Source organism: Zingiber officinale, chromosome 1B (genome assembly GCF_018446385.1).
Source record: "Zingiber officinale cultivar Zhangliang chromosome 1B, Zo_v1.1, whole genome shotgun sequence".
In the NCBI taxonomy this organism is placed as follows: Eukaryota; Viridiplantae; Streptophyta; class Magnoliopsida; order Zingiberales; family Zingiberaceae; genus Zingiber; species Zingiber officinale.
In genome coordinates, this window is record NC_055986.1 from 15,219,084 (window position 1) to 15,291,172 (window position 72,089).

The 72,089-nt window shown below is 39.3% G+C and overlaps 1 long non-coding RNA gene across 1 annotated transcript; it reads left to right on the plus strand.

Annotated features, from left to right (window-relative positions):
* Positions 1-40,503: 40,503 nt before the first annotated feature.
* LOC122042850 lies at positions 40,504-41,369 on the plus strand. Its single transcript, XR_006129376.1, has 3 exons — positions 40,504-40,557; positions 40,610-40,732; positions 41,346-41,369. It is a non-coding gene; the product is annotated as an uncharacterized LOC122042850 (long non-coding RNA).
* The last annotated feature ends 30,720 nt before the right edge of the window (positions 41,370-72,089 follow it).

Sequence of the window (72,089 nt, forward strand, 5' to 3'; positions counted from 1 at the left end):
CAATCCCTGTGGATACGATAATCTTTTATATTACTTGCGATATTTCCGTACACTTGTAGAGGTCAACAGTAATCTTTATCTTTTCGGATTTCTTTCCTCGTTCTGTAGATTAGATCTCTTGTTCTAGGATCGAGGGAGTATTTGTAATGAAGATTTGATGTAAAACTCTTGTGGATTTGCCAATTTCCTATTTCAATGATCTTGTCCTGTTTTGCATCTATTCGATCTTGTATGGATTCTTTTGATTGGGCTTACTTTCCATATTTGATTGAATGTTTGAATATCTTGTGGATCTTATAGAGATTGTGTCTCATTCGATTTTTCGACGGGCATTCGTGACAGGAACATGCCCGTGTAAGGATGTTTGAGGGATGATCTTGAGGGTGAAATAGGGTTATTCAAGGGGGTAAGATAGATTGTATGTGTTCATATATTATATCTTGATGCGGTTGAGGAGTGATGAATTCTATGTTGATTATCCGAGGGACTCACGTGACAGGCAAGCCCGTGTAAGGACAACATAGATTCATTCCTAATTGATCACATATAGGTATAGATTTTAGTCCGAGGTCGGTTGCCTATTACAAGAGGAAACCGACAACCTTCTACAAAAGATGGGCAATTGAGGAATAAGATTCGGTAGATCATTTACATTGAACAACCTTACAAAGAAACCAAAACTCCTAGAACATCCCTTATCATTACCCTTATTCTTGATTCTTATTCTTTAGTTTCTATGTTTTACTTTGCATAGTTTTACTTTGCTTTTGTCAATACATTGATTAGCTGTTTAGCTAATTCACATTGAGACATCTTTAGTGGTTATTCCAGTCCCTGTGGATACGATATCTTTTATTATTATTTACGACATTTCCGTACACTTACGGGGAGTCAACAAGTTTTTGGCGCCGTTGCCGGGGACTGCGCTATAACATTAGAGATTATCAATTGAGTTAGACTAAACATAACTTTTCTTTTCTTTTCATTTACATAGTTGAATCTAATTTTTAGAATTCTGTTTTCATAACTTTTTCTTGTATTCTTTTCTACTTCTTGCTTGTTACAATTATAATTCTGCACTTTTAATTTTCTAACATTCTAATCTAATTTTTCTCTATTTTTCTTGTCTTTGATTCAGTTATGTTTTTCTTTCTTTTGAAAAACTATCATTTTGCAATCTTGTTCTTGTGTATGCGAAAATCTAACTTTGTAGGAGAACTTCTTCCTCTAGACCCTGAGATAGACAGAACATTTCATAGGAGAAAAATTCTGTAGAGATATTTAGAAGAACAAGAACATTCTATCATGGCTAATAGACCACTAAAGGATTATGCAGCACCTTACGCTAGGGGTTTTTGATCTAGTATTTCAAGACCTTCAGTTGAAGCAAACAATTTTGAGATTAAACCTGCAATTATTTCTATGGTGCAGCAAAATCAGTTTGGTGGAGGACCGCATGAAGACCCGAATCAACACTTGGAGGTCTTCTATGAGATATGCGACACAATGAAGATGAATGGTGCTCCTTCCGAAGTTGTGCGCTTACTATTGTTTGGGTGTTCTTTGAGAGATAGAGCTAAGCAATGGTTAAATTCTTTAGCTCCAAATAGCATCTCCACATGGGAACAATGTGAGCAGCAATTTCTTGATAAATTCTATCCTCTAAGTAAAACGGCTCATATGAGGAATCTTATTGCAAGTTTCAAACAAGTTGACTCATAATCTCTATTTGAAGCTTGGTATAGATATAATAGTATTCTCAGACAATGCCCACACCATGGTTTAAAGAAGTGGTTAGTGTTACATACATTTTATAATGACATCAATTATCATACAAAGGTGTCCCTTGATTCAGCTGCTGGAGGGGCACTTATGAACAAGAGCTTGGATGAAGCCAAAGAAATAATTGAAAGTGTAGCACAAAATCACCATCAATGGGCTAATGAAAGAAGTGGTGGCTATTCTTGTGTGAACCCAACAACAAAAGCATCAGGGAAATTTAATGTTGATGAAGTTGCTTTATTGGCTGCAAAACTGGATGCTCTTACAAAGAGATTTGAAAACATGGGAGCTCCTTCAAGTACGATCAATGCCATGGTTTTGTCTTGTGAAGTATGTGGAAGTTCTGAACATTCGAATGACTCATGTCCTTTGGGAGCTATTTCTGCACAAATCAATCAATTAGAGCAATGTGGCTCCATCATGGGTCTTAATCAAAGGCAGAACAACCCATACTCAAATACATACAACCCTGGGTGGAAAAGTCATCCTAATTTTTCCTATAGAAATAATCAAGATCAAGGACCATCTATGAGAGCAAGACCTAATTTTCAGTCTGGGCAACAGAATTTTCAACAACAATCTTCTCAAGGTTTTCCTATGTCTAAAATCAAAAAGATGTTTGAAGAAATTATCTCTAATCAGAATGAAATGAAGCAGGACATTTTGAAGCTTACTCAGAGAATGGATAATTCTGAAAGACATCAAAAGATTCAGGATAGCCAGATTGCCCAATTAGCTTCCTCATCTTCTAGAGCACCGGGATAATTACCTGGTAAACCTGATGTTAATCCTATGGAGCATTGTAATAGAATTGAACTTAGGAGCGGACGGACCTTGGGAGATCCCCAAGTGACTGCTCCAAAAGGGATGCAAACTGAAGAAGAGCTCTCTCCTCCAAGGCCAAATCAGATTCAAGATGATGAGGAGAGTACCAGTAAGGTTGAAGAGACTTTTCCACTTAACCAACAAAGTAGAGTTGTCCCTTTTCCTCAAAGACTTGTAATGCTCAAGAAGGATGAAGAGTTTGGCAAATTATTGGAGAAGGTTAAAGAGATATGTGTTGAAGTGCCACTTATCGATGCAATTCTACAAATGCCCAAGTTTGCCAAATTCTTGAAGGACATCATGTCGAACAAAAGAAGGAGAGGAGATATAGAGACCATAGCGCTTACAGAGGAATGCAGTGCTCTTTTTGAGAAGAATACTTCCTCAAAGCTGAAGGATCCAGGGAGCTTCTATATTCCTTGCAATATAGGAACTGAATTTATCGAGAAAGCTTGTTGTGATTTGGGGGCAAGTGTTAGCCTCATTCCTTATTCTATTTGTAATAAATTAGGTCTCAAAAACTTTAAACTTACTACTATGTCACTGCAACTTGCTGATCATTCCAGCAGGTACCCTATGGGTATCGTAGAAGATGTGCCAGTAGAAGTAGGTGGGAGTATAATTTATTAGTTAGAGCCCTAGAGCCAATCATATGATGATTGTTGTATAGACTCATTGTATCATATTCCTATGTATATAAAGGTATTTGTTTTGGTCATTATACTTGCTTGTATTGGTGTCAAATAACTAAGTATAATAGCGTCCTTGAGTAGAAGGTTCTTATCTATATCAATCGATTGGTTGAATTGATAGTGAGATGATATAGAGAACACTACACTTAATCATTCTTAGTCAAGTATTAACATTCAGGGACAATGTTAATGCGACAAGACTAGCATGTAGGTCAACTCGATGACTTGATCTCACAAGTCATGGATATAGAGATATCAAGTTGACACATGGGTATGCATTGGAGAATGTATACTGAATGACCCGCCATGAGAAAGTATCATGGATCGTTATATGAGTGTCATATACTTTCTCATGTGGCTATTAGTATGATTATTAGTCCTTGGACCTGAAGTCGCCATGGTTCCCTACATAAGAAGTTGCATACTTTGGCTTCGTCAAACGTCACCCGTAACTGGGTGGACTATAAAGCCGATTACTGGGTATGTAACAAATTATGCGGAGGGATGTGAGTGATGTAGATGGGATCTATCCCTCCTATATAACGGGAGTGACATCGTTATTCTTGATAGAGTGAGACCACTAAGTGCATGGTCATGCCCAAATGAGTCAATATGAGATATTGAGCTCATTTGATTATAGTGAGTCTACTTGGAGTTCAAGATTTAGATTGATAAGAGGATGACACCGTCTATGCTTCAAATTGATCAATCTAGATGTCAAGGATAGAAGGACATTGTCATATATTGTGAAGAGTCACAATTAGTAGTCACAAGGTGATGTTGGATCTCAACATTCTTGTAACTTGGGTAGTAATGATGTGTTGCTAGATACCGCTCATTACTTATATTTCTAAATGGGTTTAGGAGCATTGCCAACGTTACAAGAACCTATAGGGTCACACACAAAGGACAATTAGATGGAGATTAGGTTCATTTGATGAACCAAGAGGATTAGGTTCATGTGATAAACCAAGTTGAATTAAGAGTAATCTAAATTAAACTAATTGAGTTAGACTCAATTTGATTCATGTGTTAAATGAGTCTAATTTAGACTTGGACTGTCACGCCCCAGAGGAGTCCCTGTCCGAAGAAATTTCGACAGCATCTCCCCTGTACGGCGGACAATCTGAAACTTCTACATAACCCATATACCTCAGCCACAGGCGGCTGGAATAATAACAGTAAATAAAATTAATCACCACGCAGTTTATATATGTATTCAGCCTCTGGCTGTCACAACCACGCAGTTAATAAAATAAACAACATAGTAATACTCTGACTCGAAATCAACCCTACTCAACTACACTCGTAAAGCCCAAATCCGATATTTTTCTTACCTCTTCTGCCGTCCAGGCAGGTATGTAGTAGTATAAAATCGAAAACAAATCCATCAACGAGACAAATTATATAATATCTAAGTATTCAACATCCAAATCCAAATATAGTCAAGTGAGAATCAAAAACAATACAAACGATAGCAAATAGCTGGAGGTCTGCAGGGGACTAGCAACTGGAACTCCCTCCTGACAGCATCAACCTGAAAATAACAACAATGGAGGCGGGGTGAGTCCAACACTCAGCAGGTACAATTGATATGCAAAGTAAGGAAATAACACCTAGCACTAATCATGCGTACAGTCTCCTGATGAATAAAGGTAAATACCAAACTGAAGTAAGCAGGAGAGAAACTGTACTAACCAGGACCCGGTAAAAGGACAAACAGTCCGAAAGGTATAGAAGACCTGTATGCATGTCAATCAAGGTATCCAAGAAATGTGCATCATATAAGTGCAACAAACACAAACACAAACAATAAATGCATCATGCATATGATGCCAATGTCATGGTCACCCCTGACGCCAGTCAGCCGACTCACAACAACAGTGGGACCGAGTGGGTAGGGCTGTGACGACCGTGCACTCTGCATCACTACTCCTGATGAGTGACCGAGTGGACGGGATGCTGTCGGAGTACACACATACTCCTACCCCAAATCATAAATGGGGGAGCGCAATGCTCTCATCTCCCGGTACACGATGACGGGGAGGGGCCCCTAACGTGCTACACGCTGCGTCACACTACCCATGAGCGGACCAACGGAGCACCGGAAAGCCAAACTGACGTGCTACCACGCTGTGTCCCGCTACCCATGAGCGTCACAACGGAGCACCGAACAGTGATGAAACTGGCAAAGTGCTCGACAATAAAGGAGCAATCAATCACTCAGCATGCAATCATGCGAATGGTGCATGTCACTAAACATGGTAATATACTAAACCAATCTCTGGACATATCATAATGTGCACCAAAGCGAATGAATCATATCAAGGTATCTGATCATATAAGGTATCAAACCTAGGTCCTGACATGGTAAAATATGGTTATATCACTACCCATGAGCATGTGGAATCAGGTACATATCCATACAAGATGTAAACAAACAATCAATCAACAGGTAGCATGTATTGGGCAGTGATTAACCGAAACAAGTAAGAAACACAATTAATGCATCTTGTTAATTTAATTACTAAGCATATCAAAGACAATAAGTCAAAAGTACCCGCCTCCAATAAGAAATGGTCCAATCCGATAAATCGAGATACTCGTCTCGCGTCAAACTCCTGTGTTAAATCATACAGTTTAGCTAATTTAATTATAAACAAATAGCTAAACTAATTTCTAATCCATCGACCATCTAGTGTTAGTTTCATTAACCCTATTTACACCATCAATCAAAATCAACTAACATATTTGATTTTATTCATTAAGCCTTACCTCTGGATTAAACCAAAGGAAGATCACAACGGTTAGTGCTCTCTCTCCAACAATGTCTGCAAAGGAAATCACCATATAAGGTCTACCCAGGATTTAATATAATTAACCCTATGCTTACATAACAAAAATAATACCAATAGCTCAAACCATCTAAATCATCAAATTCATCTTCCCAAACTCACCTCAACAGATACGTAATTTTCCTCTTTTCAAAGATGGCAGCAGATCCAATCAAATGGTGGGTGGTGACATTAGGTCAAGTTGCTGCCCAACAAATCAACATTTCTAAAATCAGACACCTAACATAGTTAAATGCCTAAATCCACAATAAATTCCTCAACTAAATAAGATTAAATCAATGTTTACCCTAAACTTGTGTCGGTAGCTTTCTTCCTGCCGGCATCTGATGACGAAGAAGGATGACCCGATAGAGAGGTCTCAGACACGGCTTGAAGGGCTTCGACAGAACTAGGGCAGATCAGAAGGGCTCTGCCCCACAGCAAAGAACTAAGCAGTGGTAACTGCGGCGGCGCTGAAATCTCCACAGCAAGGGGTGACGAGCGCCGGTGACTAGCTAGGCACGAGCACAGAGGAAGATGACCGGCGCTGCTCCGTGCGTCGCCGGCGGCAGTGGCGACGGCGGTGCGGCCCGGCGCTAGGGCACAGTAGAAGAAAGTCTCGGCCGAGGAAAAGTAGGCGGACGGCGGCGCTGGCTCCGTGCGTCGCCGGCGGCTAGGGCACCGAGACGGTGTCGCTGTGGTGGCGGCACTAGAAGAGAAGCCTAGGGCACAGCCGCGACTGGTGACGGACCTGGTGGCCGGCGCTCCTTTGCTGAGGACAGGTGGTCGGTGGTGTGCGGTCAGCACTAGGGCTCGGCACCGAGAGGAGGTGACTGTCAGCACTTCTCCGGGCGGCGTCGACTGTGGCAGTGGAGATGGGCGTCGCGAGGAAGGAGACATATTCGGCGAGGATGAAGAAGAAGGGAACCGCTCGGGATCAGGGGGAGGATATTAGGGCTCGCGGGGAAAGAATAAGAGAAAAAGAAAAAAGAAAAGAAAAAGGAAAAGAAATTAAAACTTTTCCTCATTAAAACAGGGTATCCTAAACAGGCTTTTCCGAGCCCCGTTTTTATCCCCGTTAACTCGTCCATACGAGCTCCGAAAAATTCCCGAAAAATTTCTAAAATTTTCAAAAAATTCCCTTATTAATATTCCCTATTTCTCCGGTATTTTACATTCTCCCCCACTAATAAAAATTTGGTCCCCAAATTTCAGTATCTACCATCAGCAAGTACTAATAACAGGTAACAATAATAAATGCTGAACGGTAAATAAAATCACATACCTCATGTGAAAAGATGGGGATATCGAGCTCGGATAGTATCCTCGAGCTCCCAAGTAGCCTCCTCGTCTGAATGATTCTGTCATCCAACTTTAATCAGCCGGATAGTCTTGTTCCGCAACTGACGCTCTTTTCGGTCGAGAATCCGTATCAAAATCTCCTCATAAGTGACGCCAAGCTGTACTGAAACTGAGATATCTGTCAGCACATGTGTCGGTTCGGGTACGTATCTCCTCAGCATAGATACGTGGAATACATCGTGCACTCCTGCCAAGGACGGTGGTAGTGCCAATCGGTAAGCTACCGCTCCAATCCTTTCCGAGATCTAGAAAGGTCCAATGTATCGTGGAGCTAGCTTACCTCTGAAGCCAAATCTCTTCACCCCTTTCGCGGGTGAAACTCGCAGAAATACATGGTCACAAATAGAGAACTCTAAGAGTCTCCGACTCCAGTCAGCATAACTCTTCTGGCGGTCCTGCGCCTCTGACATCCTCCGTCTGATAGTACGGACCAACTCTGCATCCTGCTGAACTCTATGAGGTCCCAACAGCTGGGCCTCTCCAACCTCATCCCAGAGGACGGGTGTCCGACAAGGTCTACCGTACAACGCCTCAAACGGTGCCATCTGAATATCCGAATGAAAGCTATTGTTGTAGGCAAACTCTACCAACGGCAGATGGTCCTCCCAGCTACCTCCGAAATCCATAACACATGATCTCAGCAGGTCCTCTAACGTCTGAATAGTCCGCTCTGACTGTCCATCTGTCTGTGGATGGAAAGCTGTACTGAAACGGAGCTGTGTACCCAAGGCCTGCTGCAGACTCTGCCAGAACCGAGACGTAAACCGTGGATCTCTATCCGAAATGATACTCAACGGAACACCATGTAGTCTGATGATCTCCCGACAATACAGATCTGCCAATCGATCCAGGGGATCAGTCCTCCGAATCGCTAAAAAGTGCGCGGATTTGGTTAATCGATCAACGATTACCCAAATCGCGTCATGGTCTCGTCGTGTCCTCGGCAAACACACCACCAGGTCCAAAGTAATATGTTCCCGTTTCCACTCGGAAATAGGAATCTGCTAAGTAATCCAGCAGGTCTCTGGTGCTCGGCCTTTACTTGCTGACAAACAAGACATCTAGCTACAAAATCCGCGATGTCTTCCTTCATGTCGTCATTCATGTCGTTCCACCAATAGAAACACCTCAAATATTGGCACATACGGGTACCGCCTAGTGGAAAGCAAATCATGAGCGATGAGCCTCCGGAAGTAACTCCTATAAGACCGGATGAGACTGAAGTATGCATAATCTTCCTCGGAAGTGTAACACTCTCCTCGTCTCGTGTGAACTCGGCCTGCTACCCGGAAGCTATCTGGCTGCAAATAAATTATAAATACTGATCAGCAGCCTAGGGCTATCGTATCCTCGTCCTGATCAACGACTGAGCAACCATGATAACCAGAGTACCCTGCTCTGTCTGTCCTTACCCCTCAAGGCCCAATCGGAGGAACCTTAAATCAAGTCTGTGATCACAACTCGGTAGCAAGCTAAAATCTCTCTAGACTTCAAGCTGAATGTGTCGGCAAACATATTAGTTTTTCCCCGGTGATAGTCAATCGTACAGTCATAATCCTTCAGGAACTCCATCCATCTCCTCTGTCGGAGATTAAATTCCTTCTGGGTAAAAATATATATTTGAGACTCTTATGATCAGTGAGAATCTCAAATGTAATACCAAACAGATGCTGCTGCCAAATCTTCAAGGCAAAATAATGGCAGTCAGCCACAAGTCATGTACTGGGGTAGTTCTCCTCATGCTCCTTCACTGCCGAGAAGTAGGAGACTACCCTGCCGTGCTGCATCAAAACAGCGCACAAATCCTGTAGAGATGTGTCGGTATAGAGCACGAATCCGTCCTCTTCATAAAGTAAAACCAAAATCGGAGCCGACACTAGTCTCCGCTTCAGCTCCTAGAAGCTGGTCCTGTCATCCTCAGTCCAAGTGAAGTTCACGCCTTTCCTGGTCAGGCATGTAAGTAGCATAGCAATCCGTGAGAAACCCTCAATGTATCCCCGGAAATATCGGGCCAAACAAAGGAAGTTGCGAGCCTCTTCTATAGACTCCGTCTACTTCCAACGGTAACAACCTCGATCTCCTGTGGAACCACGGTATACTCCTACTGATGACCGTGTGTCTCAAACATCTCACAGAAGACAACCAAAATACGCACTACTGATCTTCACATCTAGACGTTTCAGTCGAAACATCTCTAGAACTATGCAAAGATAGTGTACGTGATACACCTCAGATCAAAAATAAAACACCACATCATCAATAACGATAACGAATTATGATCCAATATCCTAGGGATACCCAAATCATCTAGTCCATGAAAACATCTAAGGCTCCGCAAGCCCTAATAGTAAAACCAATACACATAATGTCCGTATCATAGACATTCTCAATCCATAAGATCCTCGACAATAAATCTGAAATATGATCACCAACGATAAAAATCACCTAAGCATAGATCCTCCAGTGTGAGAGCAACGCTCCATCACAGAAAATACCACATATGGGGGAGCAACGCTCTACCACAAGAAATCCTCAATATGTAGGAGTAACACTCCACTACAAATAATCCATAACATGTATCTGCAATAGATATGGGAGCAATGCTCCGCTATAAGCAATCCGAAATATGTATATGTGGGAGCTCCGCTCCACCACAAACGATCCATAAGTGTCCAAGGCACCTTTCTATCCAACTAGAGGCTGCATGAGACCACTCAACCACATATCACTGTGGGCAGCCAAAGGTATAAATAACCTAGTAAACAAATCAAATCCATAATCAACTCTATCATCATCCTAGTGGGTTGGTCACCCACTAATAGGAGAATTAGTTGACAGGGTTATACAACCAATAACATAATGTAGGCACTCAGCATTCTACATTCAACATAGGTAGAATCATCATGATGCTACCAACAAGACACCTGGCATACGTGCACATACAACATAGGTATGATCGACATAATCATCCAATTAGTACATACCAAACACACTCATAGCACAGGTATAAATCAGTGTGATACCTCCAACAATACCTATCAAACCCGTGTGCATATATCAACATAGGTATAATCAACAATACACCTCAACAACACTCACATGACATATGTACACCTAAGCCAAGAGTATAATCAACGTAATACTTCCAACAAATCATAATCGACACGAGTATACTCTCAAAACAATCATATAATAAACAAGATACCTCAAATTTTACACCCAACACATCCGCACATATCACAACTCAGATTAGATCGATAAGATACATCCAATAAAACACTCAAACATATGTGCACATTCTACAACATAGTTTTTTTTTTTAATTGACAAATACCTCCAATAAACAATCAGACATGTATGTCTAACCACTCGGGTATAATGTACTAGAAACCCACAATAACCATATGTATAAAGGTATACGACCCAAAAGATAAAGTCAGAATTCAATAACATCAAGACACTCTCATTTTTTTTTCCTCAAAAATATCAGCCCACATAATATCAGATGAATAAGTCTCTACTCCCATGAGGGCAAATTAGCATTCAAAACATCGATCATTATTTATCCATATAGTTCAATATCAGATGAAACAAATATCAATTTTTTTATCATCCTGTTAACTAACCACAACTAACTAGATTTATTAAAATCTCATAGGCACTCTAAACCATAAACTCTCTAGCACCCAATTTATAATCTGATCACGAATTATAATCATCAACCTGTGAACATCATACATGACACTCACTATGTCACCATCACCGACAACCCAAATATAGATCATCAAAATAGTTATCCACTAATAGATCATCAAAACAAATATCTAGTAATAGATCATCAGACAACCACATAACATTTACTCTCATAAATCATTTAGAAATCAACATATCACAATATCTGATCTCATAATATCCCTCAACCTCAAACCATTCTCAACAATGATCAAGCATGGTAACTCCCCAATGAACAATTTTCCATCGTATCGAGTACTCTAATATCCAAAAGATATGAGTATAAAAACTCTGTTGGCTAAGTCAACAGGAATAGGTAAATGTCATCCACTACCCAACTAACAATAACAGAGGCTGTATGTGCCTCCATCTCCTACTAGTAGTAACAGAAGCTAAAACTACTGATGGTATGATCTGAAAAATCACCAGAGACTATAATCCTGGATCTCTATTAGGTCAATCATGCTCAATGGCTAACCCATCACATGTAATATGTATTACAACAACCAGACAGGTATTACATAAAGAATGCTAATACATGTCATACACTATATAATTAAACATCATACCTATATGCCGTCTGGAGATGTTCTGTCGTTGTCCTGTCCCCAACTTCTGACCTCAAAATTTTGAACGAGAAAATCGCCGGAAATCCAAATAAATCCGAAACGGAAATCCGAAACATAACCATATCGAAAATCCGAAAATGCCCAGTTTGACTCGCAAACCTGGCTAACCCAAATATCCAGAATACCAACAACAGGTATCCGATAAATCTCCAGAACACCAAAAGCAGGTATCATAACTCGCTCTGATACCAAATAAATTGGTATCAGATAAATCCCGAAAATCCAAAATACAAACATCCAACAAGTATCGCCAAACTTGGCGCTCTGATACCAAGTACATAAATTGGTATCAGGTTATCCCAAACATCCAAAATACGAAAACAAAAGATCGTATAACTTGCCTCTGATACCACTAAATTGTCACGCCCCAGAGGAGTCCCTGTCCGAAGAAATTTCGGCAGCATCTCCCCTGTACGGCGGACAATCTGAAACTTCTACATAACCCATATACCTCAGCCACAGGCGGCTGGAATAATAACAGTAAATAAAATCAATCATCACGCAGTTTATATATGTATTCAGCCTCTGGCTGTCACAACCACGCAGTTAATAAAATAAACAACATAGTAATACTCTGACTCGAAATCTACCCTACTCAACTACACTCGTAAAGCCCAAATCCGATTTTTTTTCTTACCTCTTCTGCCGTCCAGGCAGGTATGTAGTAGTATAAAATCGAAAACAAATCCATCAATGAGACAAATTATATAATATCTAAGTATTCAACATCCAAATCCAAATATAGTCAAGTGAGAATCAAAAACAATACAAACGATAGCAAATAGCTGGAGGTCTGCAGGGGACTAGCAACTGGAACTCCCTCCTGACAGCATCAACCTGAAAATAACAACAATGGAGGCGGGGTGAGTCCAACACTCAGCAGGTACAATTGATATGCAAAGTAAGGAAATAACACCTAGCACTAATCATGCGTACAGTCTCCTGATGAATAAAGGTAAATACCAAACTGAAGTAAGCAGGAGAGAAACTGTACTAACCAGGACCCAGTAAAAGGACAAACAGTCCGAAAGGTATAGAAGACCTATATGCATGTCAATCAAGGTATCCAAGCAATGTGCAGCATATAAGTGCAACAAACACAAACACAAACAATAAATGCATCATGCATATGATGCCAATGTCATGGTCACCCCTGACGCCAGTCAGCCGACTCACAACAACAGTGGGACCGAGTGGGTAGGGCTATGACAATCGTGCACTCTGCAACACTACTCCTGATGAGTGATCGAGTGGACGGGATGCTGTCGGAGTACATACGTACTCCTACCCCAAATCATAAATGGGGGAGCGCAATGCTCTCATCTCCCGGTACACTGTGACGGGGAGGGATCTCTAACGTGCTACACGCTGCGTCACACTACCCATGAGCGGACCAACGGAGCACCGGAAGAGCCAAACTGACGTGCTACCACGCTGTGTCCCGCTATCCATGAGCGTCACAACGGAGCACCGAGCAGTGATGAAACTGGCAAAGTGCTCGACAATAAAGGAGCAATCAATCACTCAGCATGCAATCATGCGAATGGTGCATGTCACTAAACATGGTAATATACTAAACCAATCTCTGGACATATCATAATGTGCACCAAAGCGAATGAATCATATCAAGGTATCTGATCATATAAGGTATCAAACCTAGGTCCTGACATGGTAAAATATGGTTATATCACTACCCATGAGCATGTGGAATCAGGTACATATCCATACAAGATGTAAACAAACAATCAATCAACAGGTAGCATGTATTGGGCAGTGATTAACCGAAACAAGTAAGAAACACAATTAATGCATCTTGTTAATTTAATTACTAAGCATATCAAAGACAATAAGTCAAAAGTACCCGCCTCCAATAAGAAATGGTCCAATCCGATAAATCGAGATACTCGTCTCGCGTCAAACTCCTGTGTTAAATCATACAGTTTAGCTAATTTAATTATAAACAAATAGCTAAACTAATTTCTAATCCATCGACCATCTAGTGTTAGTTTCATTAACCCTATTTACACCATCAATCAAAATCAACTATCATATTTGATTTTATTCATTAAGCCTTACCTCTGGATCAAACAAAAGGAAGATCACAGCGGTTAGTGCTCTCTCTCCAACAATGTCTGCAAAGGAAATCACCATATAAGGTCTACCCAGGATTTAATATAATTAACCCTATGCTTACATAACAAAAATAATACCAATAGCTCAAACCATCTAAATCATCAAATTCATCTTCCCAAACTCACCTCAACAGATACGTAATTTTCCTCTTTTCAACGATGGCAGCAGATCCAATCATATGGTGGGTGGTGACATTAGGTCAAGTTGCTCCCCAACAAATCAACATTTCTAAAATCAGACACCTAACATAGTTAAATGCCTAAATCCACAATAAATTCCTCAACTAAATAAGATTAAATCAATGTTTACCCTAAACTTGTGTCGGTAGCTTTCTTCCTGCCGGCATCTGATGACGAAGAAGGATGACCCGATAGAGAGGTCTCAGACACGGCTTGAAGGGCTTCGACAGAACTAGGGTAGATCAGAAGGGCTCTGCCCCACAGCAAAGAACTAAGCAGTGGTAACTGCGGCGGCGCTGAAATCTCCACAGCAAGGGGTGACCAGCGCCGGTGACTAGCTAGGCATGAGCACAGAGGAAGATGACCGGCGCTGCTCCGTGCGTCGCCGGCGGTAGTGGCGACGGCGGTGCGGCCCGGCGCTAGGGCACAGTAGAAGAAAGTCTCAGCCGAGGAAAAGTAGACGGACGGCGGCGCTGGCTCCGTGCGTCGCCGGCGGCTAGGGCACCGAGACGGTGTCGCTGTGGTGGCGGCACTAGAAGAGAAGCCTAGGGCACAGCCGCGACTGGTGACGGACCTGGTGGCCGGCGCTCCTTTGCTGAGGACAGGTGGTCGGTGGTGTGCGGTCAGCACTAGGGCTCGGCACTGAGAGGAGGTGACCGTCAGCACTTCTCCGGGCGGCGTCGGCTGTGGCAGTGGAGATGGGCGTCGCGAGGAAGGAGACATATTCGGCGAGGATGAAGAAGAAGGGAATCGCTCGGGATCAGGGGGAGGAAATTAGGGCTCGCGGGGAAAGAATAAGAGAAAAAGAAAAAAGAAAAGAAAAAGGAAAAGAAATTAAAACTTTTCCTCATTAAAACAGGGTATCCTAAACAGGCTTTTCCGAGCCCCGTTTTTATCCCCGTTAACTCGTCCATACGAGCTCCGAAAAATTCCCAAAAAATTTCTAAAAATTTCGAAAAATTCCCTTATTAATATTCCCTATTTCTCCGGTATTTTACATGGACTCATTGAGTCAATTTAATTCAATGAATAGAGATTCATTAAATCAAATTGACTTGAACCAATGATTAGATTTGAACAACCATGGGAGATAAGAGGTCAAGTTTGACTTGACTTGAGAGGGAAGATGAAAGGTTAAGTTTGACTTGACCAATGCCACATCATTTGTGTGTTGGCATAAGGTGGGCCAATGATGATGTTCCACATCATCAAGGTTGGCTTATGTGTGTGTCACCTCATGAGGGAGACCAAAAGCCATGACTCTTGGTATCCCATGGAGGTTTAGAACCTCTCTATGAAGTGGTCGACCACTTGATTGCAAGTGAATGCAATTGTGTGCTCATTCACTTCTTCTTCTTCCTCCTCTCATCTTCTTCTCTTCCTCTCCTCCACCTTGTTCGAAACCTTCAAGAGTGCTAGCACACTCTAAGGTTTCTTCTCCATTTTTGCTCGTGTGGATACACATAGAGGGGTGTTCACTTGACACCCTTGAGATCCGACAAATTTTGGACGAGCGGGATAAGCGAAGGGCTTCGCATCAAAGGTATAACTTCTCTACCATATAGATCTAGTGTAGATCTAGGATTAGAAAACATGTACACGAAAATTTTAATCCTCGCACGGATCCGGCGACATGGAACTTCGGGGTTTCCGCAACGCAAAAAATGGTTTTTGCAGCCCGAAAGTCCCAACAGTGGTATCAGAGCCACGTGCGAAGCGTGTACTTATTTTATTTTAATTTTTATGAAAAATTATAGTTCTGTAAGTTTCTGTGATTTTATTAATTTTATGGTTTTTAAGAGTATTTTTCTCGTAGAAGCGAAGCAACAAGTGTTTGAACACTTGTAGGCTTCGACTACCGAGAAACACCTTCCGTAATGGTAAGGTCTCACCCAAAATGTTTTGGGGCAGCGGCTAAAGGCGCTGTAAGATCGTCGTGGGATACTCGTGAGACTCATTTTGCAAGAAGGGATGCTGCCCCTAAACCCGCAAGGGGCATTGTCCTGCGATAGCGCCGAAAATCGCTAAACGGGACCGTCGGGAAGTTGCGACTCATAAAATCATAAAAACAGTAATAAAATTATAGAAATTTATATAAAATACATAATTTAGAATTATGTATGATTTGTGATGGTCATGGTCCAAAATAAAACCCCAATTGGATTGGTTACATGTGTTGTAATTCATAATATGGCCTGCGCGCCATTTTTGTGTGGTTGTGCGTGTTGTATATATGATATGCAACCTGCGCATCGTGCCTTTCTATTTTATTTCCTATTGTAAAATAGTTTAGACTCGAATGTAACTCGAGTTTCATCTTTGTAATGTACAAAATGGAGCTGTGGAAGGTCCACTCAAGGAGGAGTTACGAGGAGGGTGCGAACAACACATGGCGGTCAAAGGGAGGAGCTTGGAGAAGCTATTGACCTTAGGTTGATCGTCCGATCTTCTCATTGGCTTGAGAAGATCGTAGTAGGGCCATAACCTAATCACAGTTTAATTAATTGCTTGTGTGTGTGTATGTGATGCATGCTAGAGTAGAGTAATTAATTAGTGTCTTGACGATTAGATTAGATCTTAATCGCGTATATGATACACATCAACAATTAGATTAGATCTTAATCGCATCAACTCAAAATGCCTACCATGCCGTGATACCCATCACTACCTCGATCACATGTTGTTGTTGAATCTGCCAAAGCATAGCAACGCATATTATCTTGGTAGGGTGCGGAGGGACAATCTTGGTCCCGCCTATCAACGCCTGGGTGAGTACAAACTCAATCAGATTGAGTAAAACTAGTTAAACTCAATTAGATCGGGTTTAACTATAGACATTTTCCAATGGTTGGTAGATAGGTCAAAATCACATTTATATTAACTCTTGGATGATTTAGCCAAAGCTAACTCAAGTTTTAATATACATGTGGATCTTGATCCTATAAACAAGAGTTGCATAGAGATGTAATTGGTAATTAGTTACCTACCGATCATACTAAGTCTTGGGCGATTTAGCCAAAGCTAACTCAAGGCGTAGTATGATGTGGATCTTGTCCCACAAGAATTATAGCTAGTTGGTTAGAATCTAGTAGGTGTGGTTTGACCACATCCATGACTTGATTTTACAAAAGTTCTATAATTTAGTGGGAGCATCATTTAGTTAAAGGCCTAATTAAATGATTAGTGGAATATGATATTTATTTTCTGCATTTTATTTTGTAGATTGTCATGTCGTCAAACACGAACACCTTCTCCCTGCGTTCTGTCCTTGATAAGGACAAGCTCAATGGAGTTAATTTTCTGGACTGGTACAGGAACCTGAGAATTATTCTCACTCAAGAAAGGAAACTGTATGTCTTGGAGACGCCCATTCCCGAGGCACCTCCTGCCACTGCCACGCGAGCTGACCGTGATGCTTATAAGAAGCATCAAGATGACGCATTAGATGTGTCCTGTCTCATGCTCGTGACCATGAACTCTGAGCTTCAGAAGCAACACGAGTTGATGGGTGCTTATGATATGGTTGAACATCTTCGTCAACTATATCAAGGACAAGCTAGGCACGAGAGATTCGAGCTTTCTAAGGCACTGTTTCAGTGCAAGATGCAAGACGGGACTCCCGTAGGTCCATATGTACTCAAGATGATTGGGTACATAGAAAACCTACAGAGGTTGGGATTTCCCCTTGGCCAAGAGCTTACCACTGACTTGATCTTGCAATCCTTGCTGGAGAGCTACAGTCAATTTGTCATGAATTACAACATGAACGAAATTGACAAGCCACTGTCCGAGCTGCTTAGCATGTTGAGAACTGCTGAGCTCAACCTTAAGAAGGTTAAGCCCAACCCCATTTTGATGGTACAAAAACATAAGGGCAAGGTCAAGCCTAAAGGTAAGAGAAAGTCCCAAGCCAAGGGCAAAGGCAATGCACTGAAACCTAAAGGAGGGGTTGCCAAAGATGCTACCTGCTTCCACTGCGGTCAGACCAAGCACTGGAAGGGGAACTGCAAAGTATATCTGGAAGATCTCAAGAAGAAGAAAAGTGAGACTTCTACTTTAGGTATATATGTTATAGAAGTCAATCTATCTATTTCTGCATCGTGGGTATTGGATACCAGATGTGCTTCTCACATTTGTACTAATGTGCAGACGTTGAGAAATAGCAAGGCATTGACAAAGGGCGAGGTGGATCTACGAGTAGGCAATGGAGCACAGGTTACTGTCGTTGCTGTAGGGACTTACTATATATCTCTGCCCTCTGGGCTTGTACTAGAATTAGATAAATGTTGTTATGTATTTGCTCTTACCAAGAACATCATTTCAGTTTCTTGTTTAGACAAGAAAGATTTTTCGTTTATAATAAAGAACAAATGTTGTTCCGTCTATTTAAACGATATGTTCTATTGTAGTGCACCTCTGATGAACGGACTCTATATTCTAGACTTAGAGAACCTCATCTATAACATAAGTACCAAAAGATTCAAGTCAAATGATATGAACCAAAGCTATCTCTGGCATTGCCGCTTAGGTCATATAAATGACAAACGCTTATCTCAGCTCCATAAAGATGGTTTGCTGGACTCATTTAATTTTGAATCATATGAGACATGCGAGTCATGCCTACTCGGCAAGATGACCAAGACTCCCTTTAGTGGACACAGCGAAAGAGCGACTAACTTGTTAGAACTTATACATAGTGATGTACGTGGCCTTTTCAATGTCACTGCCAGAGGTGGTTATAGGTACTTCATTACATTTGCTGATGATTTCACTATGTATGATTATTTGTATCTAATGTCTCATAAGTCAGAATCCTTTGAAAAGTTCAAAGAATTCAAGAATGAAGTACAAAACTAGTTTGGCAAAAGTATTAAGATACTTCGATCAGATCGAGGTGGTGAATACCTTAGCCATGAGTTTCGTGACTATCTAGCTGAGTATGGGATTCTATCCCAACTTACTCCTCCTGGAACGCCACAGTGGAATAGTGTATCTGAAAGGAGGAATCGTACCCTATTAGATATGGTACGATCTATGATGAGTCACACAGATTTTCCTATATCTCTTTGGGGCTATGCTCTGGACATAGCAGCCTTCATAATCAACGGTGTTTCATCCAAGGCTATGATAAAGACACCATATAGGATATGGACTGGGAGAGATGCCCAGGTGTCTTTTATGAGGATTTGGGGTTGTGAGGCTTACATTCGACGTCAAGTCTTGGACAAACTAGGACCCAAATCCGATAAGTGCTATTTTATAGGATATCCCAAGGAAACGAAGGGATATTATTTCTACATTCCCAGTCAACACAAAGTAGTTGTGGCTAAGACTGGGGTATTTCTAGAAAGGAATTTTATTTCTAGAAGAACTAGTGGGAGTACGCTCAATCTTGAAGAAGTTCAGGATATGGACCATAGCACTAAAGCCTTGATGAAAGTTGAACTGGAACCACAAAGTGTTGTGGATGATGAGATTGTTCCACAAGGAGTTGAGGAACAACAACTAGTTCAAGTAGACCTACCTCTTCGCAGGTCTGATAGGGTACGTCGTCAGCCTGAGAGATACTCATTTCTCTTATCTGACCATGATGATGCACTGCTCATTAAGAATGAGCCTACCTCTTATCAGGAAGCTGTGATGAGACCAGATTTTGAGAAATGGCTAGAGGCCATGAGATCCGAAATGGAATCCATGTACACCAACCAAGTATGGACTTTGGTTGATCCACCTGAAGGGATAAAACCCATTGGGTGTAAATGGGTCTTTAAGAGAAAGACTGACATGGATGGACTAATATATAAGGGTCGTCTGGTAGCTAAAGGTTTCAAACAAATTCATGGTATTGACTATGATAAAACCTTTTCTCCATTAGCGATGTTTAAGTCCATTCAGATCATGCTTGCTATTGCAGCATACCACGATTATGAGATATGGCAGATGGATGTCAAAACCGCATTTCTGGATGGAAACCTGCTCGAGGATGTGTACATGACACAACCTGAGGGTTTTGTAAATCCACAGCATACTGGCAGAGTATACAAGATGCATAAGTCCATTTATGGACTAAAGCAAGCTTCTCGGAGTTGGAATCTTCGATTCGATGATGCAATCAAACAGTTTGGTTTCATCAAGAATGAAGATGAACCCTGTGTCTACAAGAAGGTTGTAGGGAACACAGTTGTCTTCCTTGTATTGTATGTGGATGACATACTACTCATTGGGAATGACATCCCTTTGCTGCAGTCTGTAAAGACTTGGCTAGGGAATTGTTTCTCAATAAAGGACTTAGGTGAAGCAGCCCGTATTCTAGGCATACAGATCTATAGAGATAGATCTAAGAGATTTCTTGGCCTAAGTCAGAGTACATATATTGACAAGGTATTACTACGGTTTGCCATGCAGAACTCCAAGAAGGGATTTCTGCCAATGTCACATGGTGTGAGTCTTTCGAAGACTCAAAGTCCCTCTTCTAGAGAGGAGAGAGATCGCATGGATACGATCCCTTATGCCTCAACCATAGGATCTATCATGTACGCCATGCTATGTACTCGTCCTGATGTTTCGTATGATTTGAGCATGACGAGCAGATACCAGTCAGATCCAGGTGAAAGTCACTATATTGCAGTCAAGAATATTCTTAAGTACTTGAGAAGGACTAAAGACTATTTCTTGATATATGGAGGCGATGATGAGCTAGCTGTAAAGGGTTACAGTGGTGCCAGCTTCCAAACTGACCAGAATGATTATAGATCGTAGTCTGGGTTTGTGTTTTGCTTGAATGGTGGTGCTGTGAGCTGTAAGAGTTCGAAGCAGGACACAGTTGCTGATTCTACAACAGAGGTTGAGTATATTACTACATCAGAAACAACAAAGGAGGCACTTTGGATCCGCAAGTTTATTACTGAGCTTGGGGTGATTCCTAGCATAGCTGATCAGATAGAGCTTTATTGTGACAACAATGGAGCAATTGCACAGGCTAAGGAACCTCGCTCACACCAATGGACCAAACACATACTACGGTGCTTCCTTCTCATTCGAGAGATCATCGATAGAGGAGATGTGAAGATTTGCAGAGTACCCACAGAGGCTAACATCGCTAATCCCTTGACCAAGGCTTTGGCACAGAGAAAGCATGATGGTCACACTAGGTCATTGGGCCTTAGAGCCTACACTGATTGGCACTAGTGCTAGTGGGAGATTGTTAGTTAGAGGCCTAGAGCCAATCATATGATGATTGTTGTATGGACTCATTGTATCATATTCCTATGTATATAAAGGCATTTGTTTTGGTTATTATACTTACTTGTATTGGTGCCAAATAACTAAGTATAATAGTGTCCTTGAGTAGAAGGTTCTTATCTATATCAATCGATTGGTTGAATCGATAGTGAGATGATATAGAGAACACTACTCTTAATCATTCCTAGTCAAGTATTAACATTCAGGGACAATGTTAATGCGATGAGACTAGCATGTAGGTCAACTCGATGGCTTGATCTCACAAGTCATGGATATAGAGATATCAAGTTGACACATGGGTATGCATTGGCGAATGTATACTGAATGACTCGCCATGAGAAAGTATCATGGATCGTTATATGAGTGTCATATACTTTCTCATGTGGCTATTAGTATGACTATTAGTCCTTGGACCTGAAGTCACCATGGTTCCCTACATAAGAAGTTGCATACTTTGGCTTCGTCAAACGTCACTCATAATTGGGTGGACTATAAAGGCGATTACTGGGTATGTAACAAATTATGTGGAGGGATGTGAGTGATGTAGATGGGATCTATCCCTCCTATATAACGGGAGTGACATCGTTATTCTTGATAGAGTGAGACCACTAAGTGCATGGCCATGCCCAAATGAGTCAATATGAGATATTGAGCTCATTTGATTATAGTGAGTCTACTTAGAGTTCAAGATTTAGATTGATCAGAGGATGACACCGTCTATGCTTCAAATTGATCAATCTAGATGTCAAGGATAGAAGGATATTGTCATATATTGTGAAGAGTCACAATTAGTAGTCACAAGGTGATGTTGGATCTCAACATTCTTGTAACTTGGGTAGTAATGATGTGTTGCTAGATACCACTCATTACTTATGCTTCTAAATGGGTTTAGGAGCATTGCCAACGTTACAAGAACCTATAGGGTCACATATAAAGGGCAATTAGATGGAGATTAGGTTCATTTGATGAACCAAGAGGATTAGGTTCATGTGATGAACCAAGTTGGATTAAGAGTAATCCAAATTAAACTAATTGAGTTAGACTCAATTTGATTCATGTGTTAAATGAGTCTAATTTAGACTTGGACTCATTGAGTCAATTTAATTCAATGAATAGAGATTCATTAAATCAAATTGACTTGAACCAATGGTTAGATTTGATCAACCATGGGAGATAAGAGGTCAAGTTTGACTTGACTTGAGAGGGAAGATGAAAGGTCAACTTTGACTTGACCAATGCCACATCATTTGTGTGTTGGCATAAGGTGGGCGAATGATGATGTTCCACATCATCAAGGTTGGCTTATGTGCGTGCCACCTCATGAGGGAGACTATGAGCCATGACTCTTGGTATCCCATGGAGGTTTATAACCTCTCCATGAAGTGGTCGACCACTTGATTGCAAGTGAATGCAATTGTGTGCTCATTCACTTCTTCTTCTTCCTCCTCTCATCTTCTTCTCTCCCTCTCCTCCACCTTGGCCGAAACCTTCAAGAGTGCTAGCACACTCTAAGGTTTCTTCTCCATTTTTGCTCGTGTGGATACACATAGAGGGGTGTTCACTTGACACCCTTGAGATCTGGCAAATTTTGGACGAGCGGGATAAGCGAATGGCTTCGCATCAAAGGTATAACTTCTCTACCATGTAGATCTAGTGTAGATCTAGGATTAGAAAACATGTACATGAAAATTTTAATCTTTGCACGGATCCGGTGACATGGAACTTCGGGGTTTTTGCAATGCAAAAAGCGATTTTTACGGCCTGAAAGTCCCAACATAATTCCCACCGACTTTGTTGTGCTAGACATGGAGGAGGATCCAAAAATCCCTATCATATTGGGAAGACCATTCCTTGCTACAGTGGGAGCTATTATAGATGTTAAAAATCATAAACTTTCTTTGGTAATTGGTAAGGAACGGTTGGAATATGATTTATCTAATGCCTCTAACCTTGTTTTTTCTCTTTTGAATACTTGTAGCAGGGCAAGCATTTACAAACTTGAGGAATGGAACTTCCATCCTCATGGGAGGACACCAAATGAAGAGAATAATGTGGTGGAAGATGTTGGGAGAAGACCTCCCAACAAAAATGAAAAATATGTTTGTCCTCCCAGGGCGAGGAAAAGAGAAGAGTGATTAAGATTGGTTGAGCTAAAGACCTTAAACAAGCGCTTCTTGGGAGGCAACCCAAGTGTTCTTTTAGTTAAATGCATTTCATGTTTTTTTTAGTTTTCATTAGTAGTGCTTTTACTTTATTTTTGCTTTTGTTTTCAGGTTGAAATTTCGCTTCCATGAGCTAGCCATGATTGCTTCATGGGCATGGAAGTATTGGAGAACCAAGAAAGGAGAAAAATCATCAAGTGGAGCAAAATAGAGCATGGTCGTGTGTCATACACGGCCAGGCATATCTTGCAAAGGAGGAGGTTGCATGGGTCGCGTCTACACGACACGGCCATGTAGAGTCCCCAGAGAAGACTATCAGCCTTTATTGGTCTTGTTCTAAAGGCAACTCCATTACATCAGTTCGAGCGTACGGGGGAACTTTTGAAGCTGGATTTTGATGATATTGACACGGTAGAACACTCTCTAGGATTTTGCCTTGTAGGTTGTTTCATGGGGCAGAATCCAGGGAGAGCGGGAGTAGTGTGGATAGCGGATCGATGGAGGGCACCATATAAATTCTACATGCACAAGAGTGGATGGACTGTTTTCAAATTTGAGAATGCTACGGACAGAGATCGAATACTAGCAGGAGGACCATACTTTGCATTTGGGATTCCGCTATTTCTGAAGCTTATGCCGAGCTCTTTCTTGTTTGATGAGGATGGCCGATTCATCCCTGCTTGGATCCAAATACACGGTTTGCCCCCTGACTGTTGGACTCCGAGAGTTCTTAGTTTGATTGGTTCAGAGGTCGGCAGGCCTCTATACACAGACAAATTGACCCGTACAAGGGAAAGGCTTACCCATGCACGACTACTTGTGGAGGTAGACATGGAAGGATCAAAGGTTGATACTGTGTCGATCACCCTACCTACTGGCACCCAATTAGATTTAGAAAGAAAGTGTCGAAGCGATGCCTGATCACTGCTTGGACTGTCATCGGATTGGGCACAAGCAAGGAGAATGCAAGAATAGGAAGAAAGCGTCCGCTAAAAATGACGCTCAGCAAGGTGTAGAGGCAACACGTGGAGGCCGATCATGATCGGCTAGACTGAGATAGCGGTCTCGGCAGCAACATCGGAGTCGCACTGCTGGCCCAAACCCAGCGACGGATAGGCCTGCCTCTGGAGGGTGAGGTTCCGGCTAGGGATCAAGCACTAGTGCTGATTGAGACTCCCGTGCCATTGGCGACATGTGTAAGTGCTGGCCCTATGCAGAAGGACACTACCCATGCAGGAGCAGAGCTTGGGCGCGCAGATCCTGCGGGTGGACAGGAGGTGGCAGAAAATCAAGAGACCAACAAGGCTAATGAGGTGCAGGCAGACAAAGACAGTGCGATTTCATCTACTGAATCCTCATCGACAAATGGCACTGGTTCTGGTGGTACATCTGCTAGCTCATCGACAAATGGCGCTACCACATCCGATGCGACGAAGACCCAGGATAGTGTGCAGGAGGAGCAAATTGTTGCCTCGGTGTCCACAGCGGACAGCGGGCCAAAAGTGGCGCCAACTGGACGGCGAGGACGGGCACGAGCAGCCCGGACTAGAGGTGGATGAAGATTGCAAGCTGGAACATAAGGGGCTTCCACAAGCCCCTTAAACAAAAGGGGGTGCTGCACCTCCTTAAACAGTGGAAGATCAATGTGATTGGCTTATTGGAGACCAAGTTGAATGAAAGTGCCTTAGACACTATCATTCAACGAGGGTTTTCAGGTATGGGAATGGCACATAATTTCCATTTTTATGATCGTGGTCGCATTTTGCTTCTATGGGATTCACAGCTTGTGGACTTGGAGATTCTTATGGCAACGGACCAACTCATTCACTGCCGGGTGCGATGCATTGTAACCGGGAAGCGGGTGTTGGTTACCTTCGTATATGGACTTCACTCTATCGTCACTAGAAGGCCCTTATGGAGGTCGCTAGCAGAGCTAGGTGAGGACATCACGGAGGTATGGATGATCATGGGTGATTTTAATGCCATACTATCTGTTCATGACAAGGTGGGTGGTCAACCGGTATCGAACTATGAGCTACAAGACTTGGAGCAATTGGTTCAAGGTTGCGGATTGGTGGACTTAGAGTCAATCGGATGTCGTTTAACGTGGACGAACGGTATGGTCTCTTGCAAATTTAACCGTGCTTTGGTTAACTCACACTGGTTGATGGCAGATTTGAATGGCCCCGAAAGAAATCTATCTCTTTTGACCCCATTGAGAAAAAGCGATCTCGATACGATCTGTCTAAACCAATCTATCACTGGCACTGGAATGAACCATTCGTTACTAGTATACTGGGCAGCGTGATCAAGTCAAGTCCTTCTCTTACCAGATTGAAATTCGATTAATGTGCGCTCGTATGGGAGTAGAAGGCACTACTTTCCCCTTCCCCCGATCTTTATAATCAAAGGTGTGTGCTCCATACTTGTCAAAAGTTATTGCTCATATACTGGAGAAAGCAAACGAACTCTTCTTTGCTCAAGCTTATGCTCGTACCTTGTCCTGGCAGCTCTTTCAACGTTTGATAGTTCAAAGACGGAGAAGGGATGATTTTCTTGACTTTCATTTAAAGCAGGCGCCTTTGGCTTGAAGAAGCATATCCTTGGCCTGAAGAAAGGGAGGCGTGGAAGCCTTTGTCATGGAACTGCTGAAGAAAGTTGGTGCAGAGGCTCTCATCGCGTAACTACCGAAGAAGCGGAGCGGATTCGGATGAGGATGCTTATGCGCGTGCGGATTTTCCTCGTGTAACTGCCTAGTTCTAGCCCCCCCTTGGCGGGAGGGATTTAGGTATTCAGGAAACCAAAAAAGAGGGAAAAGTTGTCAATCTTCCTTGTGTGTTTGCTGACCGTCACCCCATATTGTTCCATTCGGCTATGACTGTGCCGTAGCCGAAGGAAAATCGCCCATTCCGTTATCAAGCGGCTTGGCTCACCCACCCTAAATTTTATGAGGTATTTAAGGAGGCATGGACGAGTAGTGATTTTTTATTGCATGCAATTGAGAATTCCACTCTCCTCCGCTTTAGATACTACTTCCTATTCGATTGGATTTGAAAAGCTAGATAGCAGGCTGAGTATCAGCTAAAGCAGCATCAACTGTCGGAAGGGGTTCTCTGCTTCATCGATCTCCCCAAAGCCTATCAGCCTTTATTGGTCTTGTTCTCTTTGGTACTTTTGTGCAACCTCCTCTTGTTCCAGCGCCTATTTCTTTTGAGAGAGGTAAGCTACCAATGTCCCCTACCCATATTATCTCCAATCCTACTCTTAGGATGATGAGACCTGCTCTACTCATCCCCTCCTTTTCTGCTATTGTTTCATCTTCTTCTGCTTCTGCTTCTGCTTCTGAGATGGTTGTTCTCCCCTTTGTATCTTCTCAACCTCTTGCACTGGCTTTGCCTCCTTTGGCTTCTGGGTCGTGAGCAAAACGAACACCTTGCCGAAGATCTTCTCTAAGTGCAGGGCCCTCAGTGATTCGTGCTTCGACGATTGAATCAGCACCCCTTGCATTACCATCTTCCATCCCCTCTAGCTCTTCTTCTGCTGCTATTGTTTTTACCACTTCTTTTCCTTCTATTACATCTTCTTCCTCCCTACCTTCTTCTTCTTCAGTTCCCTCACCTTTATTCAGACAAGCTCTAGGTCTACCTTCCCAAATAGGGCAGACTCCTGATCCCCCTAGTTATGGTTCTCTCCAGTTACAAGGCTTATTGGCTGAATCTTGGCTACACAGCCAAGAGAAATTAAGGGGCATCAATATTTCAGTTCGGGTTGACAATCACAGTCGCCAAGCTATTGCTGTATGTATTCTTAATTATAGGTTACTACCTACTTGTCATTTTCCCTAATCCTCATTATTGTTCTGTTTAGTTTCTTGCTTCAAGTATTCACATAGACCAGCTACTTATGGCTCGGGACCGGGAGAACAATAAGCTAAAAGCTCAAATAGAAACGTTGAAAGCCACTCTCCCTCCTTCTCACAATGACATGACTCAGTTGCGAGAGAAAGTAGTCTCACAAGATCAGCAACTAAGGGTACTGAGGCAGGAGTTACAGGAATCGCAACAATTATTGAAAGACAAAGAGCTCGAAAAGAGAATTTTGGAGCTACAGGTGGACCGATTACATTCTGGTCTTCAACTGAAAATTGCTTTAAAGGAAAAAGCTCTCTCAGATGTTTCTCATAAAAGCTTTGTTTTAGAAAAAGTAGAGAGGCTTCATAGTGTCTTTCTTTCTGAGCAAGCTCAAGATTCAGCCTCACACGACTTTGCTATTCTACAGGACCAAGAACAAAGAAAAGCTCAAGATGTCGAGTTATCGCTGCTCCAAAAGGAACTGGAACAATTGAAATTAGAGAGAGATGCTCTAAAAGATCAAAACACTAAACTACAAGCTGATTTTCAAAGTTATAAGGAGCAGGAGGAGAACCGATGGGAAGAGTGGCGCCTAGCTTATCTAAAGTCTCTGACGTTTGTTAAAGAATATGTTCGTCAAATTGTAGGAGCATTGAATCATTCTGTGTCAGGAATTCTTCAACAACTAAGAGATGGTGGTTATCTACCTAGGGAACCCCCTTCTTCATTCATAAGCCGTCGCAGACTAAACAAAGAATTACCCGAAGATTTGACGAGTCATTTTAAGTAAGCATGGCTATGTATTCAAAAAGATTGGTAATGAAAGAACTTGCAATGAAAAGACTTGTAATGAAAGAAATTGTAACTGAAAACTCTGTAATTAAGTGATTGCAATATAGGGTAAAGTTTGATACTTACCTGTTTCTTTTTCCAGTTTGTGTTATCTTGAGATTGCTTCCTTTGAAATGCTTCCAGAAATTAAGCATAAGTGCTACTTTATTCAAGAATTCCTGGTTTAATCCTTGGAATTAATTTTTGTTCTAATAAACTCCTTTGCCAATAATATCTTCCTTGACCATATAATTTTAAGCAATAAAATTTCCCACAATCTCCCTGAATTTTACCCAGGTAGGCATGTGCCGAGTATCATTCATACTTCAGAAGAACGGGTAATTCCGAGCGATTTTATGTGAGGAATTTCATGGGATTTTTGAGCTCTTAGCTGAGTATAATACTCCTAGTGGTTTTAAATAAAGAGCTTCATATGATCGGGCCTCCAGATAGGAAATGTAATGTATATATGTGCATGTCTAGAATTCCCTTCGAACCTTGGTTTTTGATTCAGTGTGGAATACCAAATGATTTTTGTGAAGAAATTTGTATAACTTTGAATTTACCTCGACAATATAATCCTGATCGATTATGCTTTTATGACAATTTAAAGTCTCCGGGTCCCCTCCATGAAGATCCGTCCGGGCTGTTTCATGAGATTTCCCGATCAACTACGTTCTGTGATAGTTTAAAGTCTCCAGTTCCTCCCATGAAGACCTGTCCGGGTTACTTCATGAGATTCCCCGATCGACTATGTTCTGTGATAGTTTAGAGTCTCCGGTTCCTCCCATGAAGACCCGTCCGAGTTATTTCATGAGATTTCCCGATCGACTATGTTTTGTGATAGTTTAAAGTCTCCGGTTCCTCCCATGAAGACCCGTCTGAGTTACTTCATGAGATTCCCCGATAGACTATGTTCTGTGATAGTTTAGAGTCTCCGGTTCCTCCCATGAAGACCCATCTGAGTTATTTCATGAGATTTCCCGATCAACTATGTTCTGTGATAGTTTAGAGTCTCCGGTTCCTCCCATGAAGACCCGTCCGAGTTATTTCATGAGATTTCCCGATTGACTATGTTTTGTGATAGTTTAAACTCTCTGGTTCCTCCCATGAAGACCCGTCCGGGTTACTTCATGAGATTTCCTGATCGACTATGTTCTGTGATAGTTTAGAGTCTCTAGTTCCTCCCATGAAGACCCATCCGAGTTACTTCATGAGATTTCCCGATCGACTATGTTCTGTGATAGTTTAAAGTCTCTGGTTCCTCCCATGAAGACCCGTCCGAGTTATTTCATGAGATTTCCCGATTGACTATGTTTTGTGATAGTTTAAAGTCTCCGGTTCTTCCCATGAAGACCCGTCCGGGTTACTTCATGAGATTTCCCGATCGACTATGTTCTGTGATAGTTTAGAGTCTCCGGTTCCTCCCATGAAGACCCGTCCGAGTTACTTCATGAGATTTCCCGATCGACTATGTTCTGTGATAGTTTAAAGTCTCCGGTTCCTCCCATGAAGACCCGTCCGAGTTACTTCATGAGATTTCCCGATCGACTATGTTTTGATGCAAAAACTATAATGCTTGCACTGACCTTGTAATGGTTTAATGCTTCTGAGTTTTTCTTAAGGAAATTGGATAGGTCCTTCCTTAAGGTTCCCAATTGTTGATTGCTTGAATAGATTATAAAAGTTCGGCCAATGATTGTCAAACTGTTTGAACCACATTTATTTCTCGGGCGACGTTTGTCTTGCATTGTATCTATTAAAAGAAACAGAGTACATACACTATAAGCATACTTGTCCTCAGTTCATCGGGAACTTGCTTCAAATAATGTGGATTTGTTCCTTCAGATGTACTTTTGAATGATGTGATCTTGTTAGGTTCGGTAGGGCTGTAAATGATTCGCACTCCAGGGACGTTCGAGAATTTTTCCTTTAGTATCCTGAAGATAATATGAACCCGATGCAAGTTTTTCTATCACTTTGTAAGGTCCTCCCCATTGTGGTGCTAACTTGCTGACATCCCCAATGGGTTTAACACGCTTTCATACTAAATCTCCTACTTGAAAAAATCTGGGGATAACTCTTCTGTTATAATTTAGTCTCATTCGTTGTCGATATGAGGTGAGACGAGCTGCAGCCTTGTCTCTAATTTCTTCTATCAAGTCTAGCTCCATGAGTCGTCGACCAGCATTGTCCTCATCGTATAATTGTTTTCTATTAGATTCTACTCCCACTTCGATGGGAATTATTGCTTCTTCCCCGTAAACTAATTGAAAAGGAGTAATTCCTGTTGCTTCTCGAGGTGTAGTACGATAGGCCCAAAGAATACTGGGTAATTCATCTACCCAGCTACCTCCAACATGATCCAGTTTGGTTTTTAAGCCCCTTATGATTTCTCTATTGGTTACTTCTGCTTGACCATTACTTTGCGGATAAGCTACGAAAGTGAATGCTTGAATAATGTCATAACTGTTGCACCAGTCTAGGATTCTATATCCTTGAAATTATCTTCCATTATCAAAAACTAACTTATGAGGGATACCAAATCTGCATATAATATTTTTCCATAGGAATTTAATAACTGTATCTTCAGTAATCCGAGCAAGTGGTTCTGCTTCTACCCATTTAGAGAAATAGTCTACTGCTACTAATAGAAACCTTCTTTGAGCAGCTGCCATAGGAAATGAGCCCACTATATCCATGCCCCACTGATCAAAGGGACAGGAGACTATAGAGGTCCTCAATAACTGCGTAGGATGATGCGGAATATTTTGATGTTTCTGACAAGAAATACAAGTTCTTACCAATTTGTTAGCATCCTTGTGTAGAGTAGGCCAGAAATATCCTGCTAATAGAATTTTGCGAGCTAAGGATCTTCCTCCTATGTGACTACCACACGAGCCTTGATGAACCTCTTGTAAAATAAATTGTATATCTTCTGTGCCAACACACTTTAGCAAAGGTCTGGAGAAAGCTCTCTTATATAACTGCTCCCCTATCATAGTATACTGGGCAGCTCTCTTCTTAAATATCCTTGCATGTTCTGCATCTCTGGGAAGAATGTCTTGCTGTAAATACAATATGATTTGTGCCCTCCAGTCGCCTTGTATTTCTACGTCAGCTTGTCTTTCAATACAAGATATTAACAGAGTCTGTTCCACTGGCCGATCCAAATTCCATGGTGTTATAGCGGAGGCCAGCTTAGCCAATTCATCTGCTACCTGATTTTTAAACTGAGGAACTTTTTGTATATTCACTTCTTGAAACTGAGACTTCAACTTATCAAATGCCTCGGCATATAACTTGAACCTGTCGTTATTAATTTCAAAGTTACCTGATAGTTGTTGAGCTGCTAATTGAGAATCAGAATAGATAAGGACCCGAGCTACTCCTATATGCCGAGCGGCTTGTAATCTAGCTATTAATGCTTCATATTCTGCTTCATTGTTAGTGGCTCTATAATTCAACCTGATAGAAAGTTGGAGTCTGTCTCCCCTTGGAGATATAAGAAGAATACCAATTCCGGTACCTTGTCTGGTGGAGGAGTCATCGACATAAATTTTCCAAATATTTTTCTTCCTCGAGGCCTTGAACTTCTATAATGAAATCTACTAGAGCTTGTGCCTTGATGGCCGAACAAGGTTGATATTGTATGTCATATTCACTAAGTTTAGTCGTCCATTTGATTAGCCGACCTGATGCTTCTGGTTTGAGTAGCACCCGTCCGAGAGTACTGTTGGTCAATACAACAATTTCATGTGCTAAGAAATATGGGCACAACCTCCGAGCAGTCAACACTAATGCGTAAGCCAACTTCTCTAGTGTAGTATATCTACACTCAGCTCCTTTTAATAAATGGCTGGAAAAATATACAGGTTGTTGTTCTTTCCCTTTTGCCTAACTAATACAGAGCCTACAGCGTTCTCGTTAGCTGACAAATACACCCAGAGGGTCTCTCCTACTATAGGCTTAGCTAATACAGGAAGGGTAGACAAGTAATCTTTTAATTCTTGGAAGGCCTTATCACATTCCTCGTTCCACTAAAATTTGTTTGCCTTCCGGAGTATTTTAAAGAAGTGGAAGCTACAATCGGCCGACCTGGAAATGAACCTAGACAAGGCTGTAATCCGGCCGGTAAGTCTTTGAGCTTCCCTCATGTTGCGCGGCGGCTCCATGTTCTGAAGTGCCTTGACTTTGCTCGAGTTGGCCTCTATTCCTCGCTCGGACACCATGTACCCGAGGAACTTTCCCCCTTTTGCTCCGAATAAACATTTGCTTGGGTTTAGCTTGAGCCCATACTACCTCAATGTCTTGCAGGTCTCCTCTACATCCCTGCACAGATCAACAGCTTAAAGAGACTTAATTAAGATATCATCGACATACACTTCCATATTTCTTCCAATCTACTTCTGGAAGACCTTATTCATAAGCCTTTGATAAGTTGCTCCTGCATTTTTTAGTCCAAAGGGCATAACATTGTAACAATAAGTACCTTCAGATGTTATAAAACTGATCTTTTCTTGATCCTCCTTAGCTAGGGGACCTGATGATAGCCCTGATAAGCGTCTAGCATAGAGATGTATTCACACCCAGCAGTAGAGTCTACCAGTTGATCAATCCGGGGTAACGGATAATAATCTTTTGGACAAGCTTTGTTGAGATCCCAGAAATCAATGCATACCCACCATTTGTTTCCTGGCTTAGAGACTAAGACCACATTAGCTAGCCAACTAAGAAATTGTACCTCCCTGATGTAGCCAGCCTCCATGAGTTTAGTTATTTCTTCCTTGATGATTTGGTTCTGCTCTGCACCAAAATTTCTTTTCCTTTGCATGACCGGCCGGGCATCTGGAAAGGCATGCAAAGAATGCTCCATTACTGTAGGCGAAATGCCCGAGACCTCCTTAGGTGTCCAAGCAAACACATCATTATTCTTCTTCAGGCATTGCACCAGTTCGGCTTTCAGAGTGGGATCAAGATCAGCCGCAATATAAGTAGTAGCTTCAGGTCGACCGGTCTGGATCTGGACTTCTTCCTTTTCTTCATAAACCAGAACAGGCGGCTTCTCCTGAATGACATTGACTTCCATTCTTTGAATTTTTCGAGCAGCATTAGCTTCAGTCCGAACGATCTCTATATAACATTTTCGAGCTGTCTTCTGATCACCTCGCACTTCCCCGACCTAGTCATCAACAGGAAATTTAATTTTTTGACAAAAAGTAGAAACGACCGCTCTAAACTCGTTTAGGGTCGGTCGACCCAGTATCACATTATAAGAGGACGGGGCATCCACCACCATAAAATAAGATCTTCTTGTTCTCATTAGGGGCTCCTCCCCTAGAGATATGGCCAACTTTATTTGACCGAGCGATTGTACTTCATTACCCGTGAATCCATATAGAGGAGTTACCATCTGTTGAAGTTCGCTCGGGTCGATCTGTAATTGATCAAAAGTCTTCTTAAAGATAATATTGACAGAACTACCAGTGTCAATAAAGGTACGAGAAATAGTATAGTTGGCTATCACGGCCTTGATTATTAATGCATCGTCATGGGGTATTTCTACCCCCTCAAGATCTCTAGGTCCAAAACTTATCTCGGGACCGGCTGCTCATTCCATGCTACACCCCACAACATGAATCTCAAGTCATCGTGCATGTGCTTTTCTGGCCCTATTAGAATCCCCATCAGTGGGTCCGCCCGCGATCATACTGATATTGCCCCGGGCGGCATTACTCTTGTTTTATTCTTGTCGGGCTATCATGGCTTCAGACGGAGTCTTTTCTGACACCTGGCTTGTACCGGCCAGGGTGGGCAATGCATCCTGCCGAGGCTCGACCTGGCGATATTCCAATTTGAGCGGGCTTTGTTGCCTAGGGTACTGCTGCCGATAATAATTTTGCCTTTGGTAGCGATCCCTGTTTGCTCTTTTATTTCTTAAAATGAAACAGTCTTCAGTATGATGACTGCTAGTTTTATGATAAGTGCACCATCTTCTGGGTGTCTCTGGTTGTATCTCCACATGCTGCACTGCTTGCGGACGATATTCCGGATGACTATGAGGTGGATGAATAGCTCGAGGCCCCCTTGGTGGAGGAACAGGAGCAGGAGCTTTCTCCTTAACCAGAGTAGGAGAAGAAGTAATGCCTTCCTTTCTGCGGACAGCTTGAGCTTCTTCCACATTAATAAATTCAGTGGCACGTTCAATTAAGGAATCAAAATTAGCAGGAGGGTTTCTCACCAGATCTTTAAAGAAATCATTATCATTTAAACCTTGAGAGAAAGTGCTCACTAAGATTTCAGTAGTAGCGTTGGGTACATCGATAGCTACCTGATTGAATCTTTTGATGTAGGCTCGGATGGACTCTTTGGATGCTTGTTTAATTGAAAATAGACTCCAAAGAGTCTTATGATACCTCTTGTTACTGGAAAAGTGGTGTAGAAAAACCTTCTTGGAATCCTTAAATTTTCCAATAGATTTTTCTGGCAGTCTTTTGAACCAACGCTGTGCTGCTCCCCCGAGTGTAGTAAGGAACATCCGACATTTTACCCCATTAGAGAATTGTTGTAATAATGCTACATTTTCAAATTTCAATAGATGATCCTCTAGATCTGTAGTCCCGGTGTACTCGCCGATCTGAAGATTTTGATACCGCTTAGAAAGCGGATCATCCAGCACGCTTTGAGAAAATGGAGAGATGACTTTTTCCAGCGAGCTATCACTAGTTATCATTTTAACTTTACGCTTTTCTCTATCTGGTGCTTCGCTAGAAGATTCTTGAAACACAGGCCTTCGTCCTCCCTGTTCCATAGGAGTACGAAGAAAGGCCCGTGGACGCCTTGTCGGAGAAACTGTAGCTGGAGGAAAATATGCATGTTCTTCCTCTTCTGGCTCTTTTCCTTTCCGGTGCTCAGTAGTTGAAATTGTTGGATTATGAGCTACCTGCAGAGTGGCTCCAGTATGAGCTTGTTGTTGTTGTTGTTGTTGTTGTTGCAGAGCCTTCTGCACATGAGTGTTGATAAGGAAATCCAGATCCTCCCGGCTAATGGTGAGTAGATTTGATTTTCCAGCCTCTTCCATCTTGTAGTCTCAGATTCAGGTGAAGTTCCCACAAACGGTACCAAATTTGATCCTGTCTGAGAAGCTTGACAAAACGGAGAGCCGGGAGAAAAAACCTACTGCTGGTGTAGAACGTCGATCCGAGAAACCCAAAGCGGATCCAAGAAGATGAAATCCTGGAATGTCCTTTTGATGCGAAGCTCCAATGGCGATAAAGAAATCCGACCGGATAGAACCCAGATCCGGAGCTTCCAAGGCTTCCTGCGCACAAGAGAACAACCAACACTATCGTCAGTGACCTAAGACTGGGGTGGAATCCCTGGCTAGGCCCTCCGACGCTCAAGTCAGTGATCTCTCTCGGTGTATAAGGAAGAAAGAAGAAGAAGATGAACCATAGTTGAGAATTAGGGTTATGAATGTGCGCAATGATGTGAACTTACCTGGCCAACGGAGAGGATTTCCCTTTTTATACCACTTCATATAACCTCCGTATTCATGAAGTGGACCCCGGTTTGTTAGAGTTTGTTATGAGATGACGTAAGCTGTGTACTTGTGGTAAATGACTTTTAAGGAATCTTTTTTGTATCCCAGATGTACCTTCTTTGTCGTCTAGTACCTGCAGAAAAGTCTAAAAACACATTTCCCGCCAAATATGTAAAACCTGTTATGTAATCACACACTGCAAATATTTTCATTAAACTACTTTATTTGAACTATTTACTTCTGTCCTATTTCACAAGTTATTTCCAAGTGTATCTATCGTTCCTACTTGCTCCTCCTATTTTGCTACATCATGGATAGCCTGATATAATATTGTTCCTTGGATCGGTCAAAACTGAACCTAAACTAGGTTTGGTCAATTACTATTACCTCTCATGAGGCTTCTTGGGCAATACCTGTCCGTACCCCCTCTAAGTTTATTATTATCCTAGCTAATATTGGACTGTCTTTTATTAAGTATGTAATCTCGATCAATATTGATATATTCTTTTCAAGGTATTATCCAGCCTAGATTGGCCTACCTCTTTCAAGGTATGTCTCGGTCGATATTTCCCTACTTACTTGGAAGTATATCTCGGCCGATATTGGCCTTCCTACCCGATGGTATATCTCGATCGATATTGGCCAACCTCCCTGAAGGTATATACCGGCCGATATTGGCCTGCCTCCATGGAGGTATACACCGGTCGATATTGGCCTACCTCCTTGGCAGCATATACCGGCCGATATTAGCCTACCTCCTTGGAGGTATATCTTGATCGATATTGGTCTACCTCCCTGGAGGTATATATCGGCCGATATTGGCCTGCTTCCCTGGAGGTATATTCCGATTGATATTGGCCTACCTTATTTAAGGTATATCCCGATCGATATTATCCTACCTCCTTGGAGGTATATCTTGATCGATATTGGCCTACCTCCTTTGAGGTATATCCTGGCCGATATTAGCCTACCTCCTTAGAGGTATATCTTGATCGATATTGGTCTACCTCCCTGGAGGCATATACCGGCCAATATTGGTCTACTTCTCAACTCGGCTATCTTCTTTCCCTTCCTCACCGGGGATCCATGAAACCTAACCCATATCACTGTATATGGTCAGTCAGTTTTAAGAATCGTCTGAACCTAGGGGATTTGGCTTCCCATTACTTCATAATCGAATTTCCAGCATTACATAATCTATATCTTAGCAGTCTTAAGAGTCGTTCATACTACCATACTCAGTATTATACTCTTATGTATGTATCCGTTCAGCTAAATATCCGACCACATTACCAAAGGATCGCAATAGCCTGTCAGAGAATAGTAACCGTTTGTCAGAAAATATTCTTCTGTTATTACATAGGTATTCAATAGAACCTTCTGTTGGATCGAGTCACACGTGAGAGGGGTGAATCACGTGATTTTTAAAAACTAGTTCTTTTTCATTTTAAAAACAAAGTATACGCAGCTAAAACAATCAAAAATAGAAAATACCATAAAAATACAGACGATTTACCTTGTTCGGAGCTTACGGCAATTCCTACTCTAAGACTCAGGTCTCGCGAACCTATCGATGGGTAATCCACTAAATGTCTCTTCCGGAACCGCCGGAAGAGGTGATTTACAAAAATAGAGACAGTGTAACAACCTACACTTCCCTTTTAAAATGGTAATAATTAGAAATGCAACACTTAATAAAAGGTTACCAACAAGTTGGAGTACTCGGTGTGTTGCAATCGGTCTGTCGGAGATGATCGGATGTCTCGGAAGCGTAGCTTGGTGGCAGGTAGACTTTCTGGAGTAGCTGTAGAGAGCCGAAGTAGACGGAAGCCCAATTGGATGCATAGTAGCTTGTATCAAAGTTATTTTTCAAATTGTGGGTAAGCACCTCTTTTATTGAGCATGGAAGGTGCCTTCCAAGGCCTTGAAGGCGCCTCCAATGGGACATATCTGATCCCAAAACTTGTTGAAACTTATCGTCGAGAAAGTCAAACTTTAACCTGTGGAAAGTGCCTTCCATAGCATTGAAGGCACCTTCCATGAATAGTGTGAAGGCACCTTCAAATGCTTGAAGGCGCCTTCCATCTCTTGGAAGGCGTCTCGGGTGAATAGTACCCTAGGCCTTTTGTACTTTTCTTACCCTGCAAAATATGTTAGTCCAATAAACCTTCAAGATAAATGTTAGCACAGTAATAATAAAGAGTAGTAATTAGATTCTCTCCCTGAGACCAGGATCTAGTCAAGGTCTCAATTTAGGTGTCCAAAATGAACCTAAATCGAACTGACGCCTACTGTCCCTTTGAACCGGGAAGCGTCCTCACTTGGTCACTCTCCTCCAGTGACTTACCTCTACTTACCAAGTGTAGAGTTACTTCTAGAATCACACATCTAGACTTCAGGAATTGAACATCTCCTGACCTACCAAAATCGCACATCCGGTCTTCATCCATTGAGAATCGCACACACTACAACAAAAATGTTAAAAGACAACACCCCTATGACAACGGTTTTAAGAGAAAGCGTTGCGTATTTGCTCAAAGACAACGGTTTTTGCCAAAACCGTTATCTTTGAACTCCCCATTAAATATAAAAGACAACGGTTTTATGAAAACTGTTGTCATTGAGCGACTTCTTTTTAAATCAACAACACTTTTTACAACGGTTTTTTAAACCGTTGTCTTTAAGCGCGTTTTTAGGGGCTACGACAACAGTTTTAATAAAACCGTTGTCTTTGACTATATTCGTTTTTGTCATTTCCCCTTGCGGTTTTGCTTTCCCTCTCTCTGTAAATTTTTTCGACGCCTTATTTTCCCCTTCGCGTTCCCCAACCCTAAGCCATTTTTCTTTCCCTCTCCCCATACAATATCTTCACGCCATCCTGTCGATCATTGGATCTTCCTCCACGATGGTGTGCTCTCCTCTCTCTCTCATTCTCACCCTCACTCTTGATTTGTCTACCTTTGCCTCCTAAAGGTTCGAGACGAGCCATGTCCTTGGTGCGCTCCTTGCATCTTCCCCTCTTCTGGCGCAAGCCTGGACCCGCTGCTTGCGTGCCAATGCAGGTAGCGCCAACTTCGTCATCGACAGGAGCGACGACGCGGTCTTCGTCGCCTTCTCCGGGACGCAAGCCACCGCTTCGCCGTCTGGCCTCGGCAGAGGGTTCTTCAAACCTGTTTCCCTATACAACGGCACACACGAGCTCTTTGCGATGTTGGGAAGAGCTCTTTGGGTCAGATGTATCTAGTGATTTCTAGCTTGGATCAGGTTTGACTTCCGTCAAAATTTCTGAAACCACGAGAAATCATCAGATCTGGGAAAAATAGCCATGTGTATATTAAACTCTGATTTTTAACAAACGTATTTTCTTAATTCCTTAGTTTTCGTTCGGTTAGATCAACTACTAAATGTCACAAGCCGGTGTAGGTTTTCCCCTGGTTTGATCTTTTGTCACTTCTCTTTCACCAAGTGCAGATCTTGATTGTTCCTTTTTCTCCTGAATAAATCGGGGCGCTGGTTGTGTAAAGCGGCAGTTGGGTCTACCCAGTGAAGCCTCTTCATCTCAGTAAAAATGACGACAACACTCACTTGGCAGTATACCAGCAGCAATGGTGGAAGCTACGGAGCTTCAGATTTGGTAGTTCTTATTTCATTGTTTCTTCCTTCTCCTGTAAATTTAGTATTAATAAAAAGGAGATATCCTCTGAATCTATAACATTTAAGATTAAAAATCAATCTACAAAGCTATCATACTTGTGATAAGTAATAGCAATTTAGCCATATGATCATGCTTCAATACAAAAAAATTAAAAAAACTTTATACTGAATTGGAGGTTAACCTAGAAAAAATGTTTTCGATAAAAAATGATAGATTTACTAATCTAATAGGTGATTTTAAAGTCAGGTTGGTAGCTTTGAAGTACCAAATACCAAGTTAAATGTGGCTCTTGTCAAAATCAAATTTTTAATTGCCCGACAAAAGTTGCAGTGCTAACTTTTTTTGGTTGAATTTTCTCACAAGTATTGGAGATTGGTACTTTAACTATACTGATTCGTTGTTGAACATGAAATCTATTTCTCTTATGTTTGGTATTTAGATTCAATTTGTTGCCTTAGCTCCCCTTATTTAGTAATGTCATGATCATTCTATTTTCTCTGAACATTTTGATTTCAAAGTATTGTTAGCATCACTAAAATTTGAAATTTCTTTATAGAAAACACCTGAATATTATGAATTCTATGCAACATTAGCCATGTAGCATCAAATCCACTAAATCATCCTAGTATATTCTTGTAGATTAGGTAGAAGTACAACATATGCTTATATTAATGGTAGCAAAGGAAAAATGTAAAACTTAAAAAGGAAGACTGTTTTGTGAGGGGACATTTGTACTTGTTTGTACTTGTTTGTGCATTTGTAACCTCTGACATTTATATGACAATTTTAAATATACAGATAATTTCTATTAGGTAGATTGATTGTCAGTCTGAGAATTTGGCTGATGAACTTGAATGCTGTGGTACTAATTATATATTAATATCTTTCTTATTATTTTTCAGTATATGGATGCTTGTATGAGTGTTGGCTATTTATTTGCTTCGTTCGTTTGTTTTTCAGCAACAAATTTCTACATGGGCCAGCATTTGTGGTGGTACCTACTAGATTAAGCTGACCTTTCTTGTTTGTGTACCTATAGACTACCACATTTAATATCTCATTGGTTGTTCATGGAACTATAGCTGAAAATATGGATTTCCTAAAGGTACTGTATGATTTTGAATGATATAACTACTCAATTTTTTTTGTCTGTGTAGGAGGATTCAAATCCATACGCTGTTCCCATGGCTATGGGATTCTACAAGCAACCACAAAGTCCTTTGGGCATCACAACTAGTACAATCATAAAGAGGATTGTTGCTAACCACGAAGCATATCAGGTATGTTCAAATAGGTCTTGACCCTATCGTATTCTCAAACTTTTTCTTAATTATTATTTTCATTTTTTTAACATCATCCTATTATCATCCTAGTTTTTTAAAAAAAAATCATATTCTAAGTGATTCTCAAATATTATCTTTAATTGGAGTAATTAACTTACTGTCACATATTCTATAGCAGTGTAACAAATCACACTTGGCTAATTTATCATACAAGCAAAGTTGCTTATGCTTGTCCATCCTTCTTGTTCTACTTACATTGTAATTTAAAAAGGCAAGTTGTTTTTGCCATCCGATCCCTATGATGTTTGGAGGTGTCATTAATTTTGTGTAAATCAAGCAGTCGCCAGCTTGGTCTAATATTAGCAGCTACTAGACGTAACTAGTTGATCTTACCCTTTACTAAATCTGCTCAGTCAGAAACATCTTTCTCAGCTATTGTTCCAAGTATTTCATATTTCCAGTTTTAGGTCATTGCTTACTGCCTTAATCTACTCTTCTGTATTGCTAGAACATCTCGATATTGTGGGACTTTATGTGGGCATGCTTTGCTTTTATTTTCTTTGGTGGGTTCATGATGCCAACTTAGTTGTTGTACTTTCTCTACCTGCAGAAAAGAAATGAGAAGAAAGAAGATAGTGAAAGGAAGTACCTGCAGAAAAGAACTGGATGTGATTATTGTGATAGCATTAAAGGTAAACTTTCTTATGAGATATTGTACATTCAACAAGTTTAACATACAAGGCTAGTACTCTACTGCTTACTGTTTACGAAATTTGATAACTAATGTTCATTCAAATCTCTAGTATGATAATGCTTGTGTGGTTGAATATGGTGTCAGTGCTACAACTGTTCCATGTCTATGTTACTTGGACTTGATATAGTTCAACATGAGTATGATCGCAATCTTTGACATGACTATTTTTACAAATTGTACATGTGTTCAATAGGATTAGTGATTGTTCACTCTTAGTGTCACTGTTTGAGTGTCATTATCCAAGTATCTATATCCAATGCAGATTTGGGCAGTTATGTCATGCTTTAGAAATTTCTATTTTTTTTAAATGTTTGGTTAAAGGAAAAAAAAACTCTGTTTCTACATTTGATGTTCCATGAAATAAATTATACACGTACCTTTGCCCAATACCTCATTCTTGCATTTCTATCATGAGCAGAATTGGCTCATATTTCCCTTATTTATTGCCTCTCTTTGTTCTTATCTTTTGTTTTGATGTCAATACCTAATATACATCCATGTGTTATCTTGCTGATTGAACATTTTGTGAATTTAATTATAGGTAAAGTTGTGGTGTCCTTATAATTTTTTTTTTGTTTTGTCTATTAAACTTTGCCTCCGGGAAATAAGCTCGTCGTATAGTGATTCGGCTGAGTTAGTAGATGGATTCTGTAGCATGTTGACTGGGATTATGAGTATCTTTTAAAAATGTTCTTGATTGATTATTTATAAACTCAATGGCAAGGTCAATGAAATTTATTGATCGAATATAAACTTATTCTGTGAATTTAAAGCTACGTGCATAAGTTTTCCAATGGAAGCTACCAAGACAACTCTAAGTTGGTTAAATTGCTTGTATTGCATAAGTTTGTATTGCATAACTTATTATATATTAGTTCAGTTGACTTTTAATTGATACATTATATTTATATTTAGAAATAATTAAACTAGTGGGTGACAAAATTAAATACTATAAGATTAAATCTCAACATACTATGACGTGTGCCAAATAGTGCCAAAACAAAACCTTAACTTCTTGGAAGAGGAAGTTACAAAGAGTCTATTATATTCAATGTTTTATTTTTCAATTTGGTGTCTGCAAGGGAGGAAGAAATGCAGGGAGGATGCAGGGGAGGAAGAAATTCATGAGGCACTTCCAGAGTACTGGATAATATAATTATCTTGGTAGCCACACAAAACAGCTCCTTCAAAGACAGGAAGAGAGCTCAGATAAAAGACCTGTCCAGACAAGCATCTAGAAAACTCGATGGTGAAGCACCAGCTAGCTACTACATAGACAAGAAGGAACTTTGGGAAATTCAACAACTTAGCTGTATTTTGTAGTTCAGCCGTACAAATTTAGTCTAGTGCAAGGCCTTGGTCTTGACTTCACATATGGTATTGCTATACGTTCTTGTGCTTTACAACTTTGGGTTGGGAGGTTTCTGATTTCGAATAGAAAGGCTAATGGTGGAGAAATTATTACAACTTTGTTTGCTGTAATTTTGAGTAGCCTGTAAGTAAGCTTTGTTATGAAATCTACATTCATCTCCAGTATATCTTTTCATTTTCTCTCTAGGATATCTTTCATTCTCATTAAGTCTGTCATTTTCAGGCGACTTAATCAAGCGGCTATCAATTTCTATTCATTTGAGCAAGGGAGAATTGTTGCTTACAAACTTTTTGAGATGATAAGCTGTTCAAATTCTTCTCTTAATCAGGATGGAAGTACCTTAGCTACAATGCAAGGAAATATTGAGTTCAGGAATGTTTACTTCAACTATCTTTCACGTCCAGAAATTCTCATACTGAGTGGATTTTACCAAAATGTACCTGCTAGAAAAATTGTGGTCCTTGTTGGTAGGAATGATTCTAGAAAAAGTAGTATAATTCCTCTTATGGAGCGTTTCTATGATCTTACCTTAGGTTTGTCTTCTTTGACTATGTTTTCCTATCATACACTAATGTACATTTCATTGATGCTTGACAGTTTCGTCTTGATTTCTTGATGCAGGTGAAGTTCTATTGGATGGGGAGATATAAAACATCTGAAGTTGGAATGGTTGAGAAGTCAAATTGGACTAGTTACCCAGGAACCAACTTTGTTAAGTTTGAGCATCAAGGATAATATAGCTTATGGAAGATCTGCTACATCTGATCAGATTGAAGAAGCTGCTAAAACAATTCATGCACATGATTTCATAACTTCTCTTGAAATGGGATACGAAACTCAGGTTGATCTTGCACATGTTTAATTTTGAGCTTGTCTTTTGATCTTACCTCATTTCATGGATATGCAGGTTTCAAGTTGTTCTTCTATAGTATCAAATGGACTACAAGAAGTTCCTACAATTCATTAAAGCGAAGAAGAAGAGAATTCTGGATCATAAAGAGGCCTCCTTGAAATGGAAGCAGAAGCTTAAAGCTTGGTTGTTTGTTAATTTCCGTGTGTAGTTAATTTTTGAAATTTGAAGATAACATTTTCATGGATTGAATATAGTAAATATTTAGTTTTGTATTGGTGGTTTGTTTATATTAAATAAAGATTGGTTGTTTGTTATTATCATGTTACAACATGAACATTAAAGACAACGGTTAGAAATATTGTAAAAAGTGCATAACCACAATGAATTTTTTTTTATATATAAAAAGTGATAAAAGACAACAGTTTTATCTGTTGTAAAACATATTAAAATTATCTACCACAACGGTTTATATCTGTTGTAAAAAGAGTCTACCACAACGGTTTATTTCTGTTGTTGAAATTATCTACCACAACGGTTTTAAAACGTTGTCGTATCCTTCGTAAACAAATTTTGAGCATATAAACAACAACGGATAAAAACCGTTGTCAAATGTCTACAAAGACAACGGATTCAAAACCGTTGTCGTAGGGCAATACATTCTACAACGCCCTCAGTTACAACAGTTTTTTGACCCTACGACAACGGATAATATCCGTTGTCGTTTGCAGTTTTTGTTGTAGTGACATCTCGACTTACCGAAATCCAACATCCGGTCTTCACTCATCGGGAACCGTACATCTTGACTTACCAGAATCGCACATCTAGTCTTCTCCAATCAGAAATCGTACATCCCGACTTGCCAGAATCGCATATCTGGTCTTCTTCAATCGGGAATCGTACATCCTGACTTACCGGAATCATACATCCGAGCTTCACTAATCGAGAATCGAACATCTTGACTGCCAATTGGGAATCAAACATCCTGAAACCTGCATACTCGGTAAATTCATTAGATCACGATAGCACCTAACTTAACTCATTTTGTCATTCATCAAAACCTGAGTTAAATCGTTAGTGCAAATTGCACCAACAATCTCCCTCTTTTAGATACAATGATAACTTGGGTTAAGTTAGAAAAAATATATGTTAATTAAAACACAAAAATGATTTTAAGAGAAGCAATGTTAGTTTTGTTCCCTTGATCATTTTAAGTTAAGTTAGTTAGTTTTGTTCTAATGTGATTTTTCTAACTTAAATTCTGACCCTCCCCTTTGACATTCATCAAAAAACATGAGTAGAAGAATGAATCAACAGATGCAAAATATGCTAAGTAATTAGGGAAAGTAATAATATTTTTGTAACAAAAAACTTTCAAGGTGCATTTGGTTGGAGGTTATCTTTAATAACCTTGGTTATCCATCCAAGGTTATCAACAAAAATCCTATTTGGTTTAGATAATCAATGATTCCCGAGTAATATTTCATGCCCGACACGTGAACAAAAGGGGCATGCAACCTGAAATCGAAAAACCTCAAAAAATTGAGGTTTTTCTTGATTCAGGGGTTAACAAAAAATTTTTATCCAAAATACCCTCGAATAAAAGAAAAATGTGATAAAAAAAGAAAAATGTAAAGAAAAAAAATAAAAAATATATAAAATAAAATAAAAAACTTTTAAAAATAAAAAAAAACATTAAAAAAATTTAAAAATAGAAAAAATGTAAAAAAAAAATTAAAAAAATGGGGAAAAAAATAAAAAACCACAAAAAATTAGAAAAATAGTAAAAAATTTAAAAAATTTAAAAATAGAAAAAATAAAAATAAAAAAAAAAACATTAAAAAATTTTAAAAAAAAAACTTTAAAAAATTTTAAAAAAATAAAAAATTAAAAAAAATGAAAAGAAATTTAAAAAATAAAAAAAACATAAAAATAAAGATAAAATGTGAAAAATTAAAAATAAAAAAAAAACGTAGAGTTTAAAAGATATATATGGTTGGTTTTGTAACTAAGAGTAATATAGTAAAATATTAAATTAGGTTATTAATTAAAATCTTCAAACAAACAAGTTTTTGTTGTATTACCTAGGCTGAACCAAATAACATTTGGTTATGTTTTATTCCCCATAACCTTGGTTATGTGATTACTTGGTAATCACATAACCAAGGTTATACATGATAACTTGAACTAAACGCACCCTCAGGATTATAGGGGGAAGGAGTAAATGTAACCAATTTTATTTGCAAAAAAATTTTATAAAGCTAACTTTCGCAAATAATTTTCAAAGTAGCTTTCAAAATATTTTCAATTTTATAAAGCATGATTTTGCAAAACAAAATTGTCAAGAGTTTATAAATTATTTCTCAAAAATTTATTGTAAAGGCATAGCATAATTCTCAAAAGTTCTGGTAAGGAGTTTCAAGTATTTTAACAAGAATTTGAAATCTATTTTCAAAAATACTTTAAATAAGAATTTTTAGTTTAGAAGTATTTTTGAAATGTTGAGAATTTTTAACTTAGAAATATTTTTGCAACACAACTTTCAAAACACTTTAACTATTCAAAAAGTGTTAAAAAAAACTTTTCATAATGGATAAAAGAAGGTTTTACAAGTTGGTTTCAAATTACCTCCCCCTGGACCTAGTATGTTTTAAAAACAATATCCTTCTAGAAAATCATCCTTAAATGTCTAACCATTAGTTACTAACTAACTACCAGAAGATAGTAATATTTACTTGGTTAGTCAAGTTAAGTAAGTGCATCCAGTTAGTGTTTGATTACAAAATGGATTACTTAACTTGATCACTGTAATATTTGGTATTTCACGCCCAAACTTGTGTTGATGCACTGATATAAACATCTTAAGTTTAAACAATCTGCCTATGCATCTCACGCCATTCTAGATGTTTGAATACACAATCAAGGGAGACCTAGTGTGTTTGTGAGATGCTCAAGTTCTAGATCTATAGGATCATATTTTCTATGGATTTGACCTAGACTAAGGCTAACACCAATTTTGAAAGTCTAAGAAAATGATAATTTAAAAAAAAAATACAAGTAAGAATTTTTTCTAGAATTTACAAACTATTTTAGGAAATTATTTGAAGAGTAGTAGTCATATTCTATGAAACACATTCCTAGATCGATCAAGCAACAGAGGTAAAGAGTGACAAACAGTATATGTCCAAACATTCACAGAATCCAAAACATGCACTGTATAATGAATAAAGTCAAAGTTGATCATCATCAGCTAGAGGTGGTGGAGGTTGCTTAGGTGCTCGTACAGTCCGTAGGATCTACTAGATGCCAGTGATCATCTCCTCCTGGAGAGCAAAGAAGTCGGTAGTCATCTCTCCCTGAATGACTCTAAATTCATCTGAGACTGACTATCAAAGTTGTACGGAGGACTCCTCGAGTCGAGCCAGTCGGTCCTCGACAGATAGCGAGGTCAAGGGTTGGGTAGGAGTCATAGGGCATCCATAAAGCTCCTCGATCATAAAGGCTAGCAAATCTTCTCCCTCATCGGGAATAATGGGCGGAAACTCATCCTCATCCCCGCCTAGTATATCTGGATGTGGTCCCACTCTCAAAGCTAGTCCCCCCTTGAGCAGTAATGTCTATATGCATTAATACAAACTGACACTGACCAATCTAATCATATATGCTAAGGGGAGTGTTCGTACCCTGTGTCATATCTATTGTACCAGTTAGGGTCGGCAAGAGGGGGTTGAGTTTATCTATCAAAAAGTAAAATAAACAGCTTTCCTATTATTTCAACTCTAATTAAAAGCAACAATAATGATAAATTAAAATAATAACTAGAAAGAAGAGGCACAAGGTTTACTTAGTTACAACTTAGATGGTTGTTAATCCAAGGCAAGTGAAAGCGCAATAAAAATTTCCTTCATTGAAGGCGGAGAAGCCTCTTACACTGGTTGAAAAGCTCTGACAGTTGCTAGGAAATGATTACAAGAGTTGATTTCTATTTCCTAGGTCTATGGGTCTTTTTATAGCCCCTGGGAAAAGTTATCTGTGGCTAGAATGTGCCTCCAATAGGCTAGAAGGTGCCTCTAATGAGGCACCAAAGGATAAAGTTTTATCCTTTAGCAACGGCAATATCAGCCTGGTTGAAGGCGCCTTCCATAGGGCTGGAAGGCGCCTTCATACTGCTCATCGAAGGCGCCTTCCAATCATGGAAGGCACCTTCCACAGTGAAGGTGCGGAGGTGTGCAGAGGCGCCTTCAACTCCATTTGAAGTCGTCTCCAGCAACACTTACAACCACCTTTTGCTCTTTTGTTACTCCGATCACCTGGGTGATCATATCCATTCGGGATATGGCTCACCCGAACTCATTTCTCGGTCTTCTACTCAAGCAGGCTTCCGCTCCGGCTTCTCATCCCTTGAAACATCGCGGATGTCCTTCTCATCCATAGGTGTACTCTTCCACAGCACCTCATCCCCTCAGATGCACCGAGTTCGTCGGCTCCCTTCCCGTGTCATCCTTCTCGTTAGCTGCATCTTCTGCTCAATTTCTTGTATTCCTAAGCTCCTGCACACTTAGACACAAGGTTCAAACATAATAAGACCTAACTTTAACTTGATTGATCACATCAAAACTACTACGGGGTTCCAACAATCTCCCCCTTTTTGATGTGCATCAACCCAGGTTCAAGTTAGGGTAAAAATAATGCAATAAAAGTATTGTAAAGAAATTGTAATAATAATATGTTAGGAACATTAAGTATAATGTTGCAAAATTCAAAATTTACAAAATTCAAAATTTTAAAATCTCCCCCTAAACTTGTACCTATTCCTCCCCCTTTGATCACATAAAAAAATAGGAAGATAACATAAAAAGTTAGAAAGTTTGAAATAACTTTTAGGGGACTTAAAAAAATTTCAATAAAGTCATACTTTGTATTCGACAAGATAGAGTTTTAAAGAAAATATTTTGTCAATTCTAAAAACTCGACTAATCCTTTTTTAAAAAACTTGTTAAATAACAGTAAATCGTTTAACAGCTAGTCAATTAAATATTAAATTCACTAATTGGATTCCAGGCTGTGGCGAGGTACTAGGCATTTTTGGATATTGGAATAATAACTATTTTTTTAGACAAAGCCTTTTAAAGAAAATAATATTTAATTTCCTTACTGATATTTTAACCCTATTTTAAAAAATTTTAGTCTAAGCATGACTTTGGAACCTAATATAGGTTCCTATCTATTGGATTAATCAGAAATTTTGGAGGTATATAACTTCTGGGGATCTTTCTAATCTGACCCCTATGAAATCGTAAATATCAGTTTATCCTATTATGATTTCTAATTTTTTATTTTTGACAATTATTCAAATTCAAGCATGCATGGTCATTTTTCAATTTTTTATTTTTTAATTTTAGATTATCATACAATTCTAGAGGGCATGCATTAGCTAATTGTATTTTTAAATCAATACTTTCTTTTTCTAATTTGTACAAATTTTTAAAAAGCATTTTGATAAAATTAAAAGACTGCTCGGGAGATAGTGCACGTACCTCACTTACCTCGTGATCTGATGCTCCCCCTTCATCGCAGCTTTCTTCTGATGATCCTTCCCCTTCATCGATGCTCATCTCTGAGCTACTTTCATCTTTTGTTTGATAGTTTGCCATTAGGTCTAGGCCAGAGAAGGCCTCGATCTTGAACTCAAAGGATGATGATTCATCCCATGTGGCCTTCAAGTTCTTTTGTTTTGGTATGTTTCCCTTGTCTTTCTCCTTCTTCTTTAGTTTAGGGCATTCATCCTTGATGTGCCCTTCTTCATTGCAGTTGTAGTATCAGACCTTCCTTTTATTTTGATAATCCTTTTTCATCTGGGATTTAAACTTATTAGATCGAATAAACTTATTAAATTTCCTTACCATTAAAGTCATTTCATCTTCATTAATTAACTCTTCAGAGTCTAGATCGTCCATTCTTACCTTTACGGCAATGTTCTAACTCAGCCCCTTTCTTTGTCCTGCACACCGAGATTCGTATAATTCAAAAGTGGAGAAAAGATTTTCTAAAGTACTCACCTCGAGATCTTTGGAGATATAGTAGGAGTCTACTATAGATGTCCATTCTGGTGTTCTCAGGAACGCATTTAAATCATACCTTAGTGTGTCCCGATTAGTTACCGTTTCACCGAGGTTCGTTAAGCTAGTAATTAGCTCCTTAATTCTTCCGTGTAGTTGAGCAACCGATTCGCCTTCTTCCATTCGGAGATTGCTTATTTGGTTCCGGAGTAGATCTCGTTTTACGAGTTTGGCTTCGGGCATACCTTCGTATAGTTCTAGGAACTTCTCCCAAAGTTCCTTTGATGATTTGTAGGTGTTGATTCTGTTGACTTCTTGCAGAGGTAGCATTCTGAGTAGATGGAATTCAGCTTGTCCATTTTTGACGAAATATGCTTGCTCCTTTTTGGTCCATTGATACTCCTCTTTTTATTTTGGTGCTACAAATCCATATTTTAATTTTAACAATAATTCAAAATCAATTTTAAAAAATACCTCCATGCGTTTCTTCCAAGACGCAAATTATCCCTCGAACTTTGGTGGGTAAATTGTCGGTCCATCCATCGTTTCGGTGCTTCAGTCGGCGGTTAGTCCTTCTGAGGTGATTGGGCTCTGATACCACTTGTTGGATCAGTTAGGGCAAGCAAGAGGGGGTTGAGTTTATCTATCAAAAAGTAAACCAAACACCTTTCCCATTCTTTCAACTCTAATTAAAAGCAACAATAATGATAAATTAAAATAACGACTAGAAAGAAGAGGCACAAGATTTACTTGGTTATAACCTAGATGGTTGTTAATCCAAGGCAAGTGAAAGCGCAATAAAAATCTCCTTGGTTGAAGGCGGAGAAGCCTCTTACAATAGTTGAAAAGCTCAGACAGTTATTAGGAAATGATTACAAGAGTTGATTTCTATTTCCTAGGTCCAGGGGTCTTTTTATAGCCCTTGGGAAAAGTTATATATACGTGGCTGAAAGGTGCCTCCAACAGGTTGGAAGGCGCCTCCAGTGAGGCACTAAAGGATAATGCTTTATCCTTTGGCAATGGCAATATCAGCCTGGTCGAAGGCGTCTTCCATAGGGCTGGAAGGCACCTTCGTACTGTTTATCGAAGGCGCCTTCCACAGTGAAGGTGCGGAGGTGCCTTCAACTCCCTTTGAAGGCGCCTCCAGCAGCACTTATAGCCACCTTTTGCTCTTATGTTGCTCCAATTGCCTAGGTGATCATGGCCATTCAGGATAGGACTCAGCCGAACCCATTTCCTAGTCTTCTCCTCGAGCAGGTTTCTGGTTCAGCTTCTCATCCCTTGGAGCATCGCGCACATTCTTCTCATCCACCGGTGTACTCTTCTGCAGCACCTCGTCCCTCAGATGCACCAAGCCCGTCGACTCTCTTCCCATGCCATCCTTCTCGCTAGCTGCGTCTTCTTCTCGACTTCTTGTATTCCTAAGCTCCTGCACACTTAGACACAAGGTTCAAATATAACAGAATCTAACTTTAACTTGGTTGATCACATCAAAACTATCACAGGGTTCCAACAATATCTACCCCTATGGATGAGAATATGTATGTCAGAATGTGACAATATGGCATGTGAACCTAAAACCTAATGACAAGATTGGACGCATGAATGACATTGTGGAATATGTGAAATGCAATGTCGATGTCAAGGCGTTGGCATAGTGCATACAAGAAGAATGAATGAGATGATCGCATTATCGCAACGTCGTGAGATGTAATTGACAGAATACAGGTGGTCAGAACTCGATATAAAATATAGTCTTATACCCTGAGTGAGAGTGACCTAAAGTTAATGATTGTAGATAATCTCTCCTCCCCACATAAATACATGTAGATAGTATCTAATGTAATATAGGAGTAGGGTTCGCCAAATGGCAAATCCCTACTAGGGTAGTACAAAATGGGCAAGCAGATCTCCTAAGTCCTAAGTTATCATACAATAGAGTGGGGGAAAACTGAAAGTCTTTCCCACCAACTCTAGTGGAATAGGTCAGGTCATCAATCTTAACCAGATTGCTATAAAATTGGGCACACAGATCTAAGTTTACTGAATAACTACAGTAAACTAAGTTATCTAATTGATAGTAATCGATAATTTCGATGATAGGTGTACAGTATCTAGTGAAGAATGACCTAGTCGAAAACCTAGATTTTAATACAACATATGTATGTTTCAGAAAATCTAATCTAAGCCGCTTAGAGGGAAACCTAGCATCAATAGATGGGGAATTGCTAGGGCTAGGGATAGTTAGATTATGGTGTACCGAGGAGGCATTCTTGAGATTTTGGAGGGAAAAAGGTGAATAAGTGGTGAAGATTACCAGTAGAAGGCACCTTCTTGCGGCCAAAGATGCAAACAGAGTGCCGCTATATTCGCTGGAAAAATTAATATTGAAGGGGCTTTCAGCTTCATCAAAGGCGCCTTCAAGGTGGTATGGAAGGCGACTTCAACCGATTGAAGGCACCTTCAATCGATTGGGGGGGGGGAGTTTCCCGCCCTTGCGAGGGTACCTTCGATTGACTCGAAGGCACCTTCAAAGTCATTTTTTTATTTAGTTTCAATTTAAGTTTAAGTTTAAGTTTAAGTTTAGTTTTAATTAATTTTCAATTTAATTTAAATTTAAATTTAAATCCTTAGTCATCTCACCCTATCTATATTTTTAATCAGGGAATCCTATAATTTTATGAGATGCGCTAAGTTAAATTTTAGGATTTGGCTTAACTTTGTATTAGATTCAAGTTTAGCTTTGGGTTCAACAAATATGCATTTTTTGTATAAACTTCTGAGCTATGGTGAGTCACCTGGACATCATTAAAGTAACCATACCTTCAAAAAATTTCAAATAGTTCTATCCACTGAACTTAGTATAAAACTTTGGTCTAATCAGTTAGGATTCGTAAGGGTAGCTTCAGTTAGTTCCACTAAGCCAAATGCACCAAGTTGAAGCCATATCTTCCTAAACATGCATAGACAGAGTTTTTCTTGTTGGAGTGTATACTAAAAGCCTAGCTTTTGGTATAAACATTTATCTAGAAATAAGAATCACATTGGTCAAATGTCTACATTTATGATAAATGTAGTTGTTCAATTAATTTATATTGTAGATGACATGGTGTGTGGTGTCACACACAGAAGATCATGTTATCAGTACCTTATAAATTATAAACAGTAGCTCACGACCATGATGGAAAGGAACAAACCATTGGAAGGTCGTAGTGTAATTAGGTATTAGTTTATCTTGATTATATAATTACACTAGTACACTTAGAGTGTATTGAGTAGGACCATTTGAGGTCGTTTCTTTTATACTGACTTTATAAAGAAACAAAGACCTCGGTTATTATGAAAGTGTGTGCTCTTAATCCTAATATAATAACAAGCACATATATTTGATATTTATTTCTTTAATTTATCAATGGGTGAGATTTAGTTCGATAAATCAATAAGCCCGATAAGTTGAGAAATGATATCACTTATAGTGTGTGTTGTTGATTATAGAAGGAAACTGTGTCCTAGTAATCTAGGTTGAGAATGTCCCCAAGAGGAGCTCATAAGGATTGTCATGTTAAACCCTGCAGGTGGACTTAGTCCGACATGCCGATGAAGTTGAGTGGTACTACTCTTGGAGCTAGATATTAATTAAGTGAGTTGTCAGTAACTTACTTAATTAGTGGACATTTGTTATCTTAAACACAGGGAGACTAACACACTCATCATAAGAAGGAGCCCAAAATGTAATTTGGGATTGGTGCGGTAGTTCAATAATAGTTCTCTAGTGGAATGAATTATTATTGATAAAATTAAGTTGTGTGTTCGGGGCGAACACGGGATGCTTAATTTTATCGGGAGACCAAAACCAATTCCTCCTCTCGGTCCCTATCGTAGCCTCTATATATATAAAGCTTTATATCCATCTAAATCCATCTTCTAGTCCGTGCTGTTGGCGTTGCTATCCAAGGGTGTTTTCATGTTGTTCTGATCAACGTGAATAACAAGTTCATTCTTGGATTGCTATGAGATGCCGTTTGTTTAAAACAAGAACAGCAACTCCAAGTTGCCTCACGTTTTTAGTTTGCTTGCAATCAACGTGAGAAGTGCTTGACAACTAAGTCAACATGAGAAGTTTTAAACCAACTCATGTTTTTTTTTGCTTGCTTGCAAATTATATCAACGTGAGAAACTTTGCTGATGTGTCACATGGAATTAAGAGGAGAATAAGTTTTAATCTTTCTTGTTGTGGAGATATTTTTTAAGGAAGATTTTAATTAAAATTATCCTTGTTTATAAATCATCCACATGTTTAAAGAGAGATTTTAATTTATAAGTTTCCTTTTTTTTACAAATCACCATGAAGGGATAAATTGTTAGAGAAATTTTATTTTTTAAAATTTCCGAAAACAAATTAGGAAGTTTTAATTTGTTGATTAAAACTTGTCTAATTTGTTTATCTTGATGTGGCCGGCCAATATAGATTAAATTGGGAAATTTTATTTTATTTTTTCTCAATTAAATCATGTCAAGGGAATTGAGGAAATTTTATTGTAATTAAATTTCCTAATTTACCTAGGCCAAGGAATATAAAAGAAGGGGTGAGGGTGCCTTCACAAGATACAACCTCTATTATTTCTCTCCCTCTTTTCCTTGGTGTTGTGGCCGGCCAACCTCTCTTCCTCTCTTCCTCTTGGTGGTGGCCGAACCTTCTCTATTTGCTTGGAGATCTTGTGGTGGCCGGATACTACTTGGAGAAGAAGAAGAAGAAGAAGGAGAGAAAGCTTGTATCCCTTGGAGCTTGGTTGGTGGAAAAAGATCTTCATCTTTTGGAAGCTTTGTGCTTGGCCGAAACTTGAAGAAAGGAGAAGAAGGTGCTTTGGTGGATTCTCATCTCGGAAGATCGTTGCCCACACAACGTCCGAGGTTAGAAGAGGAATACGGTAGAAGATCAAGAGGTCTTTCTAAAAGGTATAACTAGTATTTTTTCTTTCCGCATCATACTAGTTATTTTTGGAAATAATACCAAATACAAGAGGCTTACGATTCTAGTATTTCGAATATGTTTTTCGAAGTTGTGTTCTTTTGTTTTATTTTTCCTTGTGATTTGATTGTTCTTTTCGGTTAACCTAAAGTTATTTTAGGAAATTAAATATTAGATTTCTATAAAAGGTTTTGTCTAGTCGGTGGTGGTTGCTCCCATATCCAAGAAGGCCATGTGCCTCGCCACGTCAGTACTGGGAACCTTTTATGGAAATTAATATTTAATGGAATTAATAACTTAAGGAGACTTGGGTCGAGCGTGTTAAGTTCCGCAGGAGATCCAAGTCAAAACCTAAAAGAACAAATAGATTAAGTTTTGGATCAAACGTGTTAAGTTCCGCAGGCGATCCAAAATTTAATTTAAAAGAACACATGGTAGCTAGGAAAAGGTTCAGACCTTTGTACAAAATTTTTGTACAGTGGAACCTCTAGGCTTTCCGAGTAGCAACCAACAATTGGTATCAGAGCTAGGGTTTTGCCTCTGTGTATTTGGTATTAGTTTAATTATGCACATGTCATACATAATTTAGGCAGGATAATAGTAGGATGTGCTAACTTTGTGGATGCAGGATCCAACTATTATGGCTTTTAGTTATTATGTGTGTGATTGGACCCTTGGACATGTCAAGGGCATTTATCTGTGTGTGCATGATTGTATTAAAATACAGCAGGAGCTGTATTTAGTTTTATTAAGATTTTATTTTTGATCTAGATACATGTACATTCCTTTTATGGAATATAGGATCAAAATGTAAAATTCTATTTATGTCGCGGATCGAATCTTGCAAAGCGTGGAACCTTCTAAGGACCAGAGGCGCAGCGAAACTAGGAGCAAGATGGATGCTAGACCCGGTAGCGGTGGCCAAATATGGCAGCAGCTTGGGATGACAACACACGGAGGACAACTAGAGATAAAAGTCATAATAGTTGAAAATTAGATTTTCTATTTATTGCTTTTATATTGTGCTGTGTGTGCATGTTGGTTTACATATTTAGTAGGCTAGCATAGTTAAAATTCCTCATTTATAAATAACTAAGTGGGAGAGGATTTTAAGTAAATCCCATGGTCTCCATTCTTGGTTTGTAAGTGATGCAAACAAGCTTGCGTTGGCTCGAGTGCCTTCCTCCATAACGGATGAGCTTGTTTGTGGATCACTAGAGCAAGACTTCCATTTTGGATGACTATAGGAAGTTAATTAAGAGCGTGTGATCTTCCCAACGGAAGGGCATAATCTTATTAATGGACTTAGTGTCAAGTAATGGTATACACTTAGACACATCTAATAGTATCCTCCCCACCGGAGTCCCTGCTATTATTTGTGTGACCAAATGAAACCAACTATTAATTTGTCATAAAACTAGGTTGACAAGATAATAAAATTAAAGGGTTAAAACCCTCTTACAAATGATTGATTTTGTATACGTCCACACTAACGTGGCATACAAAATTAACGGTGTTTGAGATAATTTTATTTGTCATAAAGATACGTTGACAAGATAGTTAATGGGTAAACCCTCCTTTTACAAATGTTGAATTTGTATCGTCCACACTAACGTGGCATGCAAAATTCACGGTGTTTGAGGTGTTGGTAAATTTAAATAATATTGTTTGAGGAATTAATGTTATTTTAAATTCAAAGAGTTTTGACCAAATATTTGATCAAAGAGATCAACTATTAATTTTATTCGTCATAAAGTAAAGTTGACGAGATAATAAAATTAATGAATAAAATCTCCTCTTGATTTTGTATACACAAAATTCATGGAGATTTTAAGGAGTTGATCTTGACCAAATGTTTTTGTGATTCTTAGGATGTTTGTCAATCCCTAGTAGTCATACTATAGAAAAAGACTTAGTAGTCCCAATTGTAATGATTGGAAATAGGACTTGGACATTAAGGTAGACTGTCTTCTTAGAACTAAGAACAATTTAGGTGTATTTAATTCATTAGTTGAAACATGTCTAGTGGTGTTATCTACCAGAACCTGGAGTGTAGATACAAGATGCCATTAATCATGTCTGCAATTCATTGCAGGGTTCCAGGAAACCCGACAACTAAATGAAAGGTAAATCACCGTCCACATGGGCACTACTGTAAAAGTGGTAACTGTTGCAGTGAGAGATGTTTATCCTTTGATAAGAATAAAATATGGATTTTAAGTAATTGTCTTTACGTACCAAGTTTAGAAAGAACCTGATTTCAGTTTCTAAACTATTATGTCTATTTTGATAACAAAGTTGTTATCAAGAAAAATAGGAAAGTTATCTATTCTGGTATGATGGTTGACAATTTATAATCCAATAAACTCCCACGATGCAACAAATGGAAATTAGTAACACATCTTCTAATTTTAAGAGAAAGCAACCTTCGAAAATGAACCAATTATATCTTTGGCATCTAAAGCTAGGTTATACTTGAGTAGGATTCATTGGTAGCTGATGAACTTTTGGGTTCATTGGTAGTGGAAATCTTTCCAACCTACGAGTCTTACTTGGAAGGAAAATAACCAAGAAGCTTTTAAGTCCAAGGGGTATGGAGTCAAAGATATGTTGAAAACGGTTCATTCTGATTTGTGTGATCCTATGACTATCCAGACAAGAGGTAGTATTGAATATTTTGTCTATTTAATAGACAACTATTCAAGATACAAATAAATTTACTTAATGTACCGCAAGACTAAGTACTTTGATTAGTTCAAAAAGTACAAGGTTGATGCGGAGAAATGTTAAAGTAAAAAGTCACTATGGAAGATCGTAGTGGCAAGTACCTCTTGAGAGATTTTAGGAGTCACTTATCAGAAGTTGGATTTCAATCCCAACTAACTGCATCTGGTACACCCCAACAGAATGGTGTAGTAGAAAGAAGGTAAAGGACTCTTATGGAATAATTAGATAGATGATGAGTTATTCAGAAAATTACCAAATTTGTTTTAAGGATAAACTCTGAAAACGAAAGTGAACATAGTACCTTCCAAGTTAGAACTCTCTACTCATATAGAATTGCTGAATAGGTGAAAACCTATTTTGAAGCATATTCGGATTCGGGTAATCCAGCACATATGTTAAAGAGAGACAATGATAAGTTGGATAGGAGTTCACTTGTTTGTAAGTTATCCTAGATAAACAAAAGTAGGTTTATAGTCTTAAAAATCAGAAGGTCATTGTTAGCATCAATGGTGATTTTTAGAAAAGGACTATATAATGAACCACGTGCTCATAAGTAAATTTGTTCTTAAGGAAATAATAAAGGACATGTCTAACCTAGTACCAACTGTACAAGATGAGATACCACAAGAAAACTGCAACACGTATCACAAATGATACACAATTGCATAAAGTGCCTTGTCGTAGTGGGAGGGTTGTTAAGCAACCTTAATAGATTCATGTTTTTGGAGAGTTTTTGGACTCGATCCCTGAAGGACATAAACCCGATCTCCGGACATATGACGAAGCACTCCAAGATAAATATCAGCATCTTGGCAAAGAGTAATGAATAATAAAATTAGAATATATGTATTCTAATAAAATCTGGAAGCTTATAGAACCACCAAGTGGTGTAAAAGCCTTTGGGTGTAAAAGGTCTATAATAGGAAAAGAGGGATAGACAGGAAGGTTGAAACCTTCAAAGCAAGGCTTGATGAAAAAGGAAACTTTTTTCACTGGTAGCCATGCTTAAGTCTATCCGGATTCTTTTATCTATTTGGCAAGTGGATGTCAAGACAGCATTCCTTAATGGAAGTCTTGAAGAAAGCATCCATATAAAGCAACCAGAAGGGTTCATTGCAAAGGGCTAAGAGCATCTTGTGTAAAGCTCAATCAGTCTATGGACTGAGGCAAAGCTTCAAGGTCTTGGAACATCCGGTTTATCAAAGTAATTCAGACCTATGGATTTATTTAGTAACCGGATAAGTCTTGTGTATACAAAAGGTGTGATGGAAGCGTGGTGGTATTTCTTGTACTATACGTAGATAACATTTTTGGTAGTTGGAAATAATATCAAAATGTTGTCAGAAGTAAGGGTATGGTTGTTCAAACAATTAGATATAAAGGACTTGGGAGAATGTATATATTCTTGAGATCAAAGTAATAAGGGATCGCAAGAAAAGAATATTTTACTTATCCCAAGCTTCATACATCGGAAAAATCCTTGCTCGTTTTAAAGCATGCAAAACTCCAAGAAAGGTTTCTTACCTTTTCAGAATGGAGTAACTTTATCTAAAGATATGTCTATGTAGACATTAAAGGAGATAAAGGAAATAAAGGCAGTTCTTTATGCTTCGGCTGTCGGAAGCCTAATGAATGCTATGCACGAGATAAGAAATCTGTTTTGCCAAGGGCATAGTTGGCAGATATCAAAGTAACTCTGGACAAGGACAGTGGACTGCAGTAAAGCATATATTGAAGTACCTTAGATGCACTAGAGATTATATGCTAGCTTACAAGGCAGTTAATTTGGTCCTTGTGGGTTGCATGGATTTTGACTTCCAATCGGATAGGGACAATAATAAGTCAACCTCGGGGTTTTGTGTTTACTTTAGGAGGTAATGTCATAACTATGGAAGAGTGATAAGAATAGGTGTTTTTCTGGACTCCACCATAGAAGCTTAGTATATGGCAAGCCTCTGAGGTAGCCATAAAAGTTGAATGACTCAATAACCTCAAGATAGACTTAGATATGATTTCTGGTTTGTCCAAAGATTATTACAATTTATTGTAATAATGTTGGTGCAGTAGCAAACTCGAAGAAACCATAAGTCTATAAGGCAAGTAAACACAATAGAGCGCAAGTACCACCCAATACGAGAAATCGTATAAATGAGGAGAAGTTGTTGCCGCCTAGATTACATCAGGTGATGACCTATAGATCTTTTCACTAAGGTCCTTAAGGCAAGAGCTTTTGATGGGCATGTTGAAGGGTTAGGAATCAGATGTATGGCAGCAGATATAGCAGCTTAGTCTTTTAGTATAAGTGGGAGATTGTTGGAGTGTATACTAAAAGCCTAGCTTTTGGTATAAACATTTATCTAGAAATAAGAATCACATTGGTCAAATGTCTACATTTATGATAAATGTAGTTGTTCAATTAATTTATATTGTAGATGACATGGTGTGTGGTGTCACACACAGAAGATCATGTTATCAGTACCTTATAAATTATAAACAGTAGCTCACGACCATGATGGAAAGGAACAAACCATTGGAAGGTCGTAGTGTAATTAGGTATTAGTTTATCTTGATTATATAATTACACTAGTACACTTAGAGTGTATTGAGTAGGACCATTTGAGGTCGTTTCTTTTATACTGACTTTATAAAGAAACAAAGACCTCGGTTATTATGAAAGTGTGTGCTCTTAATCCTAATATAATAACAAGCACATATATTTGATATTTATTTCTTTAATTTATCAATGGGTGAGATTTAGTTCGATAAATCAATAAGCCCGATAAGTTGAGAAATGATATCACTTATAGTGTGTGTTGTTGATTATAGAAGGAAACTGTGTCCTAGTAATCTAGGTTGAGAATGTCCCCAAGAGGAGCTCATAAGGATTGTCATGTTAAACCCTGCAGGTGGACTTAGTCCGACATGACGATGAAGTTGAGTGGTACTACTTTTGGAGCTAGATATTAATTAAGTGAGTTGTCAGTAACTTACTTAATTAGTGGACATTTGTTATCTTAAACACAGGGAGACTAACACACTCATCATAAGAAGGAGCCCAAAATGTAATTTGGGATTGGTGCGGTAGTTCAATAATAGTTCTCTAGTGGAATGAATTATTATTGATAAAATTAAGTTGTGTGCGGGAGATCAATAATTTTATCGGGAGACCAAAACCAATTCCTCCTCTCGGTCCCTATCGTAGCCTCTATATATATATAAAGCTTTATATCCATCTAAATCCATCTTCTAGTCCGTGCTGTTGGCGTTGCTATCCAAGGGTGTTTTCATGTTGTTCTGATCAACGTGAATAACAAGTTCATTCTTGGATTGCTATGAGATGCCGTTTGTTTAAAACAAGAACAGCAACTCCAAGTTGCCTCACGTTTTTAGTTTGCTTGCAATCAACGTGAGAAGTGCTTGACAACTAAGTCAACATGAGAAGTTTTAAACCAACTCATGTTTTTTTTTGCTTGCTTGCAAATTATATCAACGTGAGAAACTTTGCTGATGTGTCACATGGAATTAAGAGGAGAATAAGTTTTAATCTTTCTTGTTGTGGAGATATTTTTTAAGGAAGATTTTAATTAAAATTATCCTTGTTTATAAATCATCCACATGTTTAAAGAGAGATTTTAATTTATAAGTTTCCTTTTTTACAAATCACCATGAAGGGATAAATTGTTAGAGAAATTTTATTTTTTAAAATTTCCAAAAACAAATTAGGAAGTTTTAATTTGTTGATTAAAACTTGTCTAATTTGTTTATCTTGATGTGGCCGGCCAATATAGATTAAATTGGGAAATTTTATTTTATTTTTTCTCAATTAAATCATGTCAAGGGAATTGAGGAAATTTTATTGTAATTAAATTTCCTAATTTACCTAGGCCAAGGAATATAAAAGAAGGGGTGAGGGTGCCTTCACAAGATACAACCTCTATTATTTCTCTCCCTCTTTTCCTTGGTGTTGTGGCCGGCCAACCTCTCTTCCTCTCTTCCTCTTGGTGGTGGCCGAACCTTCTCTATTTGCTTGGAGATCTTGTGGTGGCCGGATACTACTTGGAGAAGAAGAAGAAGAAGAAGGAGAGAAAGCTTGTATCCCTTGGAGCTTGGTTGGTGGAAAAAGATCTTCATCTTTTGGAAGCTTTGTGCTTGGCCGAAACTTGAAGAAAGGAGAAGAAGGTGCTTTGGTGGATTCTCATCTCGGAAGATCGTTGCCCACACAACGTCCGAGGTTAGAAGAGGAATACGGTAGAAGATCAAGAGGTCTTTCTAAAAGGTATAACTAGTATTTTTCTTTCCGCATCATACTAGTTATTTTTGGAAATAATACCAAATACAAGAGGCTTACGATTCTAGTATTTGAATATGTTTTTCGGAGTTGTGTTCTTTTGTTTTATTTTTCCTTGTGATTTGATTGTTCTTTTCGGTTAACCTAAAGTTATTTTAGGAAATTAAATATTAGATTTCTATAAAAGGTTTTGTCTAGTCGGTGGTGGTTGCTCCCATATCCAAGAAGGCCATGTGCCTCGCCACGTCAGTACTGGGAACCAATTATGGAAATTAATATTTAATGGAATTAATAACTTAAGGTGATTTGGGTCGAACGTGTTAAGTTCCGCAGGAGATCCAAGTCAAAACCTAAAAGAACAAATAGATTAAGTTTTGGATCAAACGTGTTAAGTTCCGCAGGCGATCCAAAATTTAATTTAAAAGAACACATGGTAGCTAGGAAAAGGTTCAGACCTTTGTACAAAATTTTTGTACAGTGGAACCTCTAGGCTTTCCGAGTAGCAACCAACATTTCTAACTTACTATCATTCAAAACTTCACCTGTACCGTTAGTCAAGTTAAACTTTTGTCCCTATTTAGACTAGTCCTAATTACCCATTAGGGTAAGTCATTAATTTTGGAGGTACCAATTAGTTTGGAGCCTCCCTTGAATTATTGGTCTTGGGTTTAAGTTTTGGGTTTGTGTTAATTTGTTTTATAATTATACTATACTTGGTTATAGCTTATGTTTAGATTATTTTTATTTAAGTTGGGTTTATTTTATTTAATTTTATTCTTTTTATTTGTAGTTATTTTTGAATGTTTAATTTTAGAAATTAAGGGAGAGTAATTTGATTTAATTTGACTTATGTAATGAATTTTATCTTTTGGTATATAGTATTTGTAAGTACCCCGGGTAGTTTTGATATGGTCAACCAAGTTCAGTTAGGTCTTGTTGTGTTTGATCCTTGTGTCTAAGTGTGCAGGAGCTTAGAAACACAAGAAGTCGAACGGAAGACACTGGATTAGCCCTAATAGCAGACCATCAAAAAGAAGAAGAAAATACCTCAGAGATGAGCATCGATGAAGGGGGAGAATCATCAAAGGAAAGCTGCGATAAAGGAGGAGCATCAGAACACGAGGTAAGTGAGGTACGTGCACTATCTCCCAAGTAATCTTTTGAATTCATCAAAATATTTTCTAAAAATATGTACAAATTAGAAAAAGAAAATATGGACTTGAAAATACAATTAGTCAATGCATGTCCACTAGAATTATTTGATAATTTGAAAATAGAAAATGAAAATTTGAAAACACAAATAGAGAAATTAAAAGATAATCATGCATGTTCTAATTACTATCAAAAACCAAGATTTAGAAATTATGGTAAAATTAACTAATACATTAGAAATCACTAAGGACAAATTAGAAAAAATTCTAAAAATTATGTACCTCCCAAATATTTGGTTAATCCAGTATGACATAATTTATTTTGGATTCCTAAATCTTGTTTAGATAATTAAATTAATTTTTATTTGCATGTTAGAAATTTAATTTACCTAATTTATTTTTGTCGATAAAATTAATCATTTTTTAACTTTCTTGTCAAAATTTTTGCTCAAAACTTTATCTATACAAAATGAAATATTCTCAAAATTATCTTTTGTTAAGTTTTTTTTAAGTTTAAAATAATTTTCAAAGTTGAAAAATATTTTTTCACAAAATTAATTGTTCTAATAAAATAAATCAACTATGTTCGTTACTAATTTTTTTATGAAAATATTTTCTACTGATTATTTCTAAACCATGTTAGCTTATTTTTTTGTTAAGTACCCCTAGAGAAATATTTTAAATTTTCTTAAAAGTTTATTTTATTTTTACCAACTTTTTTTTATGTGATCAAAGGAGGAGAAATACGTACAAGTTTAGGGGGAGTTAGGATTTAGAATTTTTACTTATTTTGCAACTAATTGATTATCACTTTTATGTTACTGCAATTTTTATCCTAACTTGAACTTGTGTTGATGCACATCAAAAAGAGAGAGATTGTAAATACCCTGGGTAGTTTTGATGTAGCCAACCAAATTTAGTTAGATCCTGTTATGTTTGATCCTTGTGTCTAAGTGTGCAGGAGCTTAGGAACACAAGAAGTTGAGCGGAAAACGCAGCCAGTGAGAAGGATGGCACAGGAAGGGTGTTGACGGGCTTGGTGCATTCGAAGGAGGAAGTGCTGTGGAAGAGTACACCGGCGGACAAGAAGGACGTGTGTGGCGGTCTAAGGGACGAGGAGCCGAGGAGGAAGGCTGCTTGAGGAGAAGGCTGGTGTTGGGTTCGGGTGAGCTCAATTTTGGATGGTCGGAGCATTACCCAAGTGAACGGACCGAAAAATGGTTAACAAGGGAAGTTAACCATTTCCGGATGAGCAGTGCTGAAGGCGCCCTCAAAGGCTTTGAAGGCGCCTTCTGTGAATAGTACTAAAGGCACCTTCAAAGGCTTGGAAGGTGCCTTAGATGAACAGTATGAAGGTGTCTTCCAACAGCCGTCAGCGAAGATAAAGTTTATCTTCACACAAATAAAACTTAACTGATTGAAGGCGCCTTGAACCCTCTTGTAAGCGCCTTCCACCCTTGGATAAGATTTTTCAGGAGTTATAAAATGGCACCTGGAGCTAAGAAATAAACAACAATTGAACTACAAGTTGTGTATTCACTTCCTAGTCATTTTGTGAGCTGTAAATGTAACGACCACCCTTGTTACTACTACTATACTCTAAGGATGACCGTTACTTAACTACTAACTCTACTTAACCGGTATGATTAAAAATCACATGGAAACCCTACCGAAAAATTTCGACAGAGTCTCCCCTGTACCAGTGACCTTAAACTGACATACATAACATAATATACACAGCCACATGCGACTGGAACACATATCAAACACACAAAAGGAATAACATCACCACGCAGTTTAAAGAAATCAAATCATGCAAGTAATGAATAGAGGAAACAAAATAAACATACAATTAACTAACAGCGGAAGACTAAATGACTTATCTAATACATTCTTAATAAATGACAATCTTAATAAATTCTTAAACTAAGTCCCAAGGCTTCCATAGTCCTGGCATCACACACCATCCGCGCCACCTTGTCGCCTTCCTTTCTATATCTTTTCCTTTCCTGTATTTGCAGTAAGAGGAAGTGTAGTCTATAAGCAAAATTTGCTTAGTAAGCGCTATCTAACTCACAAAATCACGAATGTGCATGTATACGAAAAGAACTAAAAAACTATATGCTCTAAAAAGAAATAAAGCATAAACATAACTGCTCATGTCAAACTAATAGCAAAGAAAAGCTAAGAAATCTACTCATGTAATTCTACTCGCTAATCATGCTACTCATCTAATAGGTAAACATGAAACTACTCATCCACTAGATAAACATGGTAGAATAAAGAACTAAACTTACTGAATTCTAAACACCTTTTGAATCTTATTCCACTTGTTTAAAGACTTATTCTTTAATACTTTATACTTATGTAAAACTCGTTTTACTGGTTCAAAAACTTATACTTATAATACTTCAAAATAATAATCAACTTCTTCTTGGGCCCGGCAACTGTACTTTTACTTTTGTAACGACCCGGCCCATTCGGCGGCCCATTTGGCGACCCTATGGTCGTCGACCGTCGACCGTCGGCCGAGCCGTTACTACTAGGTTATCTAAACCTAGGGACGACTATGGGAGCCCAGCCCAAGGACAGAGAGTGCCACTGATAAAAGTAAAATACTTGTTATCTTTTAATACTTCTATATAATGCCTCGGCATTTTCTTAAGCACCTTGTGTGCCAAAATTCCTAAAGTCTTGACTTTGGGATCTACTTAAGGCCTCGGCCTTTTTCTTTCTTTTCTTTATCTTTCTTATATTTTTCTTAAACTCTTAAAAAGAACATAAGCATGCTACAACATAATTAAATTAAAGGAAAGGAATCTGACTTCTATAAGCATGCTACATCAGAAACAAATCAAAAGAAAGTAAATCTAACTTCTTCAAACATGCTACAACAGATCTTAAACAAAGGAAGACAAATCTAACTTCTTTAAAAATAGAATATAAGCCTCCTTTTATCATGTTCGTAATATGCAAAAATCTATCTTTTACTTTGAACATTAACATGGTGGAAAACATGCACTTTTGATTTAACCGAAACTTGATGTCCTAGCAAGATCAATCTGAACCATTCCATCTACATTAATCTGAAGCAAATGCAAAGCTACATAAACTAAACTAAAGCACTTCCATAATTACAAACATGCATCGTTCACATCAATTATAGCAAGGATAACAGTTAACCTTTAATTCTCAACTAGCAAACATGCACTTTCAAAAGAAAATGAAACAATGAAAACATTTGCTACCACACCTAAGCATAATCCTTCTAATCTGTTCGGAAATTCTGCAGTCAACTCATATCAATGTAAGCTTAAACATAATAGCAATATATTGGTCATGGAAAAATCCTAACAATACACAAGAAACCATTGCAAAATAGTCCTCAGGTTCTTTACTGTCGAAAAGGAAAAGAAATCCCAAAGCTATCACCAAATACAGAAACTCATCTCGAAAATCCCATGGTCACATACTTAATTAAGCAAATCTCGGAAATCTCCTTAAAATCCCTAGCAACAATTCACTTACAAGTAAGCTCTAAGGTTTCATGCAAAGCTTCGGACACAAAGAAAGGGACAAGGAATAAAGCTCGGAGCTATCCTACTGCAGGTGAGTAGCAACTTACCTTGGGTTTCTTGGACTTACAGCCGAAGAAGAAGGCTTCCACTGCTCTAGGGTTTCGGGTGGTCTTGCTTCCTCGGCGATCTCTTGTGTCTACACCTTCCTCTCGCTGAGGGGGTCTTGAGAACGTGAAGATCCCACGGGAAAGGTCCTCACCGGCTACCGGAGACGCTGGGCTTCTCGCTGCGTCTTCGCCGAGAAGAGTCGCGCCATCGAACTCGAGAGAAGGGGAGAGGGATCGAGAGAATTAATTTCCTCTCTTAACTTAACCTCTTTTATAACCTAATACTTCTGTTACAGCTTAAGACTATTTCGCTTCCTTCTTATCACGAAATTCCCGTTGGATCACCTGGTCAGCAGCGTTTGATCAAATCAAACCGTCGCTGGTTCGATTCCCCCGCAGCGCCCTTTTTCATTTTAATTAATTTCGATTTCTTAACTACGGCTTAAGTACAATTCGCACCATACATATTTAACAAATCGAGCGCAGCTAGGTTGGTTGGGCCGGTTTTGCTTGGGTCCGGTGTGCTGGGTTCGAAACCCAGCTTCTACAACCCTTTTTTTTTTTAAACGGAATTTTAATTTCATTTCTTACAACTACTTAACTACATTTAATTCCTCTATATTATAATAAAACTTGCTTAGTTCAGTTGGTTGGCTGACCTTGGTTAAGGTCTAGTTCGGTCCAAGATTTTGAGTTCAAAACCCAACCTTAACTCTTTTTTTTTTAAACTTCTTTCGTTTGGTAAAAATACCAAACGAACTCCAAAAATTACATAAAAATACTCTAAAAATTTATAAAAATCTCTAAAAATTTTCTATAGCATTTCTAAATATTTTTGAATTATTTTTGGGGCTCAAAATGAGGAAATTTGGGTCGTTACAGTAAACGTCTGTAAAAGGCTACTCCGCCTTCAACAAAGGAGTTTTTCTATTGGAGCTTTCTTCAATGCCTTATATTAACAACCACCTAAGTTGTAATCAAGTAAATAGATTATCCTCTTACTTTTTGTTTAGTTTTATTTTTCTATTTATTATTATTGTGCTACTAATCAAATCAAAAGAACGAGAAGGGGTTTATTTTAGTTTGCAGGCAATTCACCCCCTCTTGCTGGCCCCACTGCACCAACAGTATTGATTGATTTCTACTTGCATAGTTAAGCACACTTTCCGAACCCAAGCCTTAGTTGTTTTTGCATTTTGAGTTAAAGTTAAGAGTGATTTACATTTTATGTTGGGTTTGTATCCGAGTCCGAATTTATTATACACCGCTCTTTGGGATCCAAGCATCATGTTTAGGTACTTGGTTCCCGAGGTAAACTTTTTCAACTGCCCTTTGAGCTCATTGACTTGACTTTTCAGGACAGAGTTTTCTTTCTCAAGTTTTGCAACTTAAGTTGAATCTTTGTCTTGAACTTGGCTAGTCACTGTGCTCATGTTCAGTTGTTCCTTAAGGAGGTTATTTTCATTTAAGAGTTGTTTAGCGTGTTCCTCAGTTTTAAGTAATCTTTTATTTAAATAAGCAATTATTTTGAATGAATTTACACTTATAAAAGAATTTACCTCGGGTCGGTCTAACCCAAATGAAGATTCGTAACTCGACTCATTTTCTGACTCATCATCTTGATCTGTTTCTCCTCAAGTTGCCATAAGTGCGAGGTAGCTTACTTGCTTCGGTTTGTCTGCTCTTGATCCGTCTGAAGAAGATTTGTCCCAGGTCACCTTTAGTGATTTCTTCTGCTTCCTTTTGATTTAGTCTTCATTTGGGCATTTGTGTTTAAAGTGTCCCTTTTTGTTGCAGCCATAGTGTTGGTGCAATATCCCTAGGTCAAGGTTGACCTGGTTGACTAGGCTTGAGTTAGCTCAAGCCTGAGTCTAGATGTTTGGGTTTTGATATTTGATAATACGTGGAGATTGTAGGTGCAATTGTCTGATTGGAGAGATTGTCTGATAATACGTGGGTTTCTCCTCTGGTCTGGGTGTGACCAGTTTGGTGTGAAGAAGAGTCAAGCAGGTCAAGGCTGACCAAATACTTGACTAGGTGTAAGTCCTGGTGAGTGAAGCCAGACAGGTGAAAACCCTAGTGAGTAAAGTTAGGTGAAAGTTCTGGTGAGTGAAGTCAGGCAGGTGAAAACCCTAGTGAGTGAAGCTAAGTGAAAGTCCTGGTGAGTGAAGTCAGGCACAAGGAAATCTAGGTGGGTCAAGGTTGATCGGACACCTGGTGTGCGAAGTCCAAGTAGGTCAAAGAATTGACTGGATACTTGGCACAAAGAAATCAAGATGGGTCAAGGATGATCAGGCATCTGGTGGAAGGACGTCCAAATGGATCAAGGTTGACCAGATATTTGGCACGAGAAGAAAAGTCCAAGTGGATTAAAGGGATTGGTCGGGCACTTGGTGAAGAAGTCCTAGCAGGTCAAGGTTGACCGGATGCTAGGCATAATGTTTCAACAGGTCACGGTATAAAATACCGAAGATATACGAATATTAATAAGGAAATTTTTAGGAATTTTTAGAAATTTTTCGGGAATTTTTCGAAGCTCGTATGGATGAGTTAACGGGGATGAAAACGGGGCCCAGGGAAAAGCCTGTTTAGGCGACCCATTTAAGCGAGGAAATGTTTATTTTATATTTCCTTTTCCTTTTTCCTTTATTTTTCCTTTTCCTCTCCGTTTCTTTTCCTCTCCCCGTGCGTGCCCTATTTCCCCGAACTCGAGCGGTTCCCCTTTCTTCCTCTCTTCTCACTCGGCGCCGATCTCTTCTCATCTGTGCCCTAGCTAGCCCCGGCTTTCTTCTCCTTTGCCGTAGCCCTTGCCGTGGAGTTCCTAGCACCGGCCACTGGTGCCCTAGCCACAGCCGACGCCACCTGGAGAAGCGCCAAGCCGATCCTCTTCCCCTGCTGCTGATCCTCTGCCGCCGTCGAACGGAGAGTGCCGACCACCCTTCCTCTGCCCTCGAGCCCGAGCCACATTGCCGAGTTCTGTTTCCTCTCTTCCGACAGAGCGTCGTCGTTTCTCTTCGCGCCCAACAGCAGCACTCTGTGCCCTGGCATCACCAGCATCTGATCACTAGGCTCTGCCAAGCCCTTAGTCTCACCTTCGGGAACGAGGGGCACTGATTCGGGTAAGACCAGTAGGTGTTGATTGGGGATGTTTAACATAGAGACTAATAGTTTCCTTGCAGTGTCGACAACGGATTTGTGGCAGGAAAATCTTTCGATTAGCATTGTACAACATTTGCATCTCTTGGCCGTGTGTCCACAAGAGTGACTGAGGAGAAGGTAAAGAGTATGCTTGTGATACATTTAATTGAGTTTGTTTGGATAAGTTTGATTCATTATAGAGTTGGTGGTTCAAGTGTAGTTAGGTCGACTTGTGGTTAAGTTAGGAATGGAACCCTAAGCTTTGGATTAGGTATAGTTAACTGTGATTAACTATTTAATTAGGGTTCCTGGAGAAAAATAATTTGGTTTAGCTATTTTGCTTATAATTAAATTTAGCTAAACAATACGATTTATTACAGGACTTCGATTCGAGACGAGCATCTCGACGTCCGAGTTGGACCGGATTGATCTTATTTCGATTGGAGGCGGGTACTTTGACTTATGTCTTTGATATGCATAATAATATGTTTAACATATAGCAGTGATTGTGTAATCATTTTGTTTCGGTTGGTCACTACATGATAGTTACATGGTTGCTTGTTTATTTATTCTGCACTGCATATTATTTACCTGATCATATATGCTTTAGGTAGTGACCTAACCACATGTTATGTTATCTTCTGGATCTAGGGTTTATTTGATGCCCTATCTGATTTGTGTACCTTCTATCTGATACATCTTCCAGTGGTACACACTTTGTATTATTTATATGGTCATTACTATGTTATTCATGAGATTGCCATGCTTAGTGTCATGCATCATGATTGCATGCTGTGCGATTGTCGGCTCCACTATGGTTGAGCCCATCGCCAGTTACATGTACTGCACACACTACCACCACCCATGGGTTAGTGGTATATCAGGCAGGTGTGTGGCGGTTCTGCTGTTTGGCTCCGTTGGTCAGGTGACTCAGTGTGGTAGCCGGCAGTCAGTTCCGCTCTGTTTGGCTCCGTTGGCCGGCAGATGGTGGACTCTGTTTGGCTCCGTTGGTCAGATGACTCAGCGTGGTAGCCGGCAGAGATATCCTCCCCGTCATTGTGTACCGGGAGATGAGGGCATTGAGCTCCCCCATTTATGATTTGGGGTCAGAGGATAGGAGTACTCCGACAGCATCCCATCCACTCGGTCGCTCATCAGGAGCAGTGATGTCAGAGTGCACGGTCACCATATGCATTTATTGCATTTATTGTTTATAATTGCTGCATTTACTTGCTGCATTTATATGGATGCATATGATTGACATGCATACAGGATTATGACTTCCCCGGTCTGACGACCCTGTTACCTTTGTACTTTGATTCCGGTTAGTACAGTTATCTCCTAATTTCGTTTCAGTTGCATTTATCCTTCTCGTATTCAGGAGACTGTACGCATGATTAGTGTTGTCTATTATTTGTTTTATTATGCATATCAGTTGTACCTGCTGAGTGTTGGACTCACCCCGTTTCCATTGTTGATATTTTCAGGAGCAGTTCCAGTCGCTGGTCCCCACAGCACGTAGTGCTAGTCATCTGCTCGTCTTTGAGTTGTTATTTTATTTTAGCTTTTCTCTATCAGACTTTGTTTTAGTCTTGTTTTGGATTTTACATATGGATATTGTATGAAATCCTTCCGTTTGATGGACTTTTGGTATGATTTGGATTTTATTCTAATACATGCCTGCCTGGGCGGCAGAAGAGGTGAGTTCGTCGGATTTGAGCTTTACGATTGTAGTTGAGTAGGGTGGATTTCGAGTCAGAGTACTATTGTTTGTGATTACTATTATTAACTGCGTGGTTGTGACAGTCAGAGGCTGAATATCTATATAAACTGCGTGGTGATTATTTTTATTTATTGTTAAATTCCAGCCGCCTGTGGTTGAGGTATATGTGTTATGTAGAAGTTTCAGATTGTCCGCCATACAGGGGAGATGTTGCCGAAATTTCTTCGGATAGGGACTCCTCTGGGGCGTGACAATTTAGTGGTATCAGAGCGAGGTTACGATACTTGCTATGCGTTTTGGATTTTTGAGATTTATCTGATACCAATTTATTTAGTATCAGAGAGAAGTTTTGCGATCGTTGTTTTCGTATTTTGGATATTTGGGATAACCTGATACCAATTTATATGGTATCAGAGCGCCAAAGTTTGGCTATATTTGTTGGGTTTCCGTGTGTTGGATTTTTGAGATTTATCTGATACCAATTTATTGGTATCAGAGCAGGGTGTGATACATGCTTTTAGTATTTTGGACATTTTTATACTAGCCCTAGTTGCGAGACATATTGGTCTAGGCAGTTATTTTGGGTTGCACAGATTTTTCCGTTTGGATTATGTTATGGACTTCCGTTTTGGATTTATATGGATTTCCGGTGTTTGTTCGTTCTCGTACGGAATTTCGAGGTCATTTTGGGGACTGGA